The sequence below is a fragment of the Aulonocara sp. 'chitande type north' Nkhata Bay genome, linkage group LG6 (genome assembly GCF_057382095.1).
Source record: "Aulonocara sp. 'chitande type north' Nkhata Bay isolate Kocher_YH1m ecotype deep benthic linkage group LG6, A_spYH_male_GT1.1, whole genome shotgun sequence".
In the NCBI taxonomy this organism is placed as follows: Eukaryota; Metazoa; Chordata; class Actinopteri; order Cichliformes; family Cichlidae; genus Aulonocara; species Aulonocara sp. 'chitande type north' Nkhata Bay.
The window spans coordinates 10,563,850-10,635,938 of record NC_141349.1 but is presented as its reverse complement, the minus strand read 5'-3'; the positions used below and the strand labels follow the sequence as shown (position 1 = coordinate 10,635,938).

General features: G+C 34.7%; 2 protein-coding genes and 1 pseudogene across 2 annotated transcripts in view; all 3 read right to left on the bottom strand.

The window, feature by feature from the left end:
* Nucleotides 1-314, bottom strand: part of LOC147327271 (F-BAR and double SH3 domains protein 2-like) — a 12,197-nt gene extending 11,883 nt beyond the window's left edge. Inside the window, exon 1 of the mRNA XM_086294891.1 lies at nucleotides 1-314. This exon is cut by the window's left edge and continues 2,820 nt beyond it. The gene's annotated coding sequence lies outside the window, so the exon portion shown is untranslated.
* A 45,548-nt stretch (nucleotides 315-45,862) lies between these two features.
* LOC147327270 (ras-related C3 botulinum toxin substrate 2-like) lies at nucleotides 45,863-48,065 on the bottom strand (annotated as a pseudogene).
* A 13,117-nt stretch (nucleotides 48,066-61,182) lies between these two features.
* On the bottom strand, nucleotides 61,183-63,870 carry LOC147327269 (uncharacterized). The gene is made up of 2 exons (XM_086297499.1): nucleotides 63,719-63,870; nucleotides 61,183-62,276 (listed from the first exon to the last, which is right to left on the bottom strand). The coding sequence occupies exons 1-2, from the start codon at nucleotides 63,768-63,770 to the stop codon at nucleotides 61,183-61,185; spliced, it is 1,146 nt and encodes a 381-aa protein (XP_086153625.1). The 5' UTR covers nucleotides 63,771-63,870.
* Nucleotides 63,871-72,089: the final 8,219 nt, after the last annotated feature.

Here is a 72,089-nt window from a genome sequence, read left to right as displayed (position 1 = left end):
CATATAAACATTACAAGACGTAAAAACAAGTCAAAGATATTTGCAACAAACAGACCTCAGTGCAAGAAAGTTACTTACCAGCAATACAAGACATGAATACACATATAAACATTACAAGACGTAAAAACAAGTCAAAGATATTTGCAACAAACAGACCTCAGTGCAAGAAAGTTACTTACCAGCAATACAAGACATGAATACACATATAAACATTACAAGACGTAAAAACAAGTCAAAGATATTTGCAACAAACAGACCTCAGTGCAAGAAAGTTACTTAACAGCAATTGAAGACATACATACAGACATAAACATTATAAGACATAAAAACAGGTCAAAGATATTTGCAACAAACAGACCTCAGTGCAAGAAAGTTACTTACCAGCAATGCAAGACATAAGTACAAATATAAACATTATAAGACATAAAAGCAGGTCAAAGATATTTGCAACAAACAGACCTCAGTGCAAGAAAGTTACTTAACAGCAATTGAAGACATAAATACACACATAAACATTATAAGACATAAAAGCAGGTCAAAGATATTTGCAACAAACAGACCTCAGTGCAAGAAAGTTACTTACCAGCAATGCAAGACATAAGTACAAATATAAACATTATAAGACATAAAAGCAGGTCAAAGATATTTGCAACAAACAGACCTCAGTGCAAGAAAGTTACTTAACAGCAATTGAAGACATAAATACACACATAAACATTATAAGACATAAAAGCAGGTCAAAGATATTTGCAACAAACAGACCTCAGTGCAAGAAAGTTACTTAACAGCAATACAAAACATAAATACACACATAAACATTATAAAACATAAAAACAAGTCAAAGATATTTGCAACAAACAGACCTCAGTGCAAGAAAGTTACTTACCAGCAATACAAGACATAAATACACACATAAAAAATTACAAGACATAAAAACAGGTCAAAGATATTTGCAACAAACAGACCTCAGTGCAAGAAAGTTACTTAACAGCAATACAAAACATAAATACACACATAAACATTATAAAACATAAAAGCAAGTCAAAGATATTTGCAACAAACAGTCCTCAGTGCAAGAAAGTTACTTACCAGCAATATAAGACATAAATACACACATAAACATTACAAGACATAAAAACAGGTCAAAGATATTTGCAACAAACAGACCTCAGTGCAAGAAAGTTACTTAACAGCAATACAAAACATAAATACACACATAAACATTATAAAACATAAAAGCAAGTCAAAGATATTTGCAACAAACAGTCCTCAGTGCAAGAAAGTTACTTACCAGCAATACAAGACATAAGTACAAATATAAACATTATAAGACATAAAAACAGGTCAAAGATATTTGCAACAAACAGACCTCAGTGCAAGAAAGTTACTTAACAGCAATTGAAGACATACATACAGACATAAACATTATAAGACATAAAAACAAGTCAAAGATATTTGCAATAAACAGACCTCAGTGCAAGAAAGTTACTTAACAGCAATTGAAGACATACATACAGACATAAACATTATAAGACATAAAAACAAGTCAAAGATATTTGCAACAAACAGACCTCAGTGCAAGAAAGTTACTTAACAGCAATTGAAGACATACATACAGACATAAACATTATAAGACATAAACACAAGTCAAAGATATTCGCAATAAACAGACCTCAGTGCAAGAAAGTTACTTACCAGCAATATAAGACAAAAATACACACATAAACATTATAAGACATAAAAAAAGGTCAAAGATATTTGCAACAAACAGACCTCAGTGCAAGAAAGTTACTTACCAGCAATACAAGACATAAGTACAAATATAAACATTATAAGACATAAAAAAAGGTCAAAGATATTTGCAATAAACAGACCTCAGTGCAAGAAAGTTACTTACCAGCAATACAAGACATAAGTACAAATATAAAAATTATAAGACATAAAAACAAGTCAATGATATTTGCAACAAACAGACCTCAGTGCAAGAAAGTTACTTACCAGCAATACAAGACATAAATACACACATAAACATTATAAAACATAAAAGCAAGTCAAAGATATTTGCAACAAACAGACCTCAGTGCAAGAAAGTTACTTACCAGCAATACAAGACATACATACACACATAATCATTACAAGACATAAATACACACATAAACATTAGAAGACATAAAAACAAGTCAAAGATATTTGCAACAAACAGACCTCAGTGCAAGAAAGTTACTTACCAGCAATGCAACACATAAGTACAAATATAAACATTATAAGACATAAAAACAGGTCAAAGATATTTGCAACAAACAGACCTCAGTGCAAGAAAGTTACTTACCAGCAATACAAGACATAAGTACAAATATAAAAATTATAAGACATAAAAACAAGTCAATGATATTTGCAACAAACAGACCTCAGTGCAAGAAAGTTACTTACCAGCAATACAAGACATAAATACACACATAAACATTATAAAACATAAAAGCAAGTCAAAGATATTTGCAACAAACAGACCTCAGTGCAAGAAAGTTACTTAAGAGCAATTGAAGACATAAATACACACATAAACATTATAAGACATAAAAACAACTCAAAGATATTCGCAATAAACAGACCTCAGTGCAAGAAAGTTACTTACCAGCAATACAAGACATAAATACACATTTAACAGCAATACCAGACATAAATACACACATAAACATTATAAGACATAAAAGCAAGTCAAAGATATTTCCAACAAACAGACCTCAGTGCAAGAAAGTTACTTACCAGCAATACAAGACATAAATACACACATAAACATTATAAAACATAAAAGCAAGTCAAAGATATTTGCAACAAACAGTCCTCAGTGCAAGAAAGTTACTTACAAGCAATGCAACACATAAGTACAAATATAAACATTATAAGACATAAAAACAGGTCAAAGATATTTGCAATAAACAGACCTCAGTGCAAGAAAGTTACTTAACAGCAATTGAAGTCATACATACAGACATAAACATTATAAGACATAAAAACAAGTCAAAGATATTTGCAACAAACAGACCTCAGTGCAAGAAAGTTACTTACCAGCAATACAAGACATAAGTACAAATATAAACATTATAAGACATAAAAACAGGTCAAAGATATTTGCAACAAACAGACCTCAGTGCAAGAAAGTTACTTAACAGCAATTGAAGTCATACATACAGACATAAACATTATAAGACATAAAAACAAGTCAAAGATATTTGCAACAAACAGACCTCAGTGCAAGAAAGTTACTTACCAGCAATACAAGACATAAATACAGACATAAACATTACAAGACATAAAAACAGGGCAAAGATATTTGCAATAAACAGACCTCAGTGCAAGAAAGTTACTTACCAGCAATACAACACATAAGTACAAATATAAACATTATAAGACATAAAAACAGGTCAAAGATATTTGCAACAAACAGACCTCAGTGCAAGAAAGTTACTTAACAGCAATTGAAGACATACATACAGACATAAACATTATAAGACATAAAAACAAGTCAAAGATATTTGCAACAAACAGACCTCAGTGCAAGAAAGTTACTTAACAGCAATTGAAGACATACATACAGACATAAACATTATAAGACATAAAAACAAGTCAAAGATATTTGCAACAAACAGACCTCAGTGCAAGAAAGTTACTTAACAGCAATTGAAGACATACATACAGACATAAACATTATAAGACATAAACACAAGTCAAAGATATTCGCAATAAACAGACCTCAGTGCAAGAAAGTTACTTACCAGCAATATAAGACAAAAATACACACATAAACATTATAAGACATAAAAAAAGGTCAAAGATATTTGCAATAAACAGACCTCAGTGCAAGAAAGTTACTTACCAGCAATACAAGACATAAATACACACATAAACATTATAAAACATAAAAGCAAGTCAAAGATATTTGCAACAAACAGACCTCAGTGCAAGAAAGTTACTTACCAGCAATGCAACACATAAGTACAAATATAAACATTATAAGACATAAAAACAGGTCAAAGATATTTGCAACAAACAGACCTCAGTGCAAGAAAGTTACTTACCAGCAATGCAACACATAAGTACAAATATAAACATTATAAAACATAAAAGCAAGTCAAAGATATTTGCAACAAACAGACCTCAGTGCAAGAAAGTTACTTACCAGCAATACAAGACATACATACACACATAATCATTACAAGACATAAATACACACATAAACATTAGAAGACATAAAAACAAGTCAAAGATATTTGCAACAAACAGACCTCAGTGCAAGAAAGTTACTTACCAGCAATGCAACACATAAGTACAAATATAAACATTAAAAGACATAAAAACAAGTGAAAGATATTTGCAACAAACAGACCTCAGTGTAAGAAAGTTACTTAAGAGCAATTGAAGACATAAATACACATTTAACAGCAATACCAGACATAAATACACACATAAACATTATAAGACATAAAAACAACTCAAAGATATTCGCAATAAACAGACCTCAGTGCAAGAAAGTTACTTACCAGCAATACAAGACATAAATACACATTTAACAGCAATACCAGACATAAATACACACATAAACATTATAAGACATAAAAGCAAGTCAAAGATATTTGCAACAAACAGACCTCAGTGCAAGAAAGTTACTTAATAGCAATTGAAGACATAAATACACACATAAACATTATAAGACATAAAAGCAAGTCAAAGATATTTGCAACAAACAGACCTCAGTGCAAGAAAGTTACTTACCAGCAATACAAGACATAAATACACACATAAACATTATAAAACATAAAAGCAAGTCAAAGATATTTGCAACAAACAGACCTCAGTGCAAGAAAGTTACTTAATAGCAATTGAAGACATAAATACACACATAAACATTATAAGACATAAAAGCAAGTCAATGATATTTGCAACAAACAGACCTCAGTGCAAGAAAGTTACTTACCAGCAATACAAGACATAAATACACACATAAACATTATAAGACATAAAAGCAAGTCAAAGATATTTGCAACAAACAGACCTCAGTGCAAGAACGTTACTTACCAGCAATACAAGACATAAATACACACATAAACATTACAAGACATAAAAACAAGTCAAAGATATTTGCAACAAACAGACCTCAGTGCAAGAAAGTTACTTACCAGCAATACAAGACATAAATACACACATAAACATTATAAAACATAAAAGCAAGTCAAAGATATTTGCAACAAACAGACCTCAGTGCAAGAAAGTTACTTAATAGCAATTGAAGACATAAATACACACATAAACATTATAAGACATAAAAGCAAGTCAAAGATATTTGCAACAAACAGTCCTCAGTGCAAGAAAGTTACTTACAAGCAATGCAACACATAAGTACAAATATAAACATTATAAGACATAAAAACAGGTCAAAGATATTTGCAATAAACAGACCTCAGTGCAAGAAAGTTACTTACCAGCAATACAAGACATAAATACAGACATAAACATTACAAGACATAAAAACAGGGCAAAGATATTTGCAATAAACAGACCTCAGTGCAAGAAAGTTACTTACCAGCAATACAAGACATAAATACACACATAAACATTATAAAACATAAAAGCAAGTCAAAGATATTTGCAACAAACAGACCTCAGTGCAAGAAAGTTACTTAAGAGCAATTGAAGACATAAATACACACATAAACATTATAAGACATAAAAACAACTCAAAGATATTCGCAATAAACAGACCTCAGTGCAAGAAAGTTACTTACCAGCAATACAAGACATAAATACACATTTAACAGCAATACCAGACATAAATACACACATAAACATTATAAGACATAAAAGCAAGTCAAAGATATTTCCAACAAACAGACCTCAGTGCAAGAAAGTTACTTACCAGCAATACAAGACATAAATACACACATAAACATTATAAAACATAAAAGCAAGTCAAAGATATTTGCAACAAACAGTCCTCAGTGCAAGAAAGTTACTTACAAGCAATGCAACACATAAGTACAAATATAAACATTATAAGACATAAAAACAGGTCAAAGATATTTGCAATAAACAGACCTCAGTGCAAGAAAGTTACTTAACAGCAATTGAAGTCATACATACAGACATAAACATTATAAGACATAAAAACAAGTCAAAGATATTTGCAACAAACAGACCTCAGTGCAAGAAAGTTACTTACCAGCAATACAAGACATAAGTACAAATATAAACATTATAAGACATAAAAACAGGTCAAAGATATTTGCAACAAACAGACCTCAGTGCAAGAAAGTTACTTACCAGCAATACAAGACATAAATACAGACATAAACATTACAAGACATAAAAACAGGGCAAAGATATTTGCAATAAACAGACCTCAGTGCAAGAAAGTTACTTACCAGCAATACAAGACATAAATACAGACATAAACATTACAAGACATAAAAACAGGGCAAAGATATTTGCAATAAACAGACCTCAGTGCAAGAAAGTTACTTACCAGCAATACAACACATAAGTACAAATATAAACATTATAAGACATAAAAACAGGTCAAAGATATTTGCAACAAACAGACCTCAGTGCAAGAAAGTTACTTAACAGCAATTGAAGACATACATACAGACATAAACATTATAAGACATAAAAACAAGTCAAAGATATTTGCAACAAACAGACCTCAGTGCAAGAAAGTTACTTAACAGCAATTGAAGACATACATACAGACATAAACATTATAAGACATAAAAACAAGTCAAAGATATTTGCAACAAACAGACCTCAGTGCAAGAAAGTTACTTAACAGCAATTGAAGACATACATACAGACATAAACATTATAAGACATAAACACAAGTCAAAGATATTCGCAATAAACAGACCTCAGTGCAAGAAAGTTACTTACCAGCAATATAAGACAAAAATACACACATAAACATTATAAGACATAAAAAAAGGTCAAAGATATTTGCAATAAACAGACCTCAGTGCAAGAAAGTTACTTACCAGCAATACAAGACATAAGTACAAATATAAACATTATAAGACATAAAAACAGGTCAAAGATATTTGCAACGAACAGACCTCAGTGCAAGAAAGTTACTTAACAGCAATTGAAGACATACATACAGACATAAACATTATAAGACATAAAAACAAGTCAATGATATTTGCAACAAACAGACCTCAGTGCAAGAAAGTTACTTACCAGCAATACAAGACATAAATACACACATAAACATTACAAGACATAAAAACAGGTCAAAGATATTTGCAATAAACAGACCTCAGTGCAAGAAAGTTACTTACCAGCAATACAAGACATAAATACACACATAAACATTATAAAACATAAAAGCAAGTCAAAGATATTTGCAACAAACAGACCTCAGTGCAAGAAAGTTACTTACCAGCAATGCAACACATAAGTACAAATATAAACATTATAAGACATAAAAACAGGTCAAAGATATTTGCAACAAACAGACCTCAGTGCAAGAAAGTTACTTACCAGCAATGCAACACATAAGTACAAATATAAACATTATAAAACATAAAAGCAAGTCAAAGATATTTGCAACAAACAGACCTCAGTGCAAGAAAGTTACTTACCAGCAATACAAGACATACATACACACATAATCATTACAAGACATAAATACACACATAAACATTAGAAGACATAAAAACAAGTCAAAGATATTTGCAACAAACAGACCTCAGTGCAAGAAAGTTACTTACCAGCAATGCAAGACATAAGTACAAATATAAACATTATAAAACATAAAAGCAAGTCAAAGATATTTGCAACAAACAGACCTCAGTGCAAGAAAGTTACTTACCAGCAATACAAGACATACATACACACATAATCATTACAAGACATAAATACACACATAAACATTAGAAGACATAAAAACAAGTGAAAGATATTTGCAACAAACAGACCTCAGTGTAAGAAAGTTACTTAAGAGCAATTGAAGACATAAATACACATTTAACAGCAATACCAGACATAAATACACACATAAACATTATAAGACATAAAAACAACTCAAAGATATTCGCAATAAACAGACCTCAGTGCAAGAAAGTTACTTACCAGCAATACAAGACATAAATACACATTTAACAGCAATACCAGACATAAATACACACATAAACATTATAAGACATAAAAGCAAGTCAAAGATATTTGCAACAAACAGACCTCAGTGCAAGAAAGTTACTTACCAGCAATACAAGACATAAATACACACATAAACATTATAAAACATAAAAGCAAGTCAAAGATATTTGCAACAAACAGACCTCAGTGCAAGAAAGTTACTTAATAGCAATTGAAGACATAAATACACACATAAACATTATAAGACATAAAAGCAAGTCAATGATATTTGCAACAAACAGACCTCAGTGCAAGAAAGTTACTTACCAGCAATACAAGACATAAATACACACATAAACATTATAAGACATAAAAGCAAGTCAAAGATATTTGCAACAAACAGACCTCAGTGCAAGAACGTTACTTACCAGCAATACAAGACATAAATACACACATAAACATTACAAGACATAAAAACAAGTCAAAGATATTTGCAACAAACAGACCTCAGTGCAAGAAAGTTACTTACCAGCAATACAAGACATAAATACACACATAAACATTATAAAACATAAAAGCAAGTCAAAGATATTTGCAACAAACAGACCTCAGTGCAAGAAAGTTACTTAATAGCAATTGAAGACATAAATACACACATAAACATTATAAGACATAAAAGCAAGTCAAAGATATTTGCAACAAACAGTCCTCAGTGCAAGAAAGTTACTTACAAGCAATGCAACACATAAGTACAAATATAAACATTATAAGACATAAAAACAGGTCAAAGATATTTGCAATAAACAGACCTCAGTGCAAGAAAGTTACTTACCAGCAATACAAGACATAAATACAGACATAAACATTACAAGACATAAAAACAGGGCAAAGATATTTGCAATAAACAGACCTCAGTGCAAGAAAGTTACTTACCAGCAATACAACACATAAGTACAAATATAAACATTATAAGACATAAAAACAGGTCAAAGATATTTGCAACAAACAGACCTCAGTGCAAGAAAGTTACTTAACAGCAATTGAAGACATACATACAGACATAAACATTATAAGACATAAAAACAAGTCAAAGATATTTGCAACAAACAGACCTCAGTGCAAGAAAGTTACTTAACAGCAATTGAAGACATACATACAGACATAAACATTATAAGACATAAAAACAAGTCAAAGATATTTGCAACAAACAGACCTCAGTGCAAGAAAGTTACTTAACAGCAATTGAAGACATACATACAGACATAAACATTATAAGACATAAACACAAGTCAAAGATATTCGCAATAAACAGACCTCAGTGCAAGAAAGTTACTTACCAGCAATACAAGACATAAGTACAAATATAAACATTATAAGACATAAAAACAGGTCAAAGATATTTGCAACAAACAGACCTCAGTGCAAGAAAGTTACTTAACAGTAATTGAAGACATACATACAGACATAAACCTTATAAGACATAAAAACAGGTCAAAGATATTTGCAACAAACAGACCTCAGTGCAAGAAAGTTACTTACCAGCAATGCAAGACATAAGTACAAATATAAACCTTATAAGACATAAAAACAAGTCAAAGATATTTGCAACAAACAGACCTCAGTGCAAGAAAGTTACTTACCAGCAATACAAGACATAAGTACAAATATAAACATTATAAGACATAAAAACAAGTCAAAGATATTTGCAACAAACAGACCTCAGTGCAAGAAAGTTACTTAACAGCAATTGAAGACATACATACAGACATAAACCTTATAAGACATAAAAACAGGTCAAAGATATTTGCAACAAACAGACCTCAGTGCAAGAAAGTTACTTACCAGCAATACAAGACATAAATACACACATAAACATTATAAGACATAAAAGCACGTCAAAGATATTTGCAACAAACAGACCTCAGTGCAAGAAAGTTACTTACCAGCAATGCAAGACATAAGTACAAATATAAACATTGTAAGACATAAAAGCAGGTCAAAGATATTTGCAACAAACAGACCTCAGTGCAAGAAAGTTACTTAACAGCAATTGAAGACATAAATACACACATAAACATTATAAGACATAAAAGCACTTCAAAGATATTTGCAACAAACAGACCTCAGTGCAAGAAAGTTACTTACCAGCAATGCAAGACATAAGTACAAATATAAACATTATAAGACATAAAAGCAGGTCAAAGATATTTGCAACAAACAGACCTCAGTGCAAGAAAGTTACTTACCAGCAATGCAAGACATAAGTACAAATATAAACATTATAAGACATAAAAGCAGGTCAAAGATATTTGCAACAAACAGACCTCAGTGCAAGAAAGTTACTTAACAGCAATATAAGACATAAATACACACATAAAAAACTTACAAGACATAAAAACAGGTCAAAGATATTTGCAACAAACAGACCTCAGTGCAAGAAAGTTACTTACCAGCAATACAAGACATAAGTACAAATATAAACATTATAAGACATAAAAACAGGTCAAAGATATTTGCAATAAACAGACCTCAGTGCAAGAAAGTTACTTACCAGCAATACAACACATAAGTACAAATATAAACATTATAAGACATAAAAACAGGTCAAAGATATTTGCAACAAACAGACCTCAGTGCAAGAAAGTTACTTACCAGCAATACAAGACATAAGTACAAATATAAACATTATAAGACATAAAAACAGGTCAAAGATATTTGCAACAAACAGACCTCAGTGCAAGAAAGTTACTTAAGAGCAATTGAAGACATACATACAGACATAAACATTATAAGACATAAAAACAAGTCAAAGATATTTGCAACAAACAGACCTCAGTGCAAGAAAGTTACTTAACAGCAATTGAAGACATACATACAGACATAAACATTATAAGACATAAAAACAAGTCAAAGATATTTGCAATAAACAGACCTCAGTGCAAGAAAGTTACTTACCAGCAATACAAGACATAAATACACACATAAACATTATAAGACATAAAAACAAGTCAAAGATATTTGCAACAAACAGACCTCAGTGCAAGAAAGTTACTTACCAGCAATACAAGACATAAGTACAAATATAAACATTATAAGACATAAAAACAGGTCAAAGATATTTCCAATAAACAGACCTCAGTGCAAGAAAGTTACTTACCAGCAATACAAGACATAAGTACAAATATAAACATTATAAGACATAAAAACAGGTCAAAGATATTTGCAACAAACAGACCTCAGTGCAAGAAAGTTACTTACCAGCAATACAAGACATAAGTACAAATATAAACATTATAAGACATAAAAACAGGTCAAAGATATTTGCAACAAACAGACCTCAGTGCAAGAAAGTTACTTTCCAGCAATACAACACATAAGTACAAATATAAACATTACAAGACATAAAAACAAGTCAAAGATATTTGCAACAAACAGACCTCAGTGCAAGAGAGTTACTTACCAGCAATACAACACATAAGTACAAATATAAACATTACAAGACATAAAAACAAGTCAAAGATATTTGCAACAAACAGACCTCAGTGCAAGAAAGTTACTTTCCAGCAATACAACACATAAGTACAAATATAAACATTACAAGACATAAAAACAAGTCAAAGATATTTGCAACAAACAGACCTCAGTGCAAGAGAGTTACTTACCAGCAATACAAGACATAAATACACACATAAACATTATAAGACATAAAAACAGGTCAAGGATATTTCCAATAAACAGACCTCAGTGCAAGAAAGTTACTTACCAGCAATACAAGACATAAGTACAAATATAAACATTATAAGACATAAAAACAGGTCAAAGATATTTGCAACAAACAGACCTCAGTGCAAGAAAGTTACTTTCCAGCAATACAAGACATAAATACACACATAAACATTACAAGACATAAAAGCAAGTCAAAGATATTTGCAACAAACAGTCCTCAGTGCAAGAAAGTTACTTACAAGCAATGCAACACATAAGTACAAATATAAACATTATAAGACATAAAAACAGGTCAAAGATATTTGCAATAAACAGACCTCAGTGCAAGAAAGTTACTTACCAGCAATACAAGACATAAATACAGACATAAACATTACAAGACATAAAAACAGGGCAAAGATATTTGCAATAAACAGACCTCAGTGCAAGAAAGTTACTTACCAGCAATACAACACATAAGTACAAATATAAACATTATAAGACATAAAAACAGGTCAAAGATATTTGCAACAAACAGACCTCAGTGCAAGAAAGTTACTTAACAGCAATTGAAGACATACATACAGACATAAACATTATAAGACATAAAAACAAGTCAAAGATATTTGCAACAAACAGACCTCAGTGCAAGAAAGTTACTTAACAGCAATTGAAGACATACATACAGACATAAACATTATAAGACATAAAAACAAGTCAAAGATATTTGCAACAAACAGACCTCAGTGCAAGAAAGTTACTTAACAGCAATTGAAGACATACATACAGACATAAACATTATAAGACATAAACACAAGTCAAAGATATTCGCAATAAACAGACCTCAGTGCAAGAAAGTTACTTACCAGCAATACAAGACATAAGTACAAATATAAACATTATAAGACATAAAAACAGGTCAAAGATATTTGCAATAAACAGACCTCAGTGCAAGAAAGTTACTTACCAGCAATACAAGACATAAATACACATATAAACATTACAAGACGTAAAAACAAGTCAAAGATATTTGCAACAAACAGACCTCAGTGCAAGAAAGTTACTTAACAGCAATTGAAGACATACATACAGACATAAACATTATAAGACATAAAAACAAGTCAAAGATATTTGCAACAAACAGACCTCAGTGCAAGAAAGTTACTTACCAGCAATACAAGACATAAGTACAAATATAAACATTATAAGACATAAAAACAAGTCAAAGATATTTGCAACAAACAGACCTCAGTGCAAGAAAGTTACTTAACAGCAATTGAAGACATACATACAGACATAAACCTTATAAGACATAAAAACAGGTCAAAGATATTTGCAACAAACAGACCTCAGTGCAAGAAAGTTACTTACCAGCAATGCAAGACATAAGTACAAATATAAACCTTATAAGACATAAAAACAAGTCAAAGATATTTGCAACAAACAGACCTCAGTGCAAGAAAGTTACTTACCAGCAATACAAGACATAAGTACAAATATAAACATTATAAGACATAAAAACAAGTCAAAGATATTTGCAACAAACAGACCTCAGTGCAAGAAAGTTACTTAACAGCAATTGAAGACATACATACAGACATAAACCTTATAAGACATAAAAACAGGTCAAAGATATTTGCAACAAACAGACCTCAGTGCAAGAAAGTTACTTACCAGCAATACAAGACATAAATACACACATAAACATTATAAGACATAAAAGCACGTCAAAGATATTTGCAACAAACAGACCTCAGTGCAAGAAAGTTACTTACCAGCAATGCAAGACATAAGTACAAATATAAACATTGTAAGACATAAAAGCAGGTCAAAGATATTTGCAACAAACAGACCTCAGTGCAAGAAAGTTACTTAACAGCAATTGAAGACATAAATACACACATAAACATTATAAGACATAAAAGCACTTCAAAGATATTTGCAACAAACAGACCTCAGTGCAAGAAAGTTACTTACCAGCAATGCAAGACATAAGTACAAATATAAACATTATAAGACATAAAAGCAGGTCAAAGATATTTGCAACAAACAGACCTCAGTGCAAGAAAGTTACTTACCAGCAATGCAAGACATAAGTACAAATATAAACATTATAAGACATAAAAGCAGGTCAAAGATATTTGCAACAAACAGACCTCAGTGCAAGAAAGTTACTTACCAGCAATACAAGACATAAGTACAAATATAAACATTATAAGACATAAAAACAGGTCAAAGATATTTGCAATAAACAGACCTCAGTGCAAGAAAGTTACTTACCAGCAATACAACACATAAGTACAAATATAAACATTATAAGACATAAAAACAGGTCAAAGATATTTGCAACAAACAGACCTCAGTGCAAGAAAGTTACTTAACAGCAATTGAAGACATACATACAGACATAAACATTATAAGACATAAAAACAAGTCAAAGATATTTGCAACAAACAGACCTCAGTGCAAGAAAGTTACTTAACAGCAATTGAAGACATACATACAGACATAAACATTATAAGACATAAAAACAAGTCAAAGATATTTGCAATAAACAGACCTCAGTGTAAGAAAGTTACTTACCAGCAATACAAGACATAAATACACAGATAAAAAATTACAAGACATAAAAACAAGTCAAAGATATTTGCAACAAACAGACCTCAGTGCAAGAAAGTTACTTACCAGCAATACAAGACATAAATACACACATAAACATTATAAGACATAAAAACAAGTCAAAGATATTTGCAACAAACAGACCTCAGTGCAAGAAAGTTACTTACCAGCAATACAAGACATAAGTACAAATATAAACATTATAAGACATAAAAACAGGTCAAAGATATTTCCAATAAACAGACCTCAGTGCAAGAAAGTTACTTACCAGCAATACAAGACATAAGTACAAATATAAACATTATAAGACATAAAAACAGGTCAAAGATATTTGCAACAAACAGACCTCAGTGCAAGAAAGTTACTTACCAGCAATACAAGACATAAGTACAAATATAAACATTATAAGACATAAAAACAGGTCAAAGATATTTGCAACAAACAGACCTCAGTGCAAGAAAGTTACTTTCCAGCAATACAACACATAAGTACAAATATAAACATTACAAGACATAAAAACAAGTCAAAGATATTTGCAACAAACAGACCTCAGTGCAAGAGAGTTACTTACCAGCAATACAACACATAAGTACAAATATAAACATTACAAGACATAAAAACAAGTCAAAGATATTTGCAACAAACAGACCTCAGTGCAAGAAAGTTACTTACCAGCAATACAACACATAAGTACAAATATAAACATTACAAGACATAAAAACAAGTCAAAGATATTTGCAACAAACAGACCTCAGTGCAAGAAAGTTACTTACCAGCAATACAAGACATAAGTACAAATATAAACATTATAAGACATAAAAACAGGTCAAAGATATTTGCAACAAACAGACCTCAGTGCAAGAAAGTTACTTTCCAGCAATACAAGACATAAATACACACATAAACATTATAAGACATAAAAACAAGTCAAAGATATTTGCAACAAACAGACCTCAGTGCAAGAAAGTTACTTAAGAGCAATTGAAGACATACATACAGACATAAACATTATAAGACATAAAAACAAGTCAAAGATATTTGCAACAAACAGACCTCAGTGCAAGAAAGTTACTTAACAGCAATTGAAGACATACATACAGACATAAACATTATAAGACATAAAAACAAGTCAAAGATATTTGCAATAAACAGACCTCAGTGCAAGAAAGTTACTTAACAGCAATACAAGACATAAATACACATTTAACAGCAATACCAGACATAAATACAGACATAAACATTATAAGACATAAAAACAAGTCAAAGATATTTGCAATAAACAGACCTAAGTGCAAGAAAGTTACTTACCAGCAATATAAGACATAAGTACAAATATAAACATTATAAGACATAAAAACAGGTCAAAGATATTTGCAACAAACAGACCTCAGTGCAAGAAAGTTACTTACCAGCAATACAAGACATAAATACAAATATAAACATTATAAGACATAAAAACAGGTCAAAGATATTTGCAATAAACAGACCTAAGTGCAAGAAAGTTACTTACCAGCAATACAAGACATAAATACACACATAAACATTATAAGACATAAAAACAAGTCAAAGATATTTGCAACAAACAGACCTCAGTGCAAGAAATTTACTTACCAGCAATACAAGACATAAATACACACATAAAAAATTACAAGACATAAAAACAGGTCAAAGATATTTGCAACAAACAGACCTCAGTGCAAGAAAGTTTCTTACCAGCAATACAAGACATAAATACACATATAAACATTACAAGACATAAATACACATATAAACATGATAAGACATAAAAACAAATCAAAGATATTTGCAACAAAAAAAACTCAGTGCAAGAAAGTTACTTACCTGCAATACAAGACATAAATGCACATATAAACATTACAAGACATAAATACACATATAAACATGATAAGACATAAAAACAAATCAAAGATATTTGCAACAAAAAAAACTCAGTGCAAGAAAGTTACTTACCAGCAATACAAGACATAAATACACACATAAAGATTACAAGACATAAAAACAAATCAAAGATATTTGCAACAAACAAAACTCAGCGCAAGAAAGTTACTTACCAGCAATACAAGACATAAATACACATATAAACATTACAAGACATAAAAACAAGTCAAAGATATTTGCAACAAACAGACCTCAGTGCAAGAACGTTACTTAGCAGCAATACAAGACATAAATACACATTTAACAGCAATACCAGACATAAATACACACATAAACATTATAAGATATAAAAACAGGTCAAAGATATTTGCAACAAATAGAGCTCAGTGCAAGAAAGTTTCTTACCAGCAATACAAGACATAAATACACATATAAACATTACAAGACATAAAAACAGGTCAAAGATATTTGCAACAAAAAAAACTCAGTGCAAGAAAGTTACTTACCTGCAATACAAGACATAAATGCACATATAAACATTACAAGACATAAATACACATATAAACATGATAAGACATAAAAACAAATCAAAGATATTTGCAACAAACAAAACTCAGTGCAAGAAAGTTACTTACCAGCAATACAAGACATAAATACACACATAAAGATTACAAGACATAAAAACAAATCAAAGATATTTGCAACAAACAAAACTCAGTGCAAGAAAGTTACTTACCAGCAATACAAGACATAAATACACATATAAACATGATAAGACATAAAAACAAGTCAAAGATATTTGCAACAAACAGACCTCAGTGCAAGAAAGTTACTTACCAGCAATACAAGACATAAATACACACATAAAGATTACAAGACATAAAAACAAGTCAAAGATATTTGCAACAAACAAAACTCAGTGCAATAAAGTTACTTACCAGCAATACAAGACATAAGTACAAATATAAACATTATAAGACATAAAAACAGGTCAAAGATATTTGCAATAAACAGACCTCAGTGCAAGAAATTTACTAAAGAGCAATTGAAGACATACACACACACATAAACATTACAAGACATAAAAACAGGTCAAAGATATTTGCAATAAACAGACCTCAGTGCAAGAAAGTTACTTACCAGCAATGCAAGACATACATACACACATAATCATTACAAGACATAAATACACACATAAACATTAGAAGACATAAAAACAAGTCAAAGATATTTGCAACAAAGAGAACTCAGTGCAAGAAAGTTACTTACCAGCAATGCAACACATAAGTACAAATATAAACATTAAAAGACATAAAAACAGGTCAAAGATATTTGCAACAAACAGACCTCAGTGCAAGAAAGTTACTTAGCAGCAATACAAGACATAAATACACACATAATCATTAAAAGACATAAAAACAGGTCAAAGATATTTGCAATAAACAGTCCTCAGTGCAAGAAAGTTACTTACCAGCAATACAAGACTTAAATACACATTTAACAGCAATACCAGACATAAATACACACATAAACATTATAAGATATAAAAACAGGTCAAAGATATTTGCAACAAATAGAGCTCAGTGCAAGAAAGTTTCTTACCAGCAATACAAGACATAAATACACACATAAACATTACAAGACATAAAAACAAGTCAAAGATATTTGCAACAAATAGAGCTCAGTGCAAGAAAGTTTCTTACCAGCAATACAAGACATAAATACACATATAAACATTACAAGACATAAGAACAAATCAAAGATATTTGCAACAAAAAAAACTCAGTGCAAGAAAGTTACTTACCAGCAATACAAGACATAAATACACACATAAAGATTACAAGACATAAAAACAAATCAAAGATATTTGCAACAAACAAAACTCAGCGCAAGAAAGTTACTTACCAGCAATACAAGACATAAATACACATATAAACATTACAAGACATAAAAACAAGTCAAAGATATTTGCAACAAACAGACCTCAGTGCAATAAAGTTACTTACCAGCAATACAAGACATAAATACACACATAAAGATTACAAGACATAAAAACAAGTCAAAGATATTTGCAACAAACAAAACTCAGTGCAATAAAGTTACTTACCAGCAATACAAGACATAAATACACATATAAACATGATAAGACATAAAAACAAGTCAAAGATATTTGCAACAAACAGACCTCAGTGCAATAAAGTTACTTAGCAGCAATACAAGACATAAATACACATTTAACAGCAATACCAGACATAAATACACACATAAACATTATAAGATATAAAAACAGGTCAAAGATATTTGCAACAAACAGACCTCAGTGCAAGAAAGTTACTTACCAGCAATACAAGACATAAATACACATATAAACATGATAAGACATAAAAACAAGTCAAAGATATTTGCAACAAACAGACCTCAGTGCAAGAAAGTTACTTACCAGCAATACAAGACATAAGTACAAATATAAACATTATAAGACATAAAAACAGGTCAAAGATATTTGCAATAAACAGACCTCAGTGCAAGAAATTTACTAAAGAGCAATTGAAGACATACATACACACATAAACATTACAAGACATAAAAACAGGTCAAAGATATTTGCAATAAACAGACCTCAGTGCAAGAAAGTTACTTACCAGCAATGCAAGACATACATACACACATAATCATTACAAGACATAAATACACACATAAACATTAGAAGACATAAAAACAAGTCAAAGATATTTGCAACAAAGAGAACTCAGTGCAAGAAAGTTACTTACCAGCAATGCAACACATAAGTACAAATATAAACATTAAAAGACATAAAAACAGGTCAAAGATATTTGCAACAAACAGACCTCAGTGCAAGAAAGTTACTTAGCAGCAATACAAGACATAAATACACACATAATCATTAAAAGACATAAAAACAGGTCAAAGATATTTGCAATAAACAGTCCTCAGTGCAAGAAAGTTACTTAACAGCAATTGAAGACATACATACACACATAAACATTAAAAGACATAAAAACAAGTCAAAGATATTTGCAACAAATAGAGCTCAGTGCAAGAAAGTTACTTAGCAGCAATACAAGACTTAAATACACATTTAACAGCAATACCAGACATAAATACACACATAAACATTATAAGATATAAAAACAGGTCAAAGATATTTGCAACAAATAGAGCTCAGTGCAAGAAAGTTTCTTACCAGCAATACAAGACATAAATACACACATAAACATTACAAGACATAAAAACAAGTCAAAGATATTTGCAACAAATAGAGCTCAGTGCAAGAAAGTTTCTTACCAGCAATACAAGACATAAATACACATATAAACATTACAAGACATAAGAACAAATCAAAGATATTTGCAACAAAAAAAACTCAGTGCAAGAAAGTTACTTACCAGCAATACAAGACATAAATACACACATAAAGATTACAAGACATAAAAACAAATCAAAGATATTTGCAACAAACAAAACTCAGCGCAAGAAAGTTACTTACCAGCAATACAAGACATAAATACACATATAAACATTACAAGACATAAAAACAAGTCAAAGATATTTGCAACAAACAGACCTCAGTGCAATAAAGTTACTTACCAGCAATACAAGACATAAATACACACATAAAGATTACAAGACATAAAAACAAGTCAAAGATATTTGCAACAAACAGACCTCAGTGCAAGAAATTTACTTACCAGCAATACAAGACATAAATACACACATAAAAAATTACAAGACATAAAAACAGGTCAAAGATATTTGCAACAAACAGACCTCAGTGCAAGAAAGTTTCTTACCAGCAATACAAGACATAAATACACATATAAACATTACAAGACATAAATACACATATAAACATGATAAGACATAAAAACAAATCAAAGATATTTGCAACAAAAAAAACTCAGTGCAAGAAAGTTACTTACCTGCAATACAAGACATAAATGCACATATAAACATTACAAGACATAAATACACATATAAACATGATAAGACATAAAAACAAATCAAAGATATTTGCAACAAAAAAAACTCAGTGCAAGAAAGTTACTTACCAGCAATACAAGACATAAATACACACATAAAGATTACAAGACATAAAAACAAATCAAAGATATTTGCAACAAACAAAACTCAGCGCAAGAAAGTTACTTACCAGCAATACAAGACATAAATACACATATAAACATTACAAGACATAAAAACAAGTCAAAGATATTTGCAACAAACAGACCTCAGTGCAAGAACGTTACTTAGCAGCAATACAAGACATAAATACACATTTAACAGCAATACCAGACATAAATACACACATAAACATTATAAGATATAAAAACAGGTCAAAGATATTTGCAACAAATAGAGCTCAGTGCAAGAAAGTTTCTTACCAGCAATACAAGACATAAATACACATATAAACATTACAAGACATAAAAACAGGTCAAAGATATTTGCAACAAAAAAAACTCAGTGCAAGAAAGTTACTTACCTGCAATACAAGACATAAATGCACATATAAACATTACAAGACATAAATACACATATAAACATGATAAGACATAAAAACAAATCAAAGATATTTGCAACAAACAAAACTCAGTGCAAGAAAGTTACTTACCAGCAATACAAGACATAAATACACACATAAAGATTACAAGACATAAAAACAAATCAAAGATATTTGCAACAAACAAAACTCAGTGCAAGAAAGTTACTTACCAGCAATACAAGACATAAATACACATATAAACATGATAAGACATAAAAACAAGTCAAAGATATTTGCAACAAACAGACCTCAGTGCAAGAAAGTTACTTACCAGCAATACAAGACATAAATACACACATAAAGATTACAAGACATAAAAACAAGTCAAAGATATTTGCAACAAACAAAACTCAGTGCAATAAAGTTACTTACCAGCAATACAAGACATAAGTACAAATATAAACATTATAAGACATAAAAACAGGTCAAAGATATTTGCAATAAACAGACCTCAGTGCAAGAAATTTACTAAAGAGCAATTGAAGACATACACACACACATAAACATTACAAGACATAAAAACAGGTCAAAGATATTTGCAATAAACAGACCTCAGTGCAAGAAAGTTACTTACCAGCAATGCAAGACATACATACACACATAATCATTACAAGACATAAATACACACATAAACATTAGAAGACATAAAAACAAGTCAAAGATATTTGCAACAAAGAGAACTCAGTGCAAGAAAGTTACTTACCAGCAATGCAACACATAAGTACAAATATAAACATTAAAAGACATAAAAACAGGTCAAAGATATTTGCAACAAACAGACCTCAGTGCAAGAAAGTTACTTAGCAGCAATACAAGACATAAATACACACATAATCATTAAAAGACATAAAAACAGGTCAAAGATATTTGCAATAAACAGTCCTCAGTGCAAGAAAGTTACTTACCAGCAATACAAGACTTAAATACACATTTAACAGCAATACCAGACATAAATACACACATAAACATTATAAGATATAAAAACAGGTCAAAGATATTTGCAACAAATAGAGCTCAGTGCAAGAAAGTTTCTTACCAGCAATACAAGACATAAATACACACATAAACATTACAAGACATAAAAACAAGTCAAAGATATTTGCAACAAATAGAGCTCAGTGCAAGAAAGTTTCTTACCAGCAATACAAGACATAAATACACATATAAACATTACAAGACATAAGAACAAATCAAAGATATTTGCAACAAAAAAAACTCAGTGCAAGAAAGTTACTTACCAGCAATACAAGACATAAATACACACATAAAGATTACAAGACATAAAAACAAATCAAAGATATTTGCAACAAACAAAACTCAGCGCAAGAAAGTTACTTACCAGCAATACAAGACATAAATACACATATAAACATTACAAGACATAAAAACAAGTCAAAGATATTTGCAACAAACAGACCTCAGTGCAATAAAGTTACTTACCAGCAATACAAGACATAAATACACACATAAAGATTACAAGACATAAAAACAAGTCAAAGATATTTGCAACAAACAAAACTCAGTGCAATAAAGTTACTTACCAGCAATACAAGACATAAATACACATATAAACATGATAAGACATAAAAACAAGTCAAAGATATTTGCAACAAACAGACCTCAGTGCAATAAAGTTACTTAGCAGCAATACAAGACATAAATACACATTTAACAGCAATACCAGACATAAATACACACATAAACATTATAAGATATAAAAACAGGTCAAAGATATTTGCAACAAACAGACCTCAGTGCAAGAAAGTTACTTACCAGCAATACAAGACATAAATACACATATAAACATGATAAGACATAAAAACAAGTCAAAGATATTTGCAACAAACAGACCTCAGTGCAAGAAAGTTACTTACCAGCAATACAAGACATAAGTACAAATATAAACATTATAAGACATAAAAACAGGTCAAAGATATTTGCAATAAACAGACCTCAGTGCAAGAAATTTACTAAAGAGCAATTGAAGACATACATACACACATAAACATTACAAGACATAAAAACAGGTCAAAGATATTTGCAATAAACAGACCTCAGTGCAAGAAAGTTACTTACCAGCAATGCAAGACATACATACACACATAATCATTACAAGACATAAATACACACATAAACATTAGAAGACATAAAAACAAGTCAAAGATATTTGCAACAAAGAGAACTCAGTGCAAGAAAGTTACTTACCAGCAATGCAACACATAAGTACAAATATAAACATTAAAAGACATAAAAACAGGTCAAAGATATTTGCAACAAACAGACCTCAGTGCAAGAAAGTTACTTAGCAGCAATACAAGACATAAATACACACATAATCATTAAAAGACATAAAAACAGGTCAAAGATATTTGCAATAAACAGTCCTCAGTGCAAGAAAGTTACTTAACAGCAATTGAAGACATACATACACACATAAACATTAAAAGACATAAAAACAAGTCAAAGATATTTGCAACAAATAGAGCTCAGTGCAAGAAAGTTACTTAGCAGCAATACAAGACTTAAATACACATTTAACAGCAATACCAGACATAAATACACACATAAACATTATAAGATATAAAAACAGGTCAAAGATATTTGCAACAAATAGAGCTCAGTGCAAGAAAGTTTCTTACCAGCAATACAAGACATAAATACACACATAAACATTACAAGACATAAAAACAAGTCAAAGATATTTGCAACAAATAGAGCTCAGTGCAAGAAAGTTTCTTACCAGCAATACAAGACATAAATACACATATAAACATTACAAGACATAAGAACAAATCAAAGATATTTGCAACAAAAAAAACTCAGTGCAAGAAAGTTACTTACCAGCAATACAAGACATAAATACACACATAAAGATTACAAGACATAAAAACAAATCAAAGATATTTGCAACAAACAAAACTCAGCGCAAGAAAGTTACTTACCAGCAATACAAGACATAAATACACATATAAACATTACAAGACATAAAAACAAGTCAAAGATATTTGCAACAAACAGACCTCAGTGCAATAAAGTTACTTACCAGCAATACAAGACATAAATACACACATAAAGATTACAAGACATAAAAACAAGTCAAAGATATTTGCAACAAACAAAACTCAGTGCAATAAAGTTACTTACCAGCAATACAAGACATAAATACACATATAAACATGATAAGACATAAAAACAAGTCAAAGATATTTGCAACAAACAGACCTCAGTGCAATAAAGTTACTTAGCAGCAATACAAGACATAAATACACATTTAACAGCAATACCAGACATAAATACACACATAAACATTATAAGATATAAAAACAGGTCAAAGATATTTGCAACAAATAGAGCTCAGTGCAAGAAAGTTACTTACCAGCAATACAAGACATAAATACACACATAAAGATTACAAGACATAAAAACAAATCAAAGATATTTGCAACAAACAAAACTCAGCGCAAGAAAGTTACTTACCAGCAATACAAGACATAAATACACATATAAACATTACAAGACATAAAAACAAGTCAAAGATATTTGCAACAAACAGACCTCAGTGCAAGAAAGTTACTTAACAGCAATTGAAGACATACATACACACATAAACATTATAAGATATAAAAACAGGTCAAAGATATTTGCAACAAATAGAGCTCAGTGCAAGAAAGTTTCTTACCAGCAATACAAGACATAAATACACATATAAACATTACAAGACATAAGAACAAATCAAAGATATTTGCAACAAAAAAAACTCAGTGCAAGAGAGTTACTTACCTGCAATACAAGACATAAATGCACTTATAAACATTACAAGACATAAATACACATATAAACATGATAAGACATAAAAACAAATCAAAGATATTTGCAACAAAAAAAACTCAGTGCAAGAAAGTTACTTACCAGCAATACAAGACATAAATACACACATAAAGATTACAAGACATAAAAACAAATCAAAGATATTTGCAACAAACAAAACTCAGTGCAAGAAAGTTACTTACCAGCAATACAAGACATAAATACACATATAAACATTACAAGACATAAAAACAAGTCAAAGATATTTGCAACAAACAGACCTCAGTGCAATAAAGTTACTTACCAGCAATACAAGACATAAATACACACATAAAGATTACAAGACATAAAAACAAGTCAAAGATATTTGCAACAAACAAAACTCAGTGCAATAAAGTTACTTACCAGCAATACAAGACATAAATGCACATATAAACATGATAAGACATAAAAACAAGTCAAAGATATTTGCAACAAACAGACCTCAGTGCAAGAAAGTTACTTAGCAGCAATACAAGACATAAATACACATATAAACATGATAAGACATAAAAACAAGTCAAAGATATTTGCAACAAACAGACCTCAGTGCAAGAAAGTTACTTACCAGCAATACAAGACATAAATACACACATAAACATTACAAGACATAAAAACAAGTCAAAGATATTTGCAACAAACAGACCTCAGTGCAAAAAAGTTACTTAACAGCAATTGAAGACATACATACAGACATAAACATTATAAGACATAAAAACAAGTCAAAGATATTTGCAACAAACAGACCTCAGTGCAAGAAAGTTACTTACCAGCAATACAAGACATAAGTACAAATATAAACATTATAAGACATAAAAACAGGTCAAAGATATTTGCAATAAACAGACCTCAGTGCAAGAAATTTACTTAAGAGCAATTGAAGACATACATACACACATAAACATTACAAGACATAAAAACAGGTCAAAGATATTTGCAATAAACAGACCTCAGTGCAAGAAAGTTACTTACCAGCAATGCAAGACATACATACACACATAAACATTAGAAGACATAAAAACAAGTCAAAGATATTTGCAACAAAGAGAACTCAGTGCAAGAAAGTTACTTACCAGCAATGGAACACATAAGTACAAATATAAACATTATAAGACATAAAAACAAGTCAAAGATATTTGCAATAAACAGTCCTCAGTGCAAGAAAGTTACTTAACAGCAATTGAAGACATACATACAGACATAAACATTACAAGACATAAATACACACATAAACATTAGAAGACATAAAAACAAGTCAAAGATATTTGCAACAAAGAGAACTCAGTGCAAGAAAGTTACTTACCAGCAATGCAACACATAAGTACAAATATAAACATTAAAAGACATAAAAACAGGTCAAAGATATTTGCAATAAACAGACCTCAGTGCAAGAAAGTTACTTAGCAGCAATACAAGACTTAAATACACATTTAACAGCAATACCAGACATAAATACACACATAAACATTATAAGATATAAAAACAGGTCAAAGATATTTGCAACAAATAGAGCTCAGTGCAAGAAAGTTACTTACCAGCAATGCAACACATAAGTACAAATATAAACATTAAAAGACATAAAAACAGGTCAAAGATATTTGCAACAAACAGACCTCAGTGCAAGAAAGTTACTTAGCAGCAATACAAGACATAAATACACACATAAAGATTACAAGACATAAAAACAAGTCAAAGATATTTGCAACAAACAAAACTCAGTGCAATAAAGTTACTTACCAGCAATACAAGACATAAATACACATATAAACATGATAAGACATAAAAACAAGTCAAAGATATTTGCAACAAACAGACCTCAGTGCAAGAAAGTTACTTAACAGCAATTGAAGACATAAGTACAAATATAAACATTATAAGACATAAAAACAGGTCAAAGATATTTGCAACAAACAGACCTCAGTGCAAGAAAGTTACTTACCAGCAATACAAGACATAAATACACACATAAAGATTACAAGACATAAAAACAAGTCAAAGATATTTGCAACAAACAGACCTCAGTGCAATAAAGTTACTTACCAGCAATACAAGACATAAATACACATATAAACATTACAAGACATAAAAACAAGTCAAAGATATTTGCAACAAACAGACCTCAGTGCAAGAAAGTTACTTACCAGCAATACAAGACATAAGTACAAATATAAACATTATAAGACATAAAAACAGGTCAAAGATATTTGCAATAAACAGACCTCAGTGCAAGAAATTTACTTAAGAGCAATTGAAGACATACATACACACATCAACATTAAAAGACATAAAAACAAGTCAAAGATATTTGCAATAAACAGACCTCAGTGCAAGAAAGTTACTTACCAGCAATACAAGACATAAATACACATATAAACATGATAAGACATAAAAACAAGTCAAAGATATTTGCAACAAACAGACCTCAGTGCAAGAAAGTTACTTACCAGCAATACAAGACATAAATACACACATAAAGATTACAAGACATAAAAACAAGTCAAAGATATTTGCAACAAACAGACCTCAGTGCAATAAAGTTACTTACCAGCAATACAAGACATAAATACACATATAAACATGATAAGACATAAAAACAAGTCAAAGATATTTGCAACAAAAAGACCTCAGTGCAATAAAGTTACTTACCAGCAATAAAAGACATAAATGCACACAGAAAGATTACAAGACATAAAAACAAATCAAAGATATTTGCAACAAACAGACCTCAGTGCAAGAAAGTTACTTAACAGCAATTGAAGACATACATACAGACATAAACATTATAAGACATAAAAACAAGTCAAAGATATTTGCAACAAACAGACCTCAGTGCAAGAAAGTTACTTACCAGCAATACAAGACATAAGTACAAATATAAACATTATAAGACATAAAAACAGGTCAAAGATATTTGCAATAAACAGACCTCAGTGCAAGAAAGTTACTTACCAGCAATGCAAGACATACATACACACATAATCATTACAAGACATAAATACACACATAAACATTAGAAGACATAAAAACAAGTCAAAGATATTTGCAACAAAGAGAACTCAGTGCAAGAAAGTTACTTACCAGCAATGCAACACATAAGTACAAATATAAACATTATAAGACATAAAAACAGGTTAAAGATATTTGCAACAAACAGACCTCAGTGCAAGAAAGTTACTTAACAGCAATTGAAGACATACATACACACATAAACATTAAAAGACATAAAAACAGGTTAAAGATATTTGCAATAAACAGACCTCAGTGCAAGAAAGTTACTTAGCAGCAATACCAGACATAAATACACACATAAACATTATAAGATATAAAAACAGGTCAAAGATATTTGCAACAAATAGAGCTCAGTGCAAGAAAGTTTCTTACCAGCAATACAAGACATAAATACACATATAAACATTACAAGACATAAATACACATATAAACATGATAAGACATAAAAACAAATCAAAGATATTTGCAACAAAAAAAACTCAGCGCAAGAAAGTTACTTACCAGCAATACAAGACATAAATACACATATAAACATTACAAGACATAAAAACAAGTCAAAGATATTTGCAACAAACAAAACTCAGCGCAAGAAAGTTACTTACCAGCAATACAAGACATAAATACACATATAAACATTACAAGACATAAAAACAAGTCAAAGATATTTGCAACAAACAGACCTCAGTGCAATAAAGTTACTTACCAGCAATACAAGACATAAATACACATATAAACATGATAAGACATAAAAACAAGTCAAAGATATTTGCAACAAACAGACCTCAGTGCAAGAAAGTTACTTACCAGCAATACAAGACATAAATACACATATAAACATGATAAGACATAAAAACAAGTCAAAGATATTTGCAATAAACAGACCTCAGTGCAAGAAAGTTACTTACCAGCAATACAAGACATAAATACACATATAAACATGATAAGACATAAAAACAAGTCAAAGATATTTGCAATAAACAGACCTCAGTGCAAGAAAGTTACTTACCAGCAATACAAGACATAAATACACACATAAACATTACAAGACATAAAAACAGGTCAAAGATATTTGCAATAAACAGACCTCAGTGCAAGAAAGTTACTTACCAGCAATGCAAGACATACATACACACATAATCATTACAAGACATAAGTACAAATATAAACATTATAAGACATAAAAACAGGTTAAAGATATTTGCAACAAACAGAACTCAGTGCAAGAAAGTTACTTAACAGCAATTGAAGACATACATACACACATAATCATTAAAAGACATAAAAACAGGTCAAAGATATTTGCAATAAACAGACCTCAGTGCAAGAAAGTTACTTAGCAGCAATACAAGACATAAATACACATTTAACAGCAATACCAGACATAAATACACACATAAACATTATAAGATATAAAAACAGGTCAAAGATATTTGCAACAAATAGAGCTCAGTGCAAGAAAGTTTCTTACCAGCAATACAAGACATAAATACACACATAAACATTACAAGACATAAAAACAAGTCAAAGATATTTGCAACAAATAGAGCTCAGTGCAAGAAAGTTTCTTACCAGCAATACAAGACATAAATACACATATAAACATTACAAGACATAAGAACAAATCAAAGATATTTGCAACAAAAAAAACTCAGTGCAAGAAAGTTACTTACCTGCAATACAAGACATAAATGCACATATAAACATTACAAGACATAAATACACATATAAACATGATAAGACATAAAAACAAATCAAAGATATTTGCAACAAAAAAAACTCAGTGCAAGAAAGTTACTTACCAGCAATACAAGACATAAATACACACATAAAGATTACAAGACATAAAAACAAATCAAAGATATTTGCAACAAACAAAACTCAGCGCAAGAAAGTTACTTACCAGCAATACAAGACATAAATACACATATAAACATTACAAGACATAAAAACAAGTCAAAGATATTTGCAACAAACAGACCTCAGTGCAATAAAGTTACTTACCAGCAATACAAGACATAAATACACACATAAAGATTACAAGACATAAAAACAAATCAAAGATATTTGCAACAAACAAAACTCAGCGCAATAAAGTTACTTACCAGCAATACAAGACATAAATACACACATAAAGATTACAAGACATAAAAACAAGTCAAAGATATTTGCAACAAACAAAACTCAGTGCAAGAAAGTTACTTACCAGCAATACAAGACATAAATACACATATAAACATGATAAGACATAAAAACAAGTCAAAGATATTTGCAACAAACAGACCTCAGTGCAATAAAGTTACTTACCAGCAATACAAGACATAAATACACATATAAACATGATAAGACATAAAAACAAGTCAAAGATATTTGCAACAAACAGACCTCAGTGCAAGAAAGTTACTTAACAGCAATTGAAGACATAAGTACAAATATAAACATTATAAGACATAAAAACAGGTCAAAGATATTTGCAACAAACAGACCTCAGTGCAAGAAAGTTACTTACCAGCAATACAAGACATAAGTACAAATATAAACATTATAAGACATAAAAACAAGTCAAAGATATTTGCAACAAACAGACCTCAGTGCAAGAAAGTTACTTACCAGCAATACAAGACATAAATACACACATAAACATTATAAGACATAAAAACAGGTCAAAGATATTTGCAATAAACAGACCTCAGTGCAAGAAAGTTACTTACCAGCAATACAAGACATAAATACACATATAAACATGATAAGACATAAAAACAAGTCAAAGATATTTGCAATAAACAGACCTCAGTGCAAGAAAGTTACTTACCAGCAATACAAGACATAAATACACATATAAACATGATAAGACATAAAAACAAGTCAAAGATATTTGCAACAAACAGACCTCAGTGCAAGAAAGTTACTTACCAGCAATACAAGACATAAATACACATATAAACATGATAAGACATAAAAACAAGTCAAAGATATTTGCAACAAACAGACCTCAGTGCAAGAAAGTTACTTACCAGCAATACAAGACATAAATACACATATAAACATGATAAGACATAAAAACAAGTCAAAGATATTTGCAACAAACAGACCTCAGTGCAAGAAAGTTACTTACCAGCAATACAAGACATAAATACACACATAAAGATTACAAGACATAAAAACAAGTCAAAGATATTTGCAACAAACAGACCTCAGTGCAATAAAGTTACTTACCAGCAATACAAGACATAAATACACATATAAACATGATAAGACATAAAAACAAGTCAAAGATATTTGCAACAAAAAGACCTCAGTGCAATAAAGTTACTTACCAGCAATACAAGACATAAATGCACACAGAAAGATTACAAGACATAAAAACAAATCAAAGATATTTGCAACAAACAAAACTCAGTGCAAGAAAGTTACTTACCAGCAATACAAGACATAAATACACACATAAACATTATAAGACATAAAAACAAGTCAAAGATATTTGCAACAAACAGACCTCAGTGCAAGAAAGTTACTTAACAGCAATTGAAGACATACATACAGACATAAACATTATAAGACATAAAAACAAGTCAAAGATATTTGAAACAAACAGACCTCAGTGCAAGAAAGTTACTTACCAGCAATACAAAACATAAATACACATATAAACATTACAAGACATAAAAACAAGTCACAGATATTTGCAATAAACAGACCTCAGTGCAAGAAATTTACTTAAGAGCAATTGAAGACATACATACACACATAAACATTAAAAGACATAAAAACAAGTCAAAGATATTTGCAATAAACAGACCTCAGTGCAAGAAAGTTACTTACCAGCAATACAAGACATAAATACACACATAAACATTACAAGACATAAAAACAGGTCAAAGATATTTGCAATAAACAGACCTCAGTGCAAGAAAGTTACTTACCAGCAATACAAGACATAAATACACATATAAACATTACAAGACATAAAAACAAGTCAAAGATATTTGCAACAAACAGACCTCAGTGCAAGAAAGTTACTTACCAGCAATACAAGACATAAATACACACAGAAAGATTACAAGACATAAAAACAAATCAACGATATTTGCAACAAACAAAACTCAGTGCAAGAAAGTTACTTACCAGCAATACAAGACATAAATACACACATAAACATTATAAGACATAAAAACAAGTCAAAGATATTTGCAACAAACAGACCTCAGTGCAAGAAAGTTACTTACCAGCAATACAAGACATAAGTACAAATATAAACATTATAAGACATAAAAACAGGTCAAAGATATTTGCAATAAACAGACCTCAGTGCAAGAAAGTTACTTACCAGCAATACAAGACATAAATACACATATAAACATGATAAGACATAAAAACAAGTCAAAGATATTTGCAACAAACAGACCTCAGTGCAAGAAAGTTACTTACCAGCAATACAAGACATAAATACACACATAAAGATTACAAGACATAAAAACAAATCAAAGATATTTGCAACAAACAGACCTCAGTGCAATAAAGTTACTTACCAGCAATACAAGACATACATACACATATAAACATGATAAGACATAAAAACAAATCAAACATATTTGCAACAAAAAAAACTCAGTGCAAGAAATTTACTTACCAGCAATACAAGACATAAATACACATATAAACATTACAAGACATAAAAACAAGTCAAAGATATTTGCAACAAACAGACCTCAGTGCAAGAAAGTTACTTACCAGCAATACAAGACATAAATACACATATAAACATTAAAAGACATAAAAACAAGTCAAAGATATTTGCAATAAACAGACCTCAGTGCAAGAAAGTTACTTACCAGCAATACAAGACATAAATACACACATAAACATTAAAAGACTTAAAAACAAGTCAAAGATATTTGCAATAAACAGACCTCAGTGCAAGAAAGTTACTTACCAGCAATACAAGACATAAATACACACATAAACATTACAAGACATAAAAACAGGTCAAAGATATTTGCAATAAACAGACCTCAGTGCAAGAAAGTTACTTACCAGCAATACAAGACATAAATACACACATAAACATTACAAGACATAAAAACAAGTCAAAGATATTTGCAATAAACAGACCTCAGTGCAAGAAAGTTACTTACCAGCAATACAAGACATAAATACACACATAAACATTACAAGACATAAAAACAAGTCAAAGATATTTGCAACAAACAGACCTCAGTGCAAGAAAGTTACTTACCAGCAATACAAGACATAAATACACACATAAACATTACAAGACATAAAAACAGGTCAAAGATATTTGCAATAAACAGACCTCAGTGCAAGAAAGTTTCTTACCAGCAATACAAGACATAAATACACATATAAACATTACAAGACATAAGAACAAATCAAAGATATTTGCAACAAAAAAAACTCAGTGCAAGAAAGTTACTTACCTGCAATACAAGACATAAATACACATATAAACATTACAAGACATAAATACACATATAAACATGATAAGACATAAAAACAAATCAAAGATATTTGCAACAAAAAAAACTCAGTGCAAGAAAGTTACTTACCAGCAATACAAGACATAAAAACAAGACAAAGATATTTGCAACAAACAGACCTCAGTGCAAGAAAGTTACTTACCAGCAATACAAGACATAAATACACATATAAACATGATAAGACATAAAAACAAGTCAAAGATATTTGCAACAAACAAAACTCAGTGCAAGAAAGTTACCTACCAGCAATACAAGACATAAATACACACATAAACATTACAAGACATAAAAACAAGTCAAAGATATTTGCAACAAACAGACCTCAGTGCAAGAAAGTTACTTACCAGCAATACAAGACATAAATACACACATAAACATTACAAGACATAAAAACAAGTCAAAGATATTTGCAACAAACAGACCTCAGTGCAAGAAAGTTACTTACCAGCAATACAAGACATAAATACACACATAAACATTACAAGACATAAAAACAAGTCAAAGATATTTGCAACAAACAGACCTCAGTGCAAGAAAGTTACTTACCAGCAATACAAGACATAAATACACACATAAACATTACAAGACATAAAAACAAGTCAAAGATATTTGCAACAAAAAGACCTCAGTGCAATAAAGTAACTTACCAGCAATACAAGACATAAATACACACATAAACATTACAAGACATAAAAACAGGTCAAAGATATTTGCAATAAACAGACCTCAGTGCAAGAAAGTTACTTACCAGCAATGCAAGACATACATACACATATAAACATTACAAGACATAAATACACATATAAACATGATAAGACATAAAAACGAATCAAAGATATTTGCAACAAAAAAAACTCAGTGCAAGAAAGTTACTTACCAGCAATACAAGACATAAATACACACATAAACATTACAAGACATAAAAACAAGTCAAAGATATTTGCAACAAACAGACCTCAGTGCAAGAAAGTTACTTACCAGCAATACAAGACATAAATACACATATAAACATGATAAGACATAAAAACAAATCAAAGATATTTGCAACAAAAAAAACTCAGTGCAAGAAAGTTACTTACCAGCAATACAAGACATAAATACACATATAAACATGATAAGACATAAAAACAAGTCAAAGATATTTGCAACAAACAAAACTCAGTGCAATAAAGTTACTTACCAGCAATACAAGACATAAATACACATATAAACATGATAAGACATAAATACACATATAAACATTATAAGACATAAAAACAGGTCAAAGATATTTGCAACAAATAGAGCTCAGTGCAAGAAAGTTTCTTACCAGCAATACAAGACATAAATACACATATAAACATTATAAGACATAAATACACATATAAACATGATAGGACATAAAAACAAGTCAAAGATATTTGCAACAAACAGACCTCAGTGCAAGAACGTTACTTACCAGCAATACAAGACATAAATACACACATAAACATTACAAGACATAAAAACAAGTCAAAGATATTTGCAACAAACAGACCTCAGTGCAAGAACGTTACTTACCAGCAATACAAGACATAAATACACACATAAACATTACAAGACATAAAAACAAGTCAAAGATATTTGCAACAAACAGACCTCAGTGCAAGAAAGTTACTTACCAGCAATACAAGACATAAATACACATATAAACATTACAAGACATAAAAACAAGTCAAAGATATTTGCAACAAAAAAAACTCAGTGCAAGAAAGTTACTTAACAGCAATACAAGACATAAATACACATATAAACATTACAAGACATAAAAACAAGTCAAAGATATTTGCAACAAAAAAAACTCAGTGCAAGAAAGTTACTTACCAGCAATACAAGACATAAATACACATATAAACATTACAAGACATAAAAACAAGTCAAAGATATTTGCAACAAAAAAAACTCAGTGCAAGAAAGTTACTTAACAGCAATACAAGACATAAATACACATATAAACATGATAAGACATAAAAACAAATCAAAGATATTTGCAACAAAAAAAACTCAGTGCAAGAAAGTTACTTAACAGCAATACAAGACATAAATACACATATAAACATTACAAGACATAAAAACAAGTCAAAGATATTTGCAACAAACAGACCTCAGTGCAAGAAAGTTTCTTACCAGCAATACAAGACATAAATACACACATAAAGATTACAAGACATAAAAACAAGTCAAAGATATTTGCAACAAACAGACCTCAGTGCAAGAAAGTTACTTACCAGCAATACAAGACATAAATACACACATAAAGATTACAAGACATAAAAACAAATCAAAGATATTTGCAACAAACAAAACTCAGCGCAAGAAAGTTACTTACCAGCAATACAAGACATAAATACACACATAAAGATTACAAGACATAAAAACAAATCAAAGATATTTGCAACAAACAAAACTCAGCGCAAGAAAGTTACTTACCAGCAATACAAGACATAAATACACACATAAAGATTACAAGACATAAAAACAAATCAAAGATATTTGCAACAAACAAAACTCAGCGCAAGAAAGTTACTTACCAGCAATACAAGACATAAATACACATATAAAGATTACAAGACATAAAAACAAATCAAAGATATTTGCAACAAACAAAACTCAGCGCAAGAAAGTTACTTACCAGCAATACAAGACATAAATACACACATAAAGATTACAAGACATAAAAACAAGTCAAAGATATTTGCAACAAACAGACCTCAGTGCAATAAAGTTACTTACCAGCAATACAAGACATAAATACACATATAAACATGATAAGACATAAAAACAAGTCAAAGATATTTGCAACAAACAGACCTCAGTGCAAGAAAGTTACTTACCAGCAATACAAGACATAAATACACACATAAAGATTACAAGACATAAAAACAAATCAAAGATATTTGCAACAAAAAAAGCTCAGTGCAAGAAAGTTACTTACCAGCAATACAAGACATAAATACACACATAAAGATTACAAGACATAAAAACAAGTCAAAGATATTTGCAACAAACAGACCTCAGTGCAAGAAAGTTACTTACCAGCAATACAAGACATAAATACACATATAAACATTATAAGACATAAATACACATATAAACATGATAGGACATAAAAACAAGTCAAAGATATTTGCAACAAACAGACCTCAGTGCAAGAAAGTTTCTTACCAGCAATACAAGACATAAATACACACATAAAGATTACAAGACATAAAAACAAGTCAAAGATATTTGCAACAAACAGACCTCAGTGCAATAAAGTTACTTACCAGCAATACAAGACATAAATACACATATAAACATTATAAGACATAAAAACAGGTCAAAGATATTTGCAACAAATAGAGCTCAGTGCAAGAAAGTTTCTTACCAGCAATACAAGACATAAATACACATATAAACATTATAAGACATAAATACACATATAAACATGATAGGACATAAAAACAAGTCAAAGATATTTGCAACAAACAGACCTCAGTGCAAGAACGTTACTTACCAGCAATACAAGACATAAATACACACATAAACATTACAAGACATAAAAACAAGTCAAAGATATTTGCAACAAACAGACCTCAGTGCAAGAACGTTACTTACCAGCAATACAAGACATAAATACACACATAAACATTACAAGACATAAAAACAAGTCAAAGATATTTGCAACAAACAGACCTCAGTGCAAGAAAGTTACTTACCAGCAATACAAGACATAAATACACATATAAACATGATAAGACATAAAAACAAGTCCAAGATATTTGCAACAAACAAAACTCAGTGCAAGAAAGTTACTTACCAGCAATACAAGACATAAATACACATATAAACATTACAAGACATAAAAACAAGTCAAAGATATTTGCAACAAAAAAAACTCAGTGCAAGAAAGTTACTTAACAGCAATACAAGACATAAATACACATATAAACATTACAAGACATAAAAACAAGTCAAAGATATTTGCAACAAAAAAAACTCAGTGCAAGAAAGTTACTTACCAGCAATACAAGACATAAATACACATATAAACATTACAAGACATAAAAACAAGTCAAAGATATTTGCAACAAAAAAAACTCAGTGCAAGAAAGTTACTTAACAGCAATACAAGACATAAATACACATATAAACATGATAAGACATAAAAACAAATCAAAGATATTTGCAACAAAAAAAACTCAGTGCAAGAAAGTTACTTAACAGCAATACAAGACATAAATACACATATAAACATTACAAGACATAAAAACAAGTCAAAGATATTTGCAACAAACAGACCTCAGTGCAAGAAAGTTTCTTACCAGCAATACAAGACATAAATACACACATAAAGATTACAAGACATAAAAACAAGTCAAAGATATTTGCAACAAACAGACCTCAGTGCAAGAAAGTTACTTACCAGCAATACAAGACATAAATACACACATAAAGATTACAAGACATAAAAACAAATCAAAGATATTTGCAACAAACAAAACTCAGCGCAAGAAAGTTACTTACCAGCAATACAAGACATAAATACACACATAAAGATTACAAGACATAAAAACAAATCAAAGATATTTGCAACAAACAAAACTCAGCGCAAGAAAGTTACTTACCAGCAATACAAGACATAAATACACACATAAAGATTACAAGACATAAAAACAAATCAAAGATATTTGCAACAAACAAAACTCAGCGCAAGAAAGTTACTTACCAGCAATACAAGACATAAATACACACATAAAGATTACAAGACATAAAAACAAGTCAAAGATATTTGCAACAAACAGACCTCAGTGCAATAAAGTTACTTACCAGCAATACAAGACATAAATACACATATAAACATGATAAGACATAAAAACAAGTCAAAGATATTTGCAACAAACAGACCTCAGTGCAAGAAAGTTACTTACCAGCAATACAAGACATAAATACACACATAAAGATTACAAGACATAAAAACAAATCAAAGATATTTGCAACAAACAAAACTCAGCGCAAGAAAGTTACTTACCAGCAATACAAGACATAAATACACACATAAAGATTACAAGACATAAAAACAAGTCAAAGATATTTGCAACAAACAAAACTCAGTGCAATAAAGTTACTTACCAGCAATACAAGACATAAATACACATATAAACATGATAAGACATAAAAACAAATCAAAGATATTTGCAACAAAAAAAGCTCAGTGCAAGAAAGTTACTTACCAGCAATACAAGACATAAATACACACATAAAGATTACAAGACATAAAAACAAGTCAAAGATATTTGCAACAAACAAAACTCAGTGCAATAAAGTTACTTACCAGCAATTGAAGACATAAATACACATATAAACATGATAAGACATAAAAACAAGTCAAAGATATTTGCAACAAAAAGACCTCAGTGCAATAAAGTTACTTACCAGCAATACAAGACATAAATACACATATAAACATGATAAGACATAAAAACAAGTCAAAGATATTTGCAACAAACAGACCTCAGTGCAATAAAGTTACTTACCAGCAATACAAGACATAAATACACGCATAAAGATTACAAGACATAAAAACAAATCAAAGATATTTGCAACAAACAAAACTCAGTGCAAGAAAGTTACTTACCAGCAATACAAGACATAAATACACACATAAACATTACAAGACATAAAAACAAGTCAAAGATATTTGCAACAAACAGACCTCAGTGCAAGAAAGTTACTTACCAGCAATACAAGACATAAATACACATATAAACATTACAAGACATAAAAACAAGTGAAAAATATTTGCAACAAACAGACCTCAGTGCAAGAAAGTTACTTACCAGCAATACAAGACATAAATACACATATAAACATTACAAGACATAAAAACAAGTGCAAAATATTTGCAACAAACAGACCTCAGTGCAAGAAAGTTACTTACCAGCAATACAAGACATAAATACACACATAAACATTACAAGACATAAAAACAAGTCAAAGATATTTGCAACAAACAGACCTTAGTGCAAGAAAGTTTCTTACCAGCAATACAAGACATAAATACACATATAAACATTACAAGACATAAAAACAAATCAAAGATATTTGCACCAAAAAAAACTCAGTGCAAGAAAGTTACTTACCTGCAATACAAGACATAAGTACACATATAAACATTACAAGACATAAATACACATATAAACATGATAAGACATAAAAACAAGTCAAAGATATTTGCAACAAACAGACCTCAGTGCAAGAAAGTTACTTACCAGCAATACAAGACATAAATACACATATAAACATGATAAGACATAAAAACAAGTTATTAGATTATTCTGTTATTATATGTTACTTTATATATGTAATCAAAGTAGTTGAATTAGAATACTGCTGTAGATCACATTATACCCTTTAATATAGAGTGTGTGAGCTGTATGTAGTGTAGTTCTCATTATACTTTTGAGTTAACAGAACATATTCACATATTAGTTCATTAGATAAATGTGCATCACTCTGTATCCTTGATCTGCTGGGAATGTGTTACACTGTTTTCTTGACATGCTTAATTGTTGAATCATGAAGAGAAGGTTGTAAGCAGGAGACTCTGTGTCTAAAGACAGGGGAGATAGACAGACCACATTCCACACCCCCACCTTACAGAAAGCAGAGAAACAACTGCCGAGGTCATAACTTAGGCGCTGTAACAGAGAAAAAATGTGATGTTTTGGCTTTTACGACTAGCTGGGGGCCACTAGAGACTATAAAAAGCTGAGCAACCCGTCACCATTCTGAGACATGTGCCTGACCCTCTGGTAGCATCTCTCCGTCCGGACGTTGTAATGCTCTTATTGTTGAATTGTATGGAAATAAATGATTGTTGATTGAGCATTGATACACCGAGTATTGTCCTTCCTTCAGCCCAAAGATTCAAAGAATTGGGAGAATTCAACAAAGTGAAAAATATTTGCAACAAACAGACCTCAGTGCAAGAAAGTGGGGACGGGGGACTGTGCCTCACTGCCCTCCCCTTCTCCAAGAAACCCGTCTTCAACCGAGTCGAGAGAGCCGGGAACTTGTGAGGTGTGCATGTCCTGGTGAGCCTCCACCGTTTTATGGGTGGGTGCAGCCTCGACTGTACAGAGACAGACCAGACCAGCTGCACCACACAGACACTTCAAACCTCATCTGTGGACAAAAAACATATACATATATATATATATATATTTACACACACAAACACAAACACACACACACACACACACACATATATTCAAACCTCAAGGACAAAAACCAGAGGACAAAAACTACAAGAACAATATAAATATGGAGAAAACTAACCTTAGAAACATGCAGGGTGACAGGAGACATGAGGACAGACAGACAGTTAAGGCTGTGTGAGAGTCAAGTTCACTCCTATATATGACCTCCTATCGCAGAATGCGTTACTGTGACAACGCAGGCTTTGTGCTTTGAAGTGTGGTGATTGGTGACGTCATTGGAACGGCCTGTGATCTTACGTCACACTAGGCCGGATCAATTTGAAAAAGGTGTTTTTGTCTGAAAATGCTCGTGTCCAAACTACCGTTTTGACAGAGTTGTTCCAGCACTGCGCATGCGTGAAACGCAAGGTGACTCGACCTGCCTCATTTCTGTCTGCCGTTTATTTACTTTCCGGCTCTTTGAAACATGCAGCAAAATGAAAAGGAAAAGCGACTAGTTTTTTAAATGGACTAACAATGAGGTGGAGTTGTTGCTGCAAGTAATACAAAAGTACAAAGTTACAAAAGCGATTGAGAATTAAAGAATTTGAAGAAAAGCTATCTGGAGGATGTACAAACTGATATTAATCTTTAACGGGGCTGTCACAATTTATCACATGATTGCATCACTTGACTAGGCTATGTCCACATGTATGGGTATTTTTGAAAACGTAGATTTATCTATGCGTTTGTACCTTTCGTCCACTGAAAACGGAGAGTTTTAAAAATTCCTGCCTGGGTGGAGATTTTCAAGAACTCCGTTTTTGCGTTTACTATGGACAAGGAAAACAGAGAAAACGCAGGGTCAAAGGTGTGCGCCTTTTTTGACGTCACACTGTGCGCCAAGTTATTGTTTCGGTGAAATTAATTTCTACAATGGCGGACTTAGACAAAATACTGTTAATTTTACTCTCTGTAGTGTTTAAATGCTTACATACACAGACAGTTACGGTCCCTCCACACATAGTACTTGGTTCTGCTTCTTTGCGCCGCCATCTTTGTTTACTCTTTCCCGCCCAGGCGTCTAGACATCTGATTGGCCAACATTTCTACACGGTTAGGAATATAGCGCCACCTGTTGCTTTGGCATGCTCCTGGCAGCATTTTCCTTCGTTTTTGGTGTTGAGGTGTGAATGGGATTTTAAAAAAAAACGAAAAATCTCAGTTTTCAGAAATACCCGTGTATGTGTGGACGTAGTCTACAATGTGTCATTGTTTTTAAAAAGGCTCCAGTTCGCTTTCCACAATGCTATGCGAAAACGGCGTCAAATGTATACGCTTTGGAGAGCGTTTTCAAAACGCTGCGCTTTCCTTGACCGAAAACGCTGTCTCAGTGTGGACGGAAGGCCAAAACGGAGAGAAAAAGATGCGTTTGAGTGATGAGTCATGATAGCATTATAGGCTGTTCACTTTTAAGTGTGGTAATTAGAAATATTGCAAAATAAAATACACACAAATATACTGTAAGAAAAGGCTTTATTTTTTAGTATATGCTGAATTATCAGTTTCAAAGCTACTCTACCAGAGTTTCACTAAAAAATGAAACAAAGGATATGTTTTAACCCTTTCATGCATGAATTATGACAACCTCTCAGCGAATAGCTTCTCTAAAATCAATAGAAACCCAACATTAAGTTCAGCTGAAGGTCAAACTGCAACAAAAAACTCTATAATCAACAGTTTACGTTAAAAACAGCTTCTTCTTTTGGAAAATAAAAACAAAAACGAACAGAAATCCCAGTACAGTACAGTTCCTTTGTATCGTGCTGCTGCCACCTGCTGCTCTGGGGTGGGAACAACAACACTTTGGATTTGCGTTCGTTATCAGCAACAAATGAGTTTTACTTTTGAGGCTGCAGTTTTTAGTTATGTTTATTTGTTGGATTCCATCAGTTTTTCTTCGAAGAGCCGAAAGACTTTCAGTTACTTATGATAAACTGTTTGTCTTATACAAACAGATAAATACAGAAAACAAGGAAGAAAACAAAGCTTGTATTCTATTTGATTTTCAAGATATTGAACTTTATTTTTTCCATTTCACCGAGTTCTTTTTTCCATGTACTTTTTGTCCAATAATTTTTTTTAATAATCAGATTAATGTTTATTTTAAAATTAAGAATTATTTATATTTTTTCTATTTGCTATATACTGAGCTGAAACATCCTTCTGTGTAGTCATGTAACACATTATTTTAAAATAATATATTTTAAACAGGTGGATGCAGGAATTAAGTGTTAAAACAGAGTCTTGTTCCATTTAAGCTATCTTTATTTCACATTTATTTGTACGCAATAAATACAGTTAAACATCCATGGGTGTGTAAATACGACGCCTGGCAGCCTCCGCATAGCCGACGCTGTAAAACGTGGGAGTTTTTACGTCCTTTTTAAAAAAAATGAATTTCAGATTCTGACTTGATGCATAATCAAGACCAGTAAACAGGTTAACAAAAAATTCTCTAATGGAAAAGAAACTTTAGGTATTCTTTTAATACAACAGGGTAAATGCAAACTTCAAAAATAAGTTTGATGTCATTCAGATCTCAAGGAGATCAACGAGAACGCAGCGTCACGGCTGACGGATACCTCTTTTCCTCTGATCAGATTCAGCTACGGTTTAATTGTTTTTCTTTTCTTAAAATCTTAATTCTAAAAACAAAAAAGGGGAAAAAAGCTGTGCCATTACTTACACAGATATCCATCTCTAAGCTCTCCGTAAATTATCAATACGATCGATAAGTCATATCTCAATCAAAGACACTACAATGGCTATTTACGGCTAAATAACAGGAAGTATTGATACCAATACGGCTGGTAAACAAACATCAAAAAGGAAATATTGAACAAAACATCCACAATACTGAAAAGGAATAAGAAGACATCAGAAAGTGCTTCACTATAGATTTTAAACTGGACAGCTAGCAGCTCAGGATGGTTTCCTCCTTAAAAATAAAAGGCATCTTTAAACTGCACATGCTCAGTGTAAACTGTCCTCCCCAACAGCGACTGTTACTGGCATCATTAGTGTCGTAAAAACAGTTTTTCTCTGTATTATGCAACATAAAAACAAAAGAGTTAGACTGTGTGTTGCCTCTTTCATATCAGATTTTGTATGTTAACTGAATTTTTTTGTGTCCTTTCTTAAACCGATGGTGATTTGCTAATAGGGTCATTTTGTCTCAACTCAAACAATTTTTAGAATTTTTCCTGGTCCTTCCAACCATGAAATTAAATCAGGATCTGTCATCAGGGAAATGTACCACAAAAAAATTCTAGGTATGGTCTAGTTAAATTATATTATTAAAAAAAAATTATTTAAGGTCCCATATTTGAGCAAACACCAAAAAGAATTTGAAAAGTACTCTACATGCTTTATTTTGTCCATTCGTCCATTGTCTTCTGTGTATCCTTAATAGGGTCATAACTATAAACCATTCAGAAAAGATTACCAAATGTTTTGCAGTGTGGCGGTCCACGTCCATGTTGATTTCTTGTCTATGGAATTAATTTCTGTTACTGTCAGTCTCCTGAAAATTACAATACCACTACAATACAATACTAACTGGCAAGAGAAAATATTTTGTGAATGAAACATAATTCATGTTCATTATTATTATTATTATTATTATTATTATTACATGAATGCCTATACTTTCATTGATATTTGGAAAGTAGTAAAATATTTTTTACTACTACTGTATAGTTAAGAGTTTAATGATAATGTATTATCATATATCATTGCTTATTTATTTTTACAGTATCCACTAGAACAGCGGCATATGGAGCCTCTTGCAGAAAGGCAGAGAGGATGACAGTCATCATCCTGGCAAACTAACCACAAAATATCAAAGTTAACCTAATAATTCAAGAGGAAAATATTCCACATCAGTTTTATATGGACTAACATTACTGTTCTGTTATGAGTTTAAGATTGAGCTTCTTTTAAATGCTTTATATTCAGTTTAATCTTCAGTCGCACTGGGGATTAATAAAGTAAACAATCTCTCTGTATGCCTGTGTAGCTATCTATATTATAAGACATTAAACTGTATTAATTAAATAACAAATAAAATCACAGCTGAAGACTTGAGCACCATGTGACATGATTAACTGTTCGCAGGATTACTAAAATGATTGAAACATGAAGGTGTTTTGGCAAAAAAAGCTGGTCAAACATTAAACTGCAAAACTGAAAGTGCTGTTTGAGTCTGAACATTTTCAACTCACCACCAGAAAAAGATGCTGTTCTCCACAATATGTAAATAAGGATAGAGTATAGGCGATATCAGCAGCTGTATCAAAATGAGAATTTTATATCCCCCATAGTTGAGTATAGGCATTCAATCCAAAAGGTCACATGTTGTGGAGAAATAATGTGAATCTTTTGTGCAATCAAATGTTTTATTTTTATTTTAATAGCACAACAAATAATACATTTGTTAATAAATCTTATTCAGACACAAGTTTGCTTGTTGCTTGCTTCCTCACAAACGACCATTTCTGCTCCTTACATTCATCACCCTGAAAACAGCACAGTGAACAAATCACACTGAAACACTGTGTTTATTTCAGTTACAAAAGTTATTTTTATTTTAGGTTTTACAAAACACATATATATTGTTGGCAGTACTTTAGATGAAGGCAGCATGCTGCTCTCAGACTTACACTTAAACTCAAAGGGTCTATAATCTCTAAACTGATATATTTTACAAAGAAATCCTGTCTGGGCAGCGTCTGGATTTGGACTTAAGAGCTCGTTGGCATTTCTAAAACAATAGCAAACCTGCACACCATACATTGTTTTGTTTTTTGTTTTGTTTAAAGTTGTAGATATACATTAGAGACATGGCAGATTTGCATATATTCTTCAGGGTCTGCAGTCCTTTTCTCTTCTTCTGTGCTCCTGTGAGAATCTAAAACAAAGGTCACATAAATCATGGGGTTAAATTGATGCCTGTGGGACAAAATTACTCCAACAATATTCAGGACAAATTTATTTTTCCTCTGCAAAAAAATGAAATTGAGTACAAAGCATGTGAAACTTTTCTGTCTTGTGTTGTGTTCATTTATGTCTTTTCTTTTCTCTTTAATGTTTCTGTCCATTATATGTGCAAGAACAAACTTCTGAATCACCTCTTAGTGATAAGTGTCTACAGTTTCCTTTCTCGTTTGGCTCTGGATGAAGGCAGTCGCACTTTTCTCCTCTCCCTCTTCCTTCTCTTTCCTGCTTGGCTTCTCAATGTCCTTGTCTAGTCTCGTCTACTTTTCTACTTTTGCCCTGGAAGACTCTCACGGTCTGTTACAACCTAAAAGAGGAATTATGGATTTGAACAACTGGTCCCTGAATGCAATTGACACGCTCTTCTCAACGAGAAGCCTGGGCTTGAGTAAGTCCGAGTGTCCTAGAGGGACGTTCCCCTCTGGATACACAATGGACGGGTGGAGGAACTGGAGGGTCGTGTGCCTGGCGGGACTGTCAATCGAGGACATTGTAGACATCTACCTTTTCGGAACCATGATAACAGGGTTCTTGCTGTTCGGAGTTGGCTTGGCCCTGGCTTATCAAGGAAGGCGGAATTGGCTTTCCAAAACCCCACAAGGCTGCCCGCTATGATGGAAATGATGGGACGGGTCGTGACTTCTCAAAATGGGCTCATTGAACGCAGCACGGATAAGATCTTGGAGAAGCTCACGGCAGTCTCTGCTCTCTGAGCACAAGATTGATAACATCTCAGAGAAGCTCTCCAACGGGAGACTGAGAGACCAGTGACGGACTGTTAGACCAACTGTGAAATTGACATGCAGTTGTTCGCACTAAAGGAAAACCACCATCATTTCATGCAGCTACCGTATCGGTGTCAGCTGTGGTCTCAAGGCTGGAGCTGATACGTATGTATGTTCGGGGGGTCCAATTTCACTGCAGATGTAAACATTGCATGTGACAAATAAAAGGCTTGATTGAATAGCTTCAGACTTATGTTCAAAGAAAAGAAAAGAAGCCCTCAAACCTCTACTCTACTTTATGTGTTGATTTAATGAGCGAGTTCACTTTGTTTCTCTCTTCTCTCAAACGTCTAATCTCTCTTCCTCCTCTTCCTCTGTGTTTTATTCAGTCGTACCGTTTACAGCAGCGAGCAGGGCTTCTTCTTGACCTTGGCGGGCTGAGGGCAGAGGACGGCACGAATGGCCTCATCAAACACAGTCTTCAGACCACGCTGGGTCAAGGCTGAGCACTCCAGGTATTTGACTGCATCTATACATGCGAAGACACATATATGTTAATAAAAGAAGAGAAAGAACTACAAAGACAAAGTAAGAGAAGAAAGGTTTGCTGGTAGTGGAGAAGAATAAGTTCAACTTTCAAAGAACACTATAGTCAACTACAGCTACTATACTTTTACTGTGATGCCAGGAAATGAGGGGAATAACAAAAATTTGCAGAGGCAGTCAGGCTACAAAGTTCTCTAGCATCTTCATCTGCTAGTTTCATATCTTCACTGGTGAGGAGAGCTTCAAATCTTAAAGTGCTTTTCAAGCAAATAAAGTAAGAGTGACTGACCTATCTCCTTAGCCAGAGCTAGGCCCTGTGGATAGGTGATAGGCGCCAGCTTCTTGTCCTTCAGTTTCTCAATGGTATCCTTTTCATCCCTCAGATCCAGCTTAGTGCCAACCAGGATGATGGGTGTGGAGGGGCAGTGGTGACGGACCTCAGGGTACCACTGGCAGAATACAGAGTAAAGGAAAACTAAATAAGAGGCAAGAAAGGGGAACACGCAAAATCAAGGAACGTGTTAGAGGCAAAAAACAGAATCAAAGGTGGAGGGAGATGAAGCTCTGATGCCAGGTGTTACAGAAAGGTGGATGAAGGCATGAAAAACAAAAGATATGCTGTAGCTATTAAAGATGAGAGAAATACATCATCCAACTTTCACCCACAGCATCAATCATTCATTCACATCAATTATTAGACCTGTTTAGGCTTTTTCTCCATTTTGTAATCCAAGTACCTATTTTTTTTCTCTATAATAAATTCCTGCTTTTGTTCCGTTTGTTCTTTTTTACATTTTGTTCCTCGGCAGCTGAGAGACAGGCCTCATAAAAAACAGCCAAAACTCACCTTAGCTCTGACGTTCTCATAGGATGCCGGGCTAACCAGGGAGAAGCAGATTAGGAAAACATCCTGGATGGAGAGACAAGGAGACAAAGAATTAGAATAGCTGCTGCAGTTTTAATTAGCTGACATGTTATATAAGTTCTGTCTGTGTAACTTTATGTCCATTAGTTACTGTGTGTGCCTGTGTGTGTATGTGTGATTCTGTACCGTCTGTGGCTAGGACAGTGGGCGGAGCCTGTCATAATCTTCCTGTCCAGCTGTATCCCAGAGGCCCAGGTTGACCGGCTTGCTGTCCACCATCACATTAGCTGAATATTTGTCGAATCTGTGGGGAGAGTAGAGAAGGTCAGCGATCAGCCAACAAGTCATAGGCAACCTTTCATTTCATTGGTTATTCATTCATTCAACAATCTTTCAATTCACTGATTGTTTAACCAGTGAAACTCCTGTAATGGAGAAAAAAAACAGGACCATACTTGAAATACCACTGTTCACAAAAACATTAACCAACAACATTACTTTGGTTAGTTTGACACAAAAGCCATCCTAACCATGTCTAGTAAGAGAGAATAATACATAATAAGGCAGGGCTGCCCCCGTGTGGTCTCATAGTAGAATAACAGTTTAATTTCTCATTTTTAAAAACTTGAGAAATTTCATATTCATATTCAAATGTATTCAGGCTCAAATGAAACTGATAACACAAATGTTTGCAGACACAGATGTTTTTTTTACAGAAAGAAAGAGACTAGTGTACCAGATTAATCCTGTTTTATGGCCTGTCCGAGGTCTACCCCGCCCTTTGCCTAATGACAGCTGGGATGGGCTTCAGCCTCCTTAATGACCCAGTAGTTAAAAAGATGGATGATTTCCTGAAATAGAAAAGTCACTGAAATAACGTTAACTGTCAAACATAGAACAACTATGACAAACAGTCAACACTATCTGAGATCCTGCTGGTGGTTAGGGAGGATATACGTGATTCTGTTTGTTGTTTAAACATATTTATAGAGTTAAGAGTTCAGATTGCTGGAAGAACAACATTCACGCAGTCTGATTGCTGTTTTTCTCCCAAAATGTAGAAACACCTGCTAACCATGGCACACTCTGCTTTTCCATTAGGTCTGTGCAAATACTACTTAAGTACACTCATCCTCCTGTGCCATTAGTGATATTAACAGAGTGTATTTTTTGACATATATAATATAGTTAGTATAGTTATTATACTAGCCGTAGCTGCCCCGCTTATTTTAGACATTCACAATAAAAAAGTAAGCGATAATATTTCAATATCAAACGTCATAATTAAGGTCAACATCTAAATAATGCTGTGTACAGACTCACACAGGTGTTAAATTACAGCATAAACTTACCTTAGACCTTCCTCCGTCATTCTCCTCCTAATTGTGCTCGGAGACAGAAAACATATCGGCAATTACCCCGATGGTTATCCAGGACAGCACTAAAGTCCTGAGTGCTGCAGCCGGGATTTCAAGACGTGGACGACCAACATTTGAAGACTGTTCTTCCTCGGCGTATTCCAAACGAACACGGTGCTGAATTGATCTTAAACTTTCGACAATGCTGTCATCGATGCTAACATCTTGAAGAGCAATTATCATCCCAAGCATTTCAGAAACATCATCTAAACGACTCAAAACAGTATCTACAGGTAAATGTATCTACCCTCTCTATCTGATCTGCTAAAATGAGCAGAATTGACTGAAGTTCACACCAGTCCGCCATCCTCCCTGACCTTTGACCTAGCACGTTTTTGCTACCTGTGGCAGCCGTCCGCGGAGCAGGTATCCAGGAAAACTAGTCGATAGTAAACGATCAGCCAATAGGCGCAAAAGTCAAGCCCACTTGTTGTGTGCCCACCTTATTACTAAATTAGGCAGAGCACTCTGAATTGAATCAGGACATAAAGCACGGTCTTTATGTTGCTTTATTGAACACTGTCCATCTTACAACTAGCCACTTAACGGGGCTTCCTTCGGACAACCACATCCGGTTCAAAGGTCATCACATTAAGACATAGCCATATCAATACATGACACCCCCCTTTTCCTTAGATTCAAACTTTAGTTGTAATAACTTTGATGTCTTTTTTTCCCCCAACATTGAACATTCTTCTTGTCTTACTTTCTAACAATTATATAATCTAAATGTCTCACCACACATGTACCTTTCTTTTTTCAATATATACATGTCGAAATACACATATGAACTTGAAACTTGCCAAATGTAAGTTACCTCTTCACCTTAACATATGTTCATTTCACCACAAAATCACGAAACCTCTCGGGTATCTTTTTAGCCCTCTGTGATCTACTTGGTCTCTCTGGCCCCTGGGAGCCCTCTTGTGGTGTTGGAGTGAAGGTGTCAGTCTTTGTGGGTGTTTCACCTTCCTCCCTTTCAGGTATTGTGTCATAGTGTCCTTCTCTGGTCTCATTTGTCTCGTATTTCTTCACATGTGTGGTATTCCGGTGATAGCGAGCTCCTGTTGGTGATTCAATAATGACTTGGTTTCCAGTTCTGCTTACAACTTTGTGTGGTGTTGCGTTGAATGGTGTTGTAAACTTGTCCACTTTGTCTTGTTGAACCAGCACTGTGTCTTCCTATTTTTATTTATTTTTTATTTTTATTTTATTTATTTTTATTTTTATTTTATTTTTCTGAAATTACACACGTTACTAACGTGTGTAATTTCAGAAAAATAGCTCTACCATTGACCAATCTCACCTGTCCTAAGGTTATTTTTCTCACCTCCTATCACTTCCTGTTCCAACACATGGTTGTGTTTTTGTGTAGCTTATCTGGATAGCCGAAATAACTAAAAACTTATAGATAACTTCTTATTTCATAGTTTAATCTTCACTTGCTTCATCCAAAGCACACTCTCTTGTATTCACTCCCTGTATTTTTAGGAATTTGCTACCTTAGCTTAGCTAAGCCAAATAACACAGACCAATTAGTTAAACTACATGAATGTCTCAAAGCCATAAAGACCTGGATGACCTCTAATTTCTGCTTTTAAATTCAGATAAAACTGAGGTTATTGTACTCGGCCCTTAAAATCTTAGAAATATGGCATCTAACCAGATTCTTACTCTGGATGGCGTTACCTTGGCCTCCAATAACACTGTGAGGAACCTTGGAGTGAATTTTGACGAGGACATGTCCTTCAATGCACATATTAAACAACTATGTAAGACTGCTTTCCTCGATTTGAGCAACATCTCTAAAATTAGAAATATCCTGTCTCAGAGTGAAGCTGCAGTTATTACTTCCAGGTTGGACTACTGTAATTCATTATTATCAGGATGTCCTAAAAACTCCCTGAAAAGCCTTGTAGTACCATATCACCCTATTAGAGCACTTCACTCTCACACTGCAGGCTTACTTGTTGTTCCTAGAGTATTTAGAAGTAGAATACGAGGGACAGCCTTCAATTTTCAGGCCCCTCTTCTGTGGAACCAGCTTCCTGTTTGGACAGACACTATCTCTACTTTTAAGATTAGGCTTAAAACTTTCCAAAATATATAATTAGGGCTGGACCAGGTGACCCTGAATCCTTCCTTAGTTATGCTGCAATGCGGTGGGCTGCTGGGGGATTCCCATGATGCACTGAGTATTTCTTCTTCAGTCACCTTTCTCACTCACTATGTGTTAATAGACCTCTCTGCACTGAATCATACTTGTTATTAATCTGTCTCTCTTCCACAGCATGTCTTTATCCTGTCTTCCTTCTCTCACCCCAACCGGTCCCAGCAGATGGCCCCGCCCCTCCCTGAGCCTGGTTCTGCTGGAGGTTTCTTCCTGTTAAAAGGGAGTTTTTCCTTCCCACTGTCGCCAAAGTGTTTGCTCAACAGAAAGGCAGTTGTTAGAGGGTGAATGGCAGGAACACTGTGTCTGCTGCCTCTTCTCTTGCCTCTGTGTATCAGTGAGTATTCAACAACAGTTTCTATATTTAACTGCTGGTTCTTACTGCATAATTCTGTCTGTATAATATGAAAATGATTCAATGCATCGAGTTATGCCAAACCTCACAGAAACTGTGCACGGTGGGTATTCTGAATTGCTGCTCGGCACATATATGCAGACCACAGTCAGAGCCTTACCCTCTGCAGCTTGAAGTCACACAGAGGTAACCCACTCGCTCTCTGTCAGCACGCAGTCGCAGACTCGTGAGCGAGGTTTTTTTTTTCTTTTGTTTTGCTCTTCTACTCTTAAGAGCTCCATTAGCCACACAGAGGGCACAATATGTTCTGCATTGCTTCTCAAAGTTAGCATTGGTTAGTGATCATGGCCTGTTTTAGGTTTATAAATCATTGGTTTACACCACATTCCTCTGAATTAATGTCACAAATTGACAAACTGACAGTGAGATACAGTGAAGTGTGTAGAACATGTAATTCAAATCAGAGCACGAGCAGAACAAGAGCATGAAGCTGAGATCAAACTTCATTTGCTTCCATCTATAAGGTGCAGGTCACTGAGGTCTTCTGACAGAAACCTGCTGGTGGTTCCTCGTTCTAGGCTGAAAACCAAAAGAGACTAAGTGTGTCTTCAAGGCTGTTGGCTGATAATCTATGGAATGCACTAATATTACATTTGATCTCTGCGGTCTGAACATTTGAAAGAGCAGCTCTACTTATTTGTACAGGCTTAATTTTAGGTAGTGGATATTATTATTGTCTTTTAATGTTTGTATTTATTTTTATTGATTATTATTGTGAAGCACTTTCTCTATAGAAATATTTTACCTTCATTTCCCTTCTGTAACTTTATGAAAGCCAAAAGCAAAAAGAGACGATAAGTAACTTTGCATAAATGTGTGGAGCTTTGCAGCTTTGCAGTTCATAAAGCTTCATAATGACACTATGTGACTATGCAGTGTCCAATATTCAAACTGAAATGCAGTCATTAGAGAGTGAATGGCAGCAACACTATGTGTGGTGCCCTTTTCTCTTTTCTCTGTATCAGCGAGTGCTCAGCTACAGTATCTATATTTAATGGCTCTGGTCCTCACTGTGTGTTTCTGCCTTACTTCTGAGAGCAGATATTTTACAGGTACAAAGAAAAACTGGCAGTGACCTGGTGGGCGGGGGATTCCTCTTTCAGGTGTGATGGCGAACACAGAGGTCGCTCTGCAAAAGAGAGTCATTGGAGGTGATGAATGTGAGCGACAGTATCATGTACAGCTCAGAGCAGTTTATCCACATGGACCTTCCAGCTTGTGTGGAGGCTCTTTGATCAGCGACCGCTGGATTCTGCAGCTCACCGTCTGAAGCCAGGAGGGTGAGGAGACCAGAGCAGCAACTAAAACTTGTTAACCCAAGGAATGTCTAGTAGCCATGTTTTTGCTATTCAGTAAAAAGTAAAATACATTCAGACAAGATGAGAAATAAAATATGGTGACCATCAGTAATCATGTTTTATGTTTGCTGTGCACATGCAGGACCATGTTTGCAAATCTAAGTGTGCATCAAGGGGGTCCGGAACAAGAAGTGCAGATAACAGCAGAAGCTGAGATCTATACAGACAAAGACACCAGCACAGGCAGAGTTCATGACATCATGCTGCTGCAGCTACTAGCAGCTCTGATGTCCATCCTATAAAACTACCTGACTGTGAGTTGTGGATGTTTCTGCTTCAGGTTCATGTGTTCTGACAGATACTGATACGTCGTGCTAACTTCAGTTTTAGATTCAAATGATACTTTGATGTTCCTGTGGCTCAAAGTTTCTTGCTTTGAAGTTTTTTTTCTTAAAGTTTCTTCTTGACCTGAGCTCTGTGCTGTGAAGTGAGTTCAGCATATGTAGAATATATTTCCTTTATCTTATCCCAACAGTGGGAATCAGGATAAGTACTCACAGGAAGCTGCTTATCAATTGAAAGCCCTGGTTATCAAGTTAACCAGGGCTTTCAATCCTAATGGATGTGGATAAACTATACTGGCAGTGCAGGTTTTAAAAAGGAAGATAAAACTGTAATATTAGAAAAATATGAAGGGTTTAAATGCATAATACAGACTGAAAGTAACAGCTGCTGCAGAAAAACCAGTGTTGTGTGTGTGTGTGTGTGTGTGTGTGTGTGTGTGTGTGTGTGTGTGTGTGTGTGTGTGTGTGTGTGTGTGTGTGTGTGTGTGTGTGTGTGTGTGTGAGTGGAAAATTGCTTAGTAGTAAAAGCACTATATGAATGTGCAAGAACTTCAGATGCTTTGTTCAATAAGACTATCAGGAGGGACTATGCGCTTACCTGCTGCTCCTTGGCAGGTAGCTCTATGCCCTCCTGGGTTTTAATTGCACCTTAGAACACACATGCATCAACACTACAATGAGCGGGTGGAGGGAGGTTTGGAGTCTTCTCCCACCCCCGTTCTCTGCGGCCTGCTGGAGCGGGAGGGCTAGGAGAAGTTGGCCGTCCGACTGCGGTCTGGGGTGTGGGGCCTCCCTGCTGCTGCAGAGTCGGGGTGGTCTGCCTCTCCCCACCGCAGGGAAAAGGGTAACACCACCTGGGTCTGGGTGCAGTTCCCCCCTCCAGGGGCAAGGGTACCTAGACCCGGTTTGTAGAGTACGCTTGGGGAGTGTGATCGTGTGTACAGCGTCTCTTTATGTCTGTCTCCACGTTGGTTGAGTGTGGAGTAAGTGCACATGAGAGCATGAGGGTGGGAATGGATGTTTGTGTCTGTGTGTGCCTGTATGTCTGTGTCTATATGTCAGGTTGGGTATCAGACGCCACCTCTCTGGGGACACCTCAGGCCCTCCAAGATTTGGAGGCCTATCTCCACCCACCACCACTTCCCCTGCCGGTGGCGGACTCCCTCAGGTGTCGGTGCGTTGGTGGTTCTTTGTGTCTGGGGGTGGGTGTCCAGGTACACACCGGCTCACTCCTTGGTGGCCGCTTATCGGGGCCTGGAGCCTGGGGCTCGCTCGGGCCCCTTCGGAGGTGGGGTGCCCCCGGCCTCTCGGCCTGGGGCTCGGTCACTCAGGCGCAGCTGGGGGCCGGCGGAGCTCATGGGCGCGTCACTGCAACTCCCCCTGGCTTCTGCTCCGCGGCTGCTGAGTGAACCCTCATCTGGGACTCTCCTCAGCTCTTACTGGGACAGTGGCGCGGCTGCCCCTCTGTTGGTCTTCCATGGTCTCTTGTGTTCTGGGGGCCTCTGGATGTCTGGAGTTTTGACCTCCTCCATACCCGCTTCACACCCTGGAGGACGGGGCTGTGGCCCCCCCACACTCCCTAGCAGATCGTTACATGGAGAAACCTTTGGAATACAAGCGCGCTGATCCACACAGGTATGTACACGGGTGTTCACTGCTCATAGACCCAAATTACACCTTTCTTGGCCGCTACTTCGAAGCACATCTGTCCTGCGTGCTGCACAACAACATTGAATATTTAGTATTTACTGCTGTTTACACTTAGCTAGATTAATGCGATGGTGTTGTGTTTAGTATGTTGCTTTGTTTTTTTTGCTTGTTTTCTATTTTTCTCTCAACAGGTGATCCAGGAGATTTTTTTTCTCCCCCCCCTTTCTCACTGTCCCTCTCCCCTTCTGTTTCTCCTTTCCTTCCTCTTTCTTTCTTCCTTTCCTATCCCTCACTCATGTCTGTCCCGTCTGTAAAATCTGAAAATAAAATATAATAAATAATAAAAACAAAGATCGACCAAATGGACCAATACGGCAATGCCACGATGATCCATTTGGCAAAGTAAATCCATTGGGTATCCTTGTTGGTCTTCAGACAACAATTCTGATGGCTAAAGAACCAAATGGGACAGGCAGAAAAAAAAAAAAAAAAAAAAGACAGCAAAAATCCTGACTGACATCACGACCTATCATTACACAGGAGAATCTGATGGATGGATAATTAAGTATTTCATTTAATTAATGTTTGAAAGACAGTTTCAGCTTTTATTCTGTCAGCTGCAAACTTTCTGCTGTTTATTAGTTTAAGAGAAAATAAAACTTAATATAACAACAGAATTTAAACATAGGCTGCAAACTGAAAAATGTCTACGAAAAAATGCTATTGAAGAATTTTAGCCCCTCCCACTGTCCATGTAGTACAGTAGGAGGGTCTAAAGTTGAAAGTTTCAAGGGATCTTCCAGGAATGGTGATGCTGCTTTTCTGGACAAATGATCTCTAAACTTGAACTTAACCAGAGGGATATAGTACAAAGAAAATTCAACAAGGCTTGGCTTACTTTGCGTTAGCTGGCTTGAGAAAACGTAAAACACCAGTCAGTGTCACGCCGCCGGGTATATCAACTTCTCTTTTAAGCTGTGCTTTCTGCTTCACGCTCCGTGCCCACGCATGTAACAAGGGCTGCTACAAGGCCCTTTAAAACAGGAAGTAGCATGTGCTGCAGTGAGCTTGAATGGTGTCCCAATGCGCTGAGCAAGCACAGTGCAAGCATGCTAGCCAGGTGTGGTGCGTGATGATAAAGTGGTGACTAAAACTCTATAAAGGACATAACTAATATAACAGCAGGTCAGGGTTACTCTTACAATTTTCTCTGGTAAGAAGTCAAAATCCTTCATATAGAACTCTGAAGTTACCTGGAGAGATGAGATCCTGCTTCATAGTACAGGCCTCAGGGCAACATTTCAAAGTTAACGTGCAAAACAATCAATATATGTATTTGTATGTAACTGACAAAAAAAGGAGAGAAAAGCGTCCAAACACTTCTTGTGCCATTCCAGAGTTGAGGTCGCAGGTTATGGTGCCACCACTGGACTAGCTAATGAGAAAAGAAGGAAGATGATTTTTAACAAATTTGTTGTATTAAGAAAAAAGAAAACAAACCATCCAAACTGTTACTTTATTAGTAAAGAGATGTTGCAGATATTTGTACTGAAATTGTATTTTTCTTCATTTCTAATGTGTTCAAAGCAAAAACAAGCTTTTCCTGTGAGCTCAGACCATTTTATTTCTTTCTGCTGCATTTCTGCATAAAATACAAATCTGCATCATTTTTTAAAAAGTGCTTTAAGCTGAACTAATTGTCCCTTTTTTCTAGAACCTGGTGAATCACCCTCTCTTCACTGTGCAGAGACTGAGGTTGTCAGCTGTACAGAGCTCAATGATATTTTACAGAAATAATTCCCCGAGGTCCACCGAGTCAGGAGCTATCAGCACTGGTTCTGTGGACAAAGTCCTGGGAAAGATATATGTCGAGTGAGTTTGCATGATCCCTCAGCTCACAGCTGCATTTATTAAACATTCAAAATACAGAAAGATTTTATAAAACTGGGAAACTGTATTTCTGTCTTGCAGGGAGACTCTGGTGGAGGAGTGGTTCATAATGGCAGGATTTATGGTGTCTCTTCTTTTGTGGGAGATCCAGACTTTGTATGCAGAGCACCGGCTGCCTTCATGGACCTCTGTGATCCTGAGTATGCAGATTGGATCAGGAAAACTATCAACCCATAAAAAGCTGTGAGGTGTGGATAACTGTAAACAAGCTGAAATAAATAATCTTTTAGAGTTTAGCTTTGGTTTCTTTTATTCTCTTTGATATAAGCAGTAGAGGATTTCAGAATTTCTGTGTTATTTGCCAAAAGACGTTTTTTCAGCTGCACCCACACACAGTTTCTTTAGATAACTTCAACTGCAGAAAGTAAAAACTCAGCATTAAGTTTCAAATGCAGTTTTAAAGATAATGATAATATGGTGGCCCTGAAGAAAACACCCGTCAATAGAAAAAGCTGCAAAATCCTGCAAAATGTAACAGAAGTTGAATAAAACACAACGGAAATAGAAAAAAATGCAACAGGGCTGAAAAACTGAACAAACAAACAAAAAACAAACACAAATTACAACAGAAATAATAACAACGATATAAAAAAAATAGAAGTAGAAAAAAAACATTCTCATCCTAAAACTTGGTGACAAAGTGGAATATGGTAAGGAAACACTCACTTAAGTGCTGTCATTACTCAAAGGTTCCTGATAATCATGCATGAAGTGATTTCTGGAGGGGAATGAAACTTAACTGAACTGCTCCCTGTGACATTTTGACCTGTCAAACGCAGGCGTAACTCCTGTTATTCATTGTTGTATTGCAGGTCTGCTGTGCACGACGTCTGTGAATCTGAGTAATTTGGTACAGATGAAGGAATAAGACTGCTCAGATGCTTTGGGTGTCACGTAATGATCCCTCAGGTTTGGGTGTCTTTGGTGCCCTTTGATTTCAATCTACCTGCACATTGAACAGAAATCCTGCCATGACAGAACACACTAATGCCTTTTCAAGGGAGAACCGATCCTAATCTGAGCTGTCAGCCCCAAGTTCTCTGCAGTCATCAAATCAAGCATAATCTGGTTTGAACAGGCTCCCTGCCTCACTGCAAAAGCCTTTTTACCAGCTGCTGTTTGACAAACTGCAAAGCCTCTGAAGAGACTTTAGAAAGGGGGAAAAAGGATACGAAGAAAAAGCTGAACAAAAAGCTATCCATGCACTGTTTAACATTTCACTTGGAGCTTATTGACTGTATTCTATCTGTGGATTGCATTATAGCTTCTCTGAGAGCTTTGCTCCCTGAAGATTTTATGATCTGTGAACGCTGAGTCTCTCTTGTGGCTGTAAACCAGTCTGCTCAGCATGGCACTGCATGGCAGAGTTTCTCTCCATTTTTTTGAATCACCTTTGCTCAGTTGTGCTCCTAACTGATCTCCTGAGTTTGGCTGTATTCCTGGACTTTGCCCTTTAGTTACTCTTCAGTCTCTTTGACACACAGGCTGCCAAATTTGAAATAACATTTTTAGTTTTGGAAAAAGAAGAGCGTGTCTAGCAAATTCTTGCACATCCTTGTTCTTAAATAGCACTTTTCTACTCAAGCACTCAAAGTACTTTATACACCTCATTCACCCATTCATACAAGCACTTTTCTGTACCTAAGTTCTTTCTATCTAACATTCATACTCTGATGGACACATGAAAGAGCAGTTTGGGGTTCAGTATCGTGTCCAAGGATACTTTGAGATACAGATCAGATCAGGCTGCGATCGAACCTCCAACCTTCTGATCGGTACTAATTGGACGTTTGCTGCTGCACATGTAGCATCACAGCTTAGAAGATGGTGGTGTGGAAATGTGTTTCCCATTAACAATTGACTAAGAAACTCTTAGTCAAGGGTTAACGTCACTAATGTCAGTATTTTCACTGACTCTAAAAAGGCACTGATCTTCATTAGATTAGATCAACATTGTTCCTTAATCCTGAGCTGTACAGGAAAATAGATTTCTGATACACATGTACATAAACAAATAAAGAGAGATGTTTCCCACCTGCTGAGAAGACAACAAATGCATAACCTGATTACCACCATCTCACATCCTCTGATTTCTGGCACCTATAAGTGAGATTGATTTCACTGTCCTGCTGTCTTGGCCTTTAGGAGAACACAGTGAGACAGATGAAGCTTGCACCAGATGGTGGGAACACATTGATCGTGGTCTTAGACACAGCATCCACACTCTGTACATGATAGTGTGTGTATGGTGCTGTTTGCAGGAACTTGATGAAGCTTTGCTTAAGTGGAAATCCACTGATGTTCAAGCCCCAGGGAAGTGGGCGGGGGGATAGGACCTCTGGGGCCCTCTTCCTGATGGAGCCCTACTTGACTCCTTTCACTGCTAAAGCAAGAATGGTGCCACAACTCATTGAAACAATACTTCATTTCATCAGAATCTTCAAATGATTCTGTTAAAAACAACCGCCCAGTGTACTTGCATGGCAAACATCGTGATTAGATATTCAAGAAGAGCCTCTTAAAGATGAAGGTCTGTGTCTCTTGACCTAAACACATAATCCAGTTAAATCTGATTTATGTTCATTAATGCCGCTCACACTGTAACTTAAAGTAATAAATCGGTCACTGATTAATTACAGAAGTACGTCTGTGAGCATAAAGAGGTAAGCCTTGGACCATCAGGATAAAATGTGGTTGGGAAACTTAACAAGCTTTGATAAAACTTCATCAGTAGCTCAAGCAAGACCTCAAAACCTTCGATCACCACGGGTGGTTAGCAGACTGTGGTTGTACCATGCAGCCTAACAACATGCAGTAAATTGCAGGTTAAAGCAGTCTGCTTACACATTGTTAAACGAGGGAAGGGAACTAATGTGGCTGTCACATTACCCTTTTGTCCCATTTCATCCCAGGACTTGATTCAATTGCTGCTCACTTTCTACAATACTTAAAACTGATCAGTAGGACCTGAAACTGCAAACATTCAAACATTCAGGCCAACAATCAGTTGGTGAACATATTAATCTACTACAATTAGCAAAAATGAATAAATAAACAGAAGAAAGTTGGAGTGATATCAGAGTCATGCAAGTTTTTGACCAGGAGGTTAAACTCATGCAAATTAGCTTCATCCAGGCTCATGAAAACACTGTCCTGCTTATAAACAGCAGATCATTTGTGTCAGTGTCAGGATGGTTTATATTTGAGCTTTTAGTTCACACAGAACAATTTTTATTAATTGTTTTTAGCGATTACGAAAGTCTGTGAATCCCCAAATTGTTCAGTTGTTCTCTTTGCTCCCCATGAGGTCACTTTCACCATGTGACAAAAACAACACCCCACTCTACACACTCGGGCCACCAGCAACTTTCTAAATCCTCAATAAAAAGCTGACAGGTTGCAATGATGTTCCAAAGAACTTATTAAGAAAACAACTAAATACACAGAAAATTTTATGAAAATTGGTTTATTTTATATCTCATAGTTTTAAATGATGCAATAAAAATATGTACAAAACATCACAAACTGTAATATTTTACAAATGCTTACGTCCTGCTGATGCAATGGAGACATCTTCCAGTGACAGTCTTCATCAGTGTGAGTGTGAGGAGGATCCTAAACCCACCAACACAGAAGTGCATGTTCACAACTCCCTCTGTGCAGGCGGGGTCAGGACCCTCCTCACCTAGGGTGAGGAGGGTTGGTGCTGTGGCCAGTCAGATATGAAGTGCTGAGAGTGGATCTTTGGTCCTCTGTGCAGCTCTGTCCACTCTCAGCTGCCCTGCAAAGTAATAACACAAGAAAGACGTCATTTTAACACAAAACAGCATTTTCATTGTTGGTAGCTGCAGTATGTTGTTAAAAAGCAATTTTAAACCCAACGTATACACATGAAAAATATAAATAAAGCTAAACCTACAGTGCTGCTGACATAGGATGATGATTTATACCAACTATTGGAAGAATTTTGTCTTCAATACAGTTTGTTGTCAATGTGAGGTGATAACTTACATAGTTGGAACACAGCACCACTCTCCCGTTTTTCACTTGGTCATCCATCCTTCTCATCGGGTTGGTCGGGGTAAGGCTGTCTTCTGGGTGGGGTGTTTGCTCCATCTTGGACGTAACTGGAAGTAATAACAACTAAAAAACTACCTTTAATTCACAATGTAATATTAATATTAATGTCACATATCAACAAAAAAAGCAATACATTTCACATGTGCGAGTCACATGTTCTTATATCTGTAAAAACAAAGTTTAAAAACACATTCTAACATAAACTAATCAGAGTCACTGTCATCCATGGAAAGGCTAAAAGGCCTCTCCCAGAAACGTCTGACTCCAAAACTACCTGAGGATGTTGAAGGGGCATCAAACTGGTCACTCACCTTGCACCTCTTTGCACTTACCTCTTCGGTGCAGATGTCTTCTCTGCTTCTCTTTTCTGAGGAAGGAGCAGCAGAGAGATCAGCTGAGGAAGAAGCAGCAGAGGGAGCAGCTGAGGGAGGAGCAGCTGAGGAAGAAGCAGCAGAGAGAGCAGCTGAGGAAGAAGCAGCAGAGGGAGCAGCTGAGGAAGAAGCAGCAGAGGGAGCAGCTGAAGAAGGAGCAGCAGAGGGAGCAGCTGAGGAAGGAGCAGCAGAGGGAGCAGCTGAAGAAGGAGCAGCAGAGGGAGCAGCTGAGGAAGGAGCAGCAGAGGGAGCAGCAGAGAGAGCAACTGAGGAAGGAGCAGCTGAGGAAGAAGCAGCAGAGGGAGCAGCTGAGGAAGGAGCAGCAGAGGGAGCAGCTGAGGGAGGAGCAGCAGAGGGAGCAGCAGAGGGAGCAGCAGAGGGAGCAGCTGAGGAAGGAGCAGCTGGCGGATCACCAACTGGGGCAACAACTCGAGGGAAGAGTGGGGCATTGGCCTGGCCGAAAGGCGGCATGGCGATGGGGGCAGCACCTGGAGCAATAGGACGTTGCCAATCGTGCCAAAACGGCTCTGGAGGGTGCTCCCGGATGAGAGGGGAATCATCTCTCTCATCCATGGTGTCATACCCAGAGTCATCGCTAAGCCAATCCCCCCACTCTTCTGAGTCGTTCCAGTCAGATGAATTGTCAGTCTGTTCACTAAACTCTTCATCGTCTACAGGTAGGTAGGGGGGGTACTCACCATACTCACCTTGCTGTTCACCGACATCAGCATCTGGTGCTTCATCAGAAGAGGGTGAGGGTGAGAGAGGGATAAAATACTCACCATACTCACCTTCGCTGATACGCTGGGTATCAGTGTCCTGAGCTTCACCAGAAGAGGTGGTGCTCTGGAGACTGTCATCCAGGATCCTGATGACTTCAGGAAGGCCTTCTTCTGCAGGGCGTTCAACCACATAGTCAAGACGCCCTGTGAGGAAACAATTTTTAAAATAACATTAGGAATGTAATAGACACCCAGTGTTAAAGCAACAGACCTACATCTGTTAGTTTGAGCAGAGGATGAGAGAAAAGCATTTTATGTCAGACTGAATGACACTTCTACTTGTTCAATCTTTAAGTCAAGTTTTTTAATAGAAGACCACCAAACCTCCACCAAGGCAGCTCACTCTGTGTACTTTTAAGGTGACACTATATTGACACTATATATGACACTGTATTTTGTGTACATTCAATTTGTTTTATTTGTTCCTTGTAAGCCTTTATGCAAACACTATGTTGGAATAGGTAATGGATAATAGGTATTGATTTGTAAATAGCCGGACATGAGTAACTTATTATAAAAATATACTACAGTACATTTATAACTAACCATGCAGCTCATTCTCCTGTTTTATTTACAATTCACGATGTCACACATTTTGAAAAAAGCTCATAGGTTAAATATGTGGATGCAAACCATAATGTAACATTTAGACCACATGTACCAATTGCATGTCCTAAATATATATATATATATATATATATATATATATATATATATATATATATATATATATATATATATATTTTTTTTTTTTATTTTTTTTTTTTTTTTAAATAAAAACACAACCTTCTTGGCAAGAGTTGGCAAGAATTGCACACACAAAGCTCTGCAGGTATGTCTGAAAATGATGGTCAAGTGAAAAACAAACAAACAAACAAGCAAACAAACAAACAAACAAACAGAAACTCTTAACTCAGAATCCACATTTTTAGAAATGTGCACAAGGACTGTATCTGCCATAAGGACAGATACATCTAATCTGTGGTAAACATGCTATCCCTGTGTAAATATCCCTGTGTACAATATCTCTCTCTGCTATCTAATAAGGTTAAAAGCATTACCGTAACAGAAGATAGGTCTTAATGCCATTATTACTACTGTTTTCATATTCTTTTGATATTATTTTATTTGTATTTTTTTATCTTTGTGTTTTGCAGCAGAGAAAAAATATAGTTTATGTCAATAAAGCCTTTGATCCGGAGAAGAAAAGGATGTCAGGAGGGGACCTGGATCTGTGTGTTTACGCCTGCGTGTTCTGAGGCCATGACATCTTGAAGATGCCGTTACCACAGAAACTGATTTTTGGGCATTTTACAAATTTTAGTCCATTAAGCTATTTTTAACCATTTCATTTTAAAGAAAAGTGTCAAATTTGAAGCCTTCAAATCAAAGTAACACCTTTTTTTCATATTCATACACCAGTCGTTAATAATTTCTACACCTCTCCCGGAAAATTTAAAACATACAAACAATTTACGGGAAACAATCTTGAATACACATATTTGATCACGTTAAAACTTGATATTCACACTGGAACTTGTTAAATTATTACAGTAATTTACATTTAAAGAAATTTTCAAACGTACCTGCAGCGAAGTCCAGGTGACAGTCGGGGAGTCCGGGTCCACGGCGAGCCATCTTCAAACTTGAAAAACAAAAACAAGTACAAACGATCCACAGATGAAGTACTTGTTATGCGTTCAAGTTATATCCGCTTTTAGTAAAATGGTTTGCAAAACTTAGCTTTCCACAGGCTGAGGTTGGAGCAGGTCGAAACAAGTCCACGAGCAAGTGTAAACGGACGTTTGGAACCTTGTGCAGCATTTATATACCCTCGGCGGCCATGGTTACGGTTGTCAACGTGTACACGTGCACGGGATAGAACTATAGGAATGGAGCTCACCACAGTGTAATTACAGTTAATTTATGGTCATTTACTGTCAGGGTGGAAGTAATGAATTACAAATACTCACGTTACTGTAATTAAGTAGATTTTTTTGGGTACTTGTACTTTTATGAGTAATTTTTCAAGTGTGTAATTTTACTCATACTTGAGTACAACTTACACCATGTAATCTACTGAGTACTACTGAGTACGCCCACAATTTGAATTAATATTCAAACCTTTCGTCTGCATTTTTGCAGCCAATAAGGCCGTGCAATCCCGACCGGCCAATTTAAGACATAAGCAAAGATAAACTCTGCTGCAGCAGCAGGCACAGGTGTCTGGAGGTGCTACATGGTGGAGTACAAACTACTTTATAGACGGAAGATTTGGAGACAAAGAAGCCAAAATGGAGACAGAGGACAACACTGTCAACCATGAAAACGACGTAGAAAAGACGGAGGACGCGTGCCCGTGGCCATACCTGGAGGAATTTTTCATGTGCAGAGGGAGAAAAGGAGACAGCGTCCAGATGCAGTGCAAACTTTGTTTGACCTCTACAGTCATTTCAGCTTACAAGACTTCAGCGTCTAATCTTAAAAAAACACATTGAGGTAAGAGGTTTTACAACTATACGTGTACAATATTGCCTTCTTATTTTTCATGTGTGTTAAGGTTATTAGTTTGGCTAAGATATTGTCACCGCCATTGGTTAGCCTGATATTAAAATAAGACGGAGCTAGCTAATGTGCGTGTGTGTGCATAATTGAGCTAAATTCGTAGGAATGTTTTAGCTTATTATTTGGATAACCACCGTCATTACAATAAATTACATTTGTAGTCATTTAAAACTCACAGGCCTACAATCAGCTGGCCTATATAAAAAACAAAAACAAAATTTGAACACAGTGCTGAGCTGCATCTCAAATTAATCTTCCAGCTCTCAGCTGACATGTATCAGAGCCCGATAGATCAGTTGATCAGGATCATTGGCCTGATATAGGTCTATCATAGTGACGTGGCTCTTAATCAGTAGGGTTATATGTTTCCCAATATGATTTTTTTTTTTAAAGAACATAATGTGGATTGTTTTTATTTGTTAGCTGTATGGGCAGCATTTTTGTGTATGTGATCCCTTTTCTTAAATTACATTTGCTATATACACATATTTTGCTCTCTTAGTATTTTTAGAACCTGACTAATACTGAAAACTTTAGGGTGATACTGATAAAAAGGAGTTAAAAATTTAGATACTGATACATTGGTCGATACTCTTTTTACAGATAGTATACAGATTACAGAACTTAGAATGTATACAGAAATTCATGTTTTTTGCAATGATCGTTCAAAATTGGTTTACATTTGTAAATAAATACAGCAATATATCTGCAAGATTTGACCAAATTCACCACTCTTTTATACTATGCTAAACAATCAAAGATTAGCTCATGTCTAGTTGAATGATGTTTTAAAAATGTGTTTTCCTGTAGTGTTAATCACAGTGATGTTATGAAGTAATGTATGAACCTGACGTATGATAATATTTATCTCTACAGAGGAAACATCCATCGAAGATTGAGCAGTACAATATCACTGTGGCATCAACATCTCGTCAGCGAAAGACCACAGCCACACCAAACAAGCTCTCAGCAAATACACAAGCCAAGTTACCAGACCTGATGTTGAGAGCTGCAAACAAACATGTTCCACAAGCAACTGTTGACATGCTTGTCATCAATTTCATATGTGAGGGTCTACAGCCATTTGCAGTGGTAGCACAGCCATCTTTCAAAGAATTGGTTACCACATTACAACCTCAAGCCAAAGTCATCTCCAGACCCACTGTCCGTGCCAGAATCTGTGAAGCTGCTGATCACATGAAGATGACTTTGGTTGCAGCATTGGATAAAGTCAAATTGGTTGCTACCACTACTGATTGTTGGTCAGCTCATCAGAAAAATTACCTTGGAGTCACATGCCATTGGAGGAAGAGTCCCTGGAAAGAAGATCTGCAGCACCAGCATGCAAAAGATTGAGAGGGTCTCACACATTTGACATGCTTGCTGGTGCGCTTGATGATATCCATTGCCAATACAAGATTAGAGGCAAAGTTGTAAGAACCACAACTGATAGTGGATCCAACTTTGTCAAGGCCTTCCACATGTTTGGGGCACAAAATGATGCAGATGAAGCTGAAGATGAAGCAGACCCAGAAACTATTGACCTGACTGACCATATTGACTACCATGAGGCAAGTGCAATTCTTGATGAAGACTCTGGTTTGGAGTATCAACTCCCGCCTCATCAGCGATGTGCATGTCACCTGCTAAACCTTGTGGCAACATCTGATGCTGCCCTAGCAGAGAGCATGAATGAAACCTACAAGAGGCTCTCCCGTGCAAGCTTTGCAAAATGCCAGGCCATTTGGAACAAAACTCATTTGGCTAATGAAGTGGTAGAGGACAAGTGTGAACTACAGATCATTCGTCCCAATGCAACACAATGGAATTCAACCTACCTTGCCATTGAAAGGATAATACGCATCATTGATGAGAAGGGGGAAAATGACATCAGGAGCATTTGTGAGGAGTTCAAGGTGAAAATGTGAGTAAAATTGGACACCTACCAATATGGTTGCAAATTTTGTGAATTTTCCTTAATGGATGGTTAAAAACGTGAGCAGACTCTTAATATTAAATCAGAAGATCCCTATTATAGTCATGGTGGGTTTTGTTGTTGTGTCTTACAGGTTGAGTCCTGCAGAAGTTGCATTCCTTAGGGAGTACTGTACCACCATGAAGCCACTGGTGAAAGCTTCAAACATTCTTCAGTCTGAGTCCACTTCCTTTATGGGATGGCTCCTGCCAGTAATCCAACAACTACTGTCCAAACTTAGCAGGCTGGAGACATCAAGCAAGACATGTGTGCCACTCATCAGGGTGATCCGAAGGGCCAGCTCTGTTCTAGGATGCCCTCTGGACCCAGTGGAGGTGGTGAGTGACAGGAGAATGGCGGCTAAGCTGTCATCCCTGTTGGACAACGTCTCCCACCCCATGCAGCAGACTGTGACAGCACTGAGCAGCTCCTTCAGTGGGAGACTGCGGCACCCACGGTGTGGGACGGAGAGATTTCGCAGGTCTTTCCTCCCCACTGCTGTCAGACTCCACAACAAAGACTTTAACTGAACAAACACACACATCCACACATGTGCAATAACACTAAGTGCAATAATCTTTTCTGGCATCGTTGTATTTTACTCAGTTGTATATAGCATTCGTATTCTATTTTTATCTTATTGTATATTTTTATTCTATTTTATTCTACTGTATATAGTATATTATTTTATTCTATTCTGTACAGCTGTGTACTGTATTTATTCTTATTGTATTCTAATTTTTGCGTCATAACTTTTGCACTGTCCACTTCCTGCTGTGACAAAACAAATTTCCCACATGTGGGACTAATAAAGGTTATCTTATCTTATCTTATCTTATCTTATCTTATCTTATCTTATCTTATCTTATCTTATCTTATCTTATCAGAGCCCTGCAAAATGGCCTTCAAAAGCGTTTTGGAGCGATGATGGAGGATCCAGAGTTGGCTGCAGCTGCAGTCCTCTTACCCAAGTTCAAGACTTCCTGGACTGACAGAGCAGATGTAACAGAGGCTGGTAAGGATTCATGTGATCCCATTTTTGTGTATTTTTACATTTGAACACATGCTTAAGTGAGTATTTCACCTAATACATTGTAAGCTATTGATGGTCTGTCCTGAATACTAAACAATCCTTTTTGAGAATTTGCCGTTTTTAAATTTGTGTTCAGGAATAATCACTGAAATGTAAATAACAAAATTGTGTTATCTACTTGCAATTACAGCCTTGACATACATCAAACAACATCTTGAAACGACAGAGCATGAGAGTGAGGATCAGCAAAGAGAGTCATCTGATGAAGATGAATTCTTCTCCAGACCAATCTCCAGAAGGCTGCAAAGTGCAGTTGAGCTTGATGGTTACCTTGCTTGTGCCACAGACACCATGGAGCTGCTGCACTCCTTCTCAGGTATCAAAAACCTCTCTCTTAAACTGAACACAGCTCTGCCTGCTTCTGCTGCGTGTGAACGACTTTTTAGCTGTGCTGGTCTACTCTTCACAGCCAAACCAAGTCGGATTGCCTCTGTTAATTTAGAAAACCAGCTCTTGCTGAAACTGAACAAAAGGTTCAAGTGTGACAGAAATGCTAAGAGTTTAAGACACTCACCTGCCTGTTGTTCAGTGTATGGGGAAAAGTTTAAATGGTTCTACGCATGTTCAGAAACATATTTGTCATTGTTTTAACAAACAAAATTCCTTCTTTTATATCTACATTTATTTACAAAACAAGTTACCTTTCTATACCTTGTTCATCTGAGAAATGTGCTTTGAACATAAATATTTATACTGGTGAATCGAGTTGAATGCCTGCTATTGACGACAGAATAAAACATCAGTCTGTTAAAAAGTAATTAATACTCTGAGTAGTTTTTGAGAAGAGTACTTTGTACTTTTACTCAAGTATTTTTTAACACCAGTACCTTTTACTTGTAATTGAGTACAATTTAAGCAGTGTAACAGTACTTGTACTTGAGTACAAATTTTGAGTACAGCAGGTGGATGAGGGAAAGGGGAGGAAGGAGGAGGAGAGACCCGCGGACCGGCCGCTGGACCGGCCGCGCTTCGTATTGAAAAGGAACCCGATTTGTCCCGGACTTCAGCTTGAATGGAAAAAAAATACACAAAGCTGGAGTTCTTCTGTGTCTTTACGTGGCCAGCTGCCTCTTCTTCTCCCATTCTCTCTCCCTCTCTCTCCTGTTGCTACTTAAATCATGAAACTGATCAATGATCAGCTGATCGCTTTTCTCTTGGAGATACTATATAGCTCATGCTTACGGAGCCCCTCTGATGACATCCTCCAAAAAATAAATAGATTGTGGCGACAAAATACTACTTCCTGCCCTCGAAATAGTATAAGTGCCCACGAAATACTTATTTGTGGCCACAAAATACTATTTCGAGGGCACGAAATAACGTGCGCACGAAATGCTAATTTGTGGGCACGAATTGGGTATAACGTGGCAACGAATTACGCATTTGTGGCAACAAATAGATGACGTGCGCACATCATATTGATACATTGGACAGCTGTGTAGAGACATAAGCATAAGAGTAGGCTAAACCTGTACAACATGGCCAGAGACAGTATGATTGAGTTTTATATTTGTCATGGTCTGCGTGGCAGACCTTGGGTGTGTGGGGAAGGAGGACCCAAAATGCGTTTATTTACAGTGGAGTAAACAATACACAATAATAGGTCTATGTCCCTCAGACCCAGATCCCTGACAATTTTAGGCTGGGAATGAGCTACACATGCATTTTGAAAAGCCTGGCACTGAAAGGAACCATTATTATGGAGAGACAGTTAAACAGGATATTAAGAGCCCAGTTGCATTGCAGACGTAAGTACGACCCGGACGTTGGGATAGATTCTATTGTCAACCAACTGCAAGGGCCTGGGAAGGATCACGGTTATTGGTCAAGTGTTTCGTGCTCACAAATAAGCATTTCGTGCGCACGTTATACCCATTTCGTGGCCACGAAGTAGTATTTTGTGGCCACAATTTATTTATTTTTTGGACCATGTCATCAGAGGGGCTCCGTACATGCTAATATCACATCTTCACATTTTTTTTTAGAGGTAACAATAACTTTGCATTCTCGCTACTCACCATGCTCTAAAACAGGTATATGTTAGTAATGACAATATTTAACAAATGTTTTTAAAATTCTAGCCGTGCTAATTAGCCTTAGGATTGGTTGAGGTCTGTGAAAGCCTTTGGAACAAAATCAGTCTTGTAAAGCTCACTATTTTCCAGCTGAGCCTATAGCACATTTGTTAAAGTCAGTCCGGATTGTACAGCTTCTAATCAGAAACAATTAAAGTTTGTTTCTTTTTTTCTGCTCATCAATCTTTTTCTGTAACCAGGATACCTGGAAAGTCTTAAATAACTCATGTTAAAATGTTGCAGTGCTGTAGAGTGGGGTCATGTTAACAATCCATTCAAACTTGTGGTCTTCGAGGTCAACTTTAAGATTTATTGGTTGAAAATTGACAAAAAGCTTTAGAACTTAGAAACTATCATTCCTACAACTGTGCTGTGTATATGTCACAACATATAGCAGGAACCTATAAAGGTAACTGACCTTTGACCTCTCCTCTAAGAAGGTACATGTAATGTCTACAGTGATTAGACATACTTAATAAAACAGTGTGGGGCACAGAGTATTGTTGTGCATCAGTGTGGAACATGTCAGTAACACTGAGGGTTACACACACTTTGCCAGGTACACCTGTTCACCTGCTCGTTAAACACAAATGTCTAGTGAACCAATCAGACGTCAGCAAATTAAAGTATTTTAGCATACAGACATGTTCATGATGACCTGCTGAAGGTCAAAGCAAGTATCAGAATGGGGGAAAGAGATTGCGTGGTTGTTGGTGCCAGATGGGCTGGTCTGAGTATTTCAGAAACTGCTCATCCAATGAGCTCACAAAATTACCTCCACAGTTTACAGACTGTAGTGGCAATCCAACCAGCAAAAGGCCACCTGAGGGAATTTGAAGTATTTCCAACTCATCCTGGTGATGAGGTCAAACACAAACAGTACTTTTAACATTTTATCAATTATTTACCAAATTAAAAAACAACTTGTGGTAACTTATTTTTAATTTTGCTGCAGACAAGTTGAATGAATGCTTACTGGATCTAGAACACCATTTAGATCATAACAGCTCCTGATCAGGATGAATTTCATTTTCAAATCAAATTTCATGTCGCAGTTTCACAATTTTGTAACATATTATTTCAAAGCTTGCTTATGGGCTTGTTTTGGAGCAGACCAACAGTCAGGCTCGTCTTCACCCTTACTGTCAGACTCTGAATTGATGGTTCTGCTATATCTCACCTGGCTGAGCTCTTGTAATTATTTTGTGATAAAACTTTTTCTATTTTGAGACCAAGATTCAAGTGGAAATCTTTGTGTGTCTGTCTCTCTCCCTTGGTTTCTGTAGAGGTACAGTGTGGGGGCGCCTGGATAAATGTTAAACAGAAGCTAGATGTAGTGTTCCTCCACTGTCCATTAAGGATATGAGGAAAAGAAATGGTCAAGAACAAAGTGTATGGTGTATTTATAAAAGAAAATGGCTTTTAAATTGTATACCAAAACCACCACCAGAAAGTCAACTACAACTTGTTACATAATCATCATGACTGTTGTATCAGTTTAACAGTTTATGGGTTGACTTCTTTCAGTTCATTCACTGTTTACATCATGAAGGAAAAAGAAGGCAACAGGCTGAGAAATGAAGCTGTTGTGTGTCTTTGTGGCCACACGGGGGCAGTGCTGCATAAATAGTAGAATCTCTTCCTGGACACTTTTTCTAGACCTTTTTAAATGACTAATAAAGACAACAACAAAATGAATTACATCAGGATCTGATATGGTTGTCTTTTTTTGTTGAGCTTTATATATTTCAGAATGCCTAGAGTTTGTTTGTTTCCCATGTTTTGTGATACAGAACATCTCCTCTCAGACGGCTGTTGTCTCATAATGGGTAATTACCTGGTCTGATGGGGTGTTTGTTCCATTTATAAATCAAGTGATTGATTTGTGAAATGAGAGATGGCCTCTGACCTGCTGACTGGTGTCTGATCTTCTCTGCTCCCCTCAAATTTGACAACTACTCAGCTAATGTGATGGTGGACAGGAAGTCACTAAACCTGGGACTCTGGAAACACATTTCTAGGGATAGAAAAGTTAATGTAGATCGTTTCAGGAGATAAATACGAAATAATCGATTTGGTGATTATACTAATATAGTAAGAAAATAATGCATGAAAAAAAGATCTTTTATCTATACACTTAAGCAACGACCAGAGTCTTAGAATTGCGCTTTCACCAGGTTTTACTTGACTGAACAACAGAACTTCTCTGTCTCCTTTATAAGGGGTCACATCCTGAGTTACACAATGAG

Bases quoted from the DNA above. Each gene is read 5' to 3' on its own strand.
- LOC147327269 (XM_086297499.1), bottom strand. From the start codon at position 63,770: ATGGCTCGCCGTGGACCCGGACTCCCCGACTGTCACCTGGACTTCGCT. The intron at 62,277-63,718 runs GTACGTTTGAAA...GTTTCCTCACAG, and splicing joins TCACCTGGACTTCGCTGCAG to GGCGTCTTGACTATGTGGTT.